The sequence below is a fragment of the Danio rerio genome, chromosome 16 (genome assembly GCF_052040795.2).
Source record: "Danio rerio strain M-AB ecotype USA chromosome 16, GRCz13ab, whole genome shotgun sequence".
NCBI lineage: Eukaryota > Metazoa > Chordata > Actinopteri > Cypriniformes > Danionidae > Danio > Danio rerio.
Genome location: NC_141036.1, coordinates 54,551,095 through 54,623,183, shown reverse-complemented (window position 1 = coordinate 54,623,183; position 72,089 = coordinate 54,551,095). Strand labels below are relative to the sequence as shown.

At 36.2% G+C, this 72,089-nt stretch overlaps 1 protein-coding gene and 2 long non-coding RNA genes across 11 annotated transcripts in view; 1 reads left to right on the top strand and 2 right to left on the bottom strand.

Moving 5' to 3' along the window:
* Window positions 1-15,438, top strand: part of rftn1b (raftlin, lipid raft linker 1b) — a 400,288-nt gene extending 384,850 nt beyond the window's left edge. For all 8 annotated transcript variants that reach the window (XM_087288120.1, XM_087288116.1, XM_087288118.1 and 5 more), the window contains 2 exons: window positions 6,345-6,420; window positions 14,563-15,438. In XM_087288120.1, the coding sequence (XP_087144246.1) occupies window positions 6,345-6,420; window positions 14,563-15,018 (532 nt within the window). In that variant the 3' untranslated portion in view covers window positions 15,019-15,438. The remainder of the gene's footprint in view (window positions 1-6,344; window positions 6,421-14,562) is intronic.
* Window positions 15,439-41,457: 26,019 nt separating this feature from the next.
* Window positions 41,458-46,370, bottom strand: LOC147840438 (uncharacterized). Of its 2 annotated transcripts, none has more exons than XR_015945064.1 (3): window positions 42,354-46,370; window positions 41,904-42,217; window positions 41,458-41,497 (listed from the first exon to the last, which is right to left on the bottom strand). It is a non-coding gene; the product is annotated as an uncharacterized LOC147840438 (long non-coding RNA). The 2 variants fall into 2 exon arrangements; XR_015945063.1 differs by lacking the exon at window positions 41,458-41,497 and adding an exon at window positions 41,627-41,812 and having other exon boundaries at window positions 41,949-42,217.
* Window positions 46,371-55,555: 9,185 nt separating this feature from the next.
* On the bottom strand, window positions 55,556-58,311 carry si:ch73-31d8.2. Its single transcript, NR_170088.1, is given in 3 exon segments — window positions 55,556-55,760; window positions 56,179-56,376; window positions 58,008-58,311. It is a non-coding gene; the product is annotated as a si:ch73-31d8.2 (long non-coding RNA).
* Window positions 58,312-72,089: the final 13,778 nt, after the last annotated feature.

Genomic DNA, 72,089 nt, shown 5'->3' with positions numbered 1-72,089 from the left:
AATGATCTACATATATTTATATGTATTTTTATATTCTGGATAAGGCATAAAACTAAAAAATGTTGATCCAATTAAATATTGTCGGTCTCAATTATGACAGGTATCTCAAACTGTCTGTCAATAAATTTAGATTAGAATTTCTCTCTGCCTCTTTAAGCACACAGATACGTCACTCGTGCGCACACGTGAAGCACGCATCTACTGCTGACAGAGAGATGTCATCCGCAAACTCTGCATCAACCTGAGCTTCATTCTTTGCCATTCCAGATGACTTTATTAATACGTGATTTGAGTCATGTCAGAGATGTATGGATGCCGTCCTCCAAGCTCATGATGGAGTCATACACAATATTCATTCTGTTTCCACTGCATCATGACTTTATATTCTATACTGGACATTATTTCTGTTCAGTGATAAGGCTTTTGTCTAAGCAGAGTCAGACCTTACTGTCCTAATTAAATCAATAAAAGTCAAGGCATGATCATGTTTTATTTTGGTAAAATAAGCCTAGTCTAGAGGCCTTTGCCTTTCATACAAGCCACTTCAGATACCAAATGATCAACTAGAAGTCAAGTTTGTTGTTCATAAAGCTTGGATAGGACAATTACATTTGTCTAGTACAGGGGTCGGCAACCCGCGGCTCTAGAGCCGCATGCGGCTCTTAAGCGCTTCCCTAGTGGCTCCCTGGAACTTTTTCAAAAAATGTTTGAAAATGGAAAACGATGAGGGAGGAAAATATATTTTTTGTTTTTATATGGTTTCTATAGGAGGACAAACAATCTTAACGTTTTCCAATGCAGTAAAAGTGTGTAGAATATTTAATTTCAACATTTCTGTCAACGAAGATTTGCATCATAGCCTGCGACACACGTTTCTATCAGCAGGGCGGGATGCCAGACAGGTAGCTGTTGTAAACAAACCGGCGGCTGTGTGATGCGCCATGGACCGCAAGCTGTCTTTGCCAAAGATGTACAGCGGGGCACGCTTTCTCATTGTCCCTCCCTGAGAGAATTCTAAGAAGCCTATCCCGACCACTCACTCAACAGTGATTATTTACAAGGTGCGATCGTTGATATGCAAACCCCTAACCCCAACCGCCATTGGGGGAAAAGCAAATCGTACTAAATTGTACGAATTAGATCGTACGAATTCATACGAATTAGCCACTAAATGAAAAAGTTACGAATTGCCGTGAGATTGTGTTGGTTGAGCACATTCCCAGGAATGACTCGAGCTGATCTTGAAATGGAAATGGCAGGCTGCGTTTTATTGCACTGTTTGTTGCCCAGATAAGGGGCACGTTGTGCACGTTCATTTTGATGTTGTTTTTTGGAATCCTCAAAATAAAATAAAAAAACATTAAGAAATCTGATTTCTTTATTGCATTTCTTTAATTTCATCAAAGCAAAACATAATGCAATAATATTGTAATGAAGTTAAACCTGATCATTAAACATAATTCATTAATATTGTAATGAAGTTAAACTTGATCATTAAACATAATGCATTAATATTGTAATGAAGTTAAACCTGATCATTAAACATAATTCATTAATATTGTAATGAAGTTAAACTTGATCATTAAACATAATGCATTAATATTGTAATGAAGTTAAACTTGATAATTAAACATAATGCAATAATATTGTAATGAAGTTAAACCTGATCATTAAACATAATTCATTAATATTGTAATGAAGTTAAACTTGATCATTAAACATAATGCATTAATATTGTAATGAAGTTAAACTTGATAATTAAACATAATGCATTAATATTGTAATGAAGTTAAACCTGATCATTAAACATAATTCATTAATATTGTAATGAAGTTAAACTTGATCATTAAACATAATGCATTAATATTGTAATGAAGTTAAACTTGATAATTAAACATAATGCAATAATATTGTAATGAAGTTAAACTTGATCATTAAACATAATGCAATAATATTGTAATGAAGTTAAACTTGATCATTAAACATAATGCATTAATATTGTAATGAAGTTAAACTTGATAATTAAACATAATGCAATAATATTGTAATGAAGTTAAACTTGATCATTAAACATAATGCAATAATATTGTAATGAAGTTAAACTTGATCATTAAACATAATGCATTAATATTGTAATGAAGTTAAACTTGATAATTAAACATAATGCATTAATATTGTAATGAAGTTAAACTTGATAATTAAACATAATGCAATAATATTGTAATGAAGTTAAACTTGATCATTAAACATAATGCATTAATATTGTAATGAAGTTAAACTTGATAATTAAACATAATGCAATAATATTGTAATGAAGTTAAACTTGATCATTAAACATAATGCAATAATATTGTAATGAAGTTAAACTTGATCATTAAACATAATGCATTAATATTGTAATGAAGTTAAACTTGATAATTAAACATAATGCATTAATATTGTAATGAAGTTAAACTTGATAATTAAACATAATGCATTAATACTGTAATGAAGTTAAACTTGATAATTAAACATAATGCATTAATACTGTAATGAAGTTAAACTTGATCATTAAACATAATGCATTAATATTGTAATGAAGTTAAACTTGATCATTAAACATAATGCATTAATATTGTAATGAAGTTAAACTTGATCATTAAACATAATGCATTAATATTGTAATGAAGTTAAACTTGATCATTAAACATAATGCATTAATATTGTAATGAAGTTAAACTTGATCATTAAACATAATGCATTAATATACTGTAATTAAGTTAAACTTGAACATTAAACATAATTCATTAATATACTGTAATTAAGTTAAACTTGAGACGGCATTGTACAACAGAGTAGTCACCTGGCGCGTCATTCTCTACAGGATACACTGCAGGGAAAAGAACATTTAATCATGAAGGCTCAGTATGTATTTGTAGCCAACGAAGTCATTTTTATAGTAGGCTAATATAGCTAATATAAATACATACAGCATGTGTTGCCATCATTATAAGGCTTATATAAGGCTTTTAATTTTTTGCGGCTCCAGACATATTTGTTTTTGTTTTTTTTGGTCCAATATGGCTCTTTCAACATTTTGGGTTGCCGACCCCTGGTCTAGTAGTTTAGGTGTTTTAAACATGCAGCAAAAATCTTTTTTTTTTCTTTGAGTGTAACCCAACTCCGTGTTCTCAGAAGATTACGCGGCTTATCTGAACTCTTTTTTATCAACTTTTAAATGCAGGTTTTACAGCAAAAACTCTATGTTTGCTCAATGATGTGTTTAAGTTTCCTGCTCTACACGTATTGGTGATAAAACCCTGACAAGACGGCAGAAAAGAGAGATTTAGTCATCACAGGATTTCACCAAACACATATTTTGTTCATCCTTTCAATGCCGGATGTTCCCATTGGGGCTCACGGCTAAAATATTTAAACAGATCTCCAGGGGTTGGGGGTTTCTGCACCATCCAGCATTATTGGAGTTATAAATACTAGATAAGATGCTGAATAACCAAATGCTTCCAATAAACAGAGAGCGGCTGCTCTGCAAAATGCTGGAAAAACATCAAGAACTTAAACTGGCTGAGCATTTACAGCTGGTGTAAAATTTAAAATGACCTTTGATTTTGGTCTGCTATGCCATTCTAATTATTTTTAATCAAATGATATTTTATTGTGTAGTTTTTGTTTGATTTGGTTTTTTTTAATGAACTTTACTTACTATAAATGGATATAATGCAGCAATCAATGCTTTCAGACTTTAGGTCCATGCCACAGCATTATTCATATAATTTTTAGCACTGAATGTGAAATAAAATAACATTTGGTAGTAGAGCAAACACTTTGAGTGAATAATAGTAAAATTAATTTAGCATTCTTTAAGAAATACCGCATCTTTGTTTTTTACATGCTTTAATTTTAGCATTAAATCTGTCTTGTTTAGGTTGGCCTCCAATTTTTTTAGCTGATTATGTTTTAAAAGACTAATTAAACTGTTAATGTAATAATAATAATAATAAAGAAAATTAATTATTCTATTATTTAATCACCATTTTTATCACATTATTATATTTATAAATAACATATATATTTAGTAAGAAACTCAATGCAGCCTTATGTAGTCGTCTGCAGTCACATTGACACCTGTCTATTGGCATAAGAATCCCCCGTAACCCGGACCAATTATAGAGTCACACCAATATTTGTGGGTCATTTGCATTGCCTCAAACACCAAACATTACATATTTCTGTATAATGTAAAAGTAGTCAAAACAAATGACAACAACACAGTGTTGCTTCTTTTTCCTGTAACAACAGCACAGCAGATGACAGTAATCTGATTATTATTATTATTATTTATTTATCACTGATTTATTTATTTTCTTATTCATTTTTTATTTGTTAATATGTTTCTTATTTTGTGTTTAAAAAAATCTAACTTTCTTAAATCTATTAATTTTTATTTTTTTAACATAAAATAAGATTTAAAAAAATAAACAAAATAATAATTAATAATATAATTAACTTCTTGTGGAAAACCTGATGCGGCCCAGCCTCACTCTGGCTCTGCCTCCAGCGGCCCCCAGGTAAACTAAGTTTGAGACCCCTGATGTACTCTAGGTAAACAATGTATGTGCACCTATACAGCATGCACAACATATATGTTTTAAATGGTATAAAACGTGTCTGCAAAACTTGGAATTAAAACTTTTTTGTGCATTAATCAAGCATTTAATAATAATGTCTGAATGACTCCGAGTCACTGAAGTAATGACAAAAGCTTTAAATACAAGAATAAATAATATTTTAAACATAAAAAAAACAATTACTTTAAATCAAAATATTATTTTAAGACCTTATAAATATATATATATATATATATATATATATATATATATATATATATATATATATATATATATATATATATATATATATAAATATATATATATATATATATATATATATATATATATATATATATATATATATATATATATATATATATATTAGGGATGTCAAAATTAGCGCGTTAACGCACATGATTAATTTGAAATATTTAACGCAAATAACGCAGTTGCAGTTTTTTTTATTTCCTGTTGTGGCCGATGTGTGTTCAGGGCCAGCTCGTCCATAAAGGCAACCTAGGCGGCTGCAAACCCCCAGGTCCTCACATTCATCTGCTACACCCATCTGCTACACCCCTCCCTCACGGTCCTCAGCCTTCCATATGAATAAAATGGCGTGATTGCCATTTGCCTAGAGCGCCACTTCAGCTTGCTCTGGCCCTGCGTGTGTTAAACGTGCAAAGAAATATGCCGTTTCCTCCAGAGTTTCATGCTATTTCGGGTGTTTCATTTCTAATATTTAGACTTTAACTGCAGTTCAGCAGTTCACTCTCATTCAGCATATTTTCATTCAGGATGTTTTAATGGAATTTGATACCGCATGGCGAACAGAAAGAAAAACCTCTGCATTTCGGGACTCGCGTGGTCATTTAAGATAATCAAAAATCGCTGTTTACATGGTCGACTCTAGATCAGTATTATCTTAATCATCAAAGCTGAGTATTGGTGTCCATGTGAATGAAAGTGCCAGATGAATTCGCAAGCTGTCAAAGACAATTCTCTGCCCTTAAGCTGCGTCCCTCAAATGTTTCATTAAGTTTGACGTGTTTCCCCCCTTTTTTAAGCATCTACTTCACGTTCCTCTGTCAGAATCATTGCTTAGTGGAATGCTTAGATTGCTTAGTTTAAGCAAATTTGATGAACGCGATCGTGCGCGTGTTGATGAATCTGAAGGAATCCCTCTCGCTCACCGGCACTGCGCATTGTCTCTTTCTGTGTGCGTGTGTGTGTGTAGTTCACTTAGGATCCAACATGGAAAGCATTTTTGTTTGTTATTGTCATGGATTGTTTTGAAATTTAAATGGCACTTACATGCCTGTGTTTTTACTTTAGTATTAAATACAGAATTTCGTGATTAATCATGATAAATTACAAAAAAAGTGTGTTTAATCACATAAATTTTTTTAATCATTTGACAGCCCTAATATATATATATATATATATATATATATATATATATATATATATATATATATATATATATATATATATATATATATATATATATATACATTGCCCAAATAGCCTTAGTTAACTCTTTCCAAACTTTGGATCTGTACGATCAAAACTGAAAGTGTAATTTAAGTTCTTGAAGCCTCAAACCACCTATACACAGTTGCTGACCCCTGAGGGTAAACTGTCTAGCCAGCTAATCCAGCTTCATGGTACTAGCAGTTTGTCTGTAGTATATTCACATTTAGATGACTAATCCACTTCACACCCTCTCTCCTGCAGTGATGGAAGTCTGGCCACCAAACAGATTGTTTTCCTCCAGAGACCAGTGTTGCCTCGCAAGAAGAAAGAATCCAAGGTGCGTGACCCTTAATCCCAGCCACACCACTACTAACACAATGCTGTCACACACTCAGTTAATATTATATTCCTCACACACGTTTACATTCACTGTGGCCCGGTTGAAACATCTACATAGTTTGTGTTAGCAGCCAGAGTCACACACCAAGTGTTTTCACAGGGTTCAATGTCGGCGTCAGGCATTTCCTTAAACGCCACATAAAATAGGATTGAAAAAAGCACGCCCGAGCAGAACAATGCATAATTTAAACAAAGATTTAGCTCCATGTCACTTCAAAGCGAACCGCCGCGAGTGTGTGCTTAGTGGGTGTTACTGCGTGTTTGGCTTTCCCGATGATATTTACTTACATGGTGTTGTCTTCTTACATTTTTTCGGGAAAAAGGACTAACGCAAATGAGCTGTGCCAATCTTTAATCAACCTATAACATTTGCCGATTGTGCACTGTACCTGACAAAAGTCTTGTTTTCAATCCCAGTTGCAGGAGCAACAAATAATAACTTGGAAAAGTGGCGAGGGTAGATTTTTCTGATGAATCATCTGTTGAACTGTTGAACAAATACTGCAGAAGACCTATTGAAACTCACGTGGACCCAAGATTCTCACTGAAATCAGTCAAGTTTGGTGAAGGAGAATTATGGTTTGGGCTTACATTCAGTATGGGGTCTTGCGAGAGATTTGCAGAGTGGATGGCAACATCAACAGCCTGAGGTATCAAGACATTTGTGCCGCCCATTTCATTACAAACCACAGGAAAAGGGCAAATTCTTCAGCAGGATAGCGCTCCTTCTCATACTTTAGCCTCCACATCAAAGCTCCTGAAAGCAAAGAAGGTCAAAGTGCTCTAGGATTGGCCAGCCCAGTCACCAGACATGAACATTATTGAGCATGTCTGGAGTAATATGAAGGAAGAGTCCTCTGGGAGTCCTGCAAGAAAGGTTTCTTCGCCATTCCAGATTGCAGAAAGCCTTTGCCTTTCATGTAAGCCACTTCTGATCCCAAATCATCAACTAGAAGTCAAGTTATTATTTGTTGTTCCTAAAATGTGGATAGTGTACAGTATGTACGGTAGTTAATGCCAAATTCAGATTGCATGATTTTCAAAGTAGTGGTGTCACAGATGTTTTCACACTGCATGACTATCAGGGCTAGCGTTTCATCGCTGCTTTGTTTACACTACAAGATGGATCGGCGACAGGAGCTTTCACATTGCATGACTTTACAATTGGAAGAATCGCCAACAACTTCGTCTAAACTATGTCTCACAACCAAAAACACGTAGTATATCTTTAGTTATTAACTACATAATGAGACAGAAGCCTTTAATGGGGTAGAAAATGTACATATTCACTCACCTCGGTTTGAAGGGAATTAGCAATTTCTCCTCATCTTTCTTTTTTAACTTTCTGTATGAAACGTCAAACAGACACGGGTGCTCCTGTCAAACCTCCACTAGTTTTTCCTCCATTTCTTGGGTCTAAATAAACTGGAAATGAGCGTTTTTAACTTCTCTCCCAGCCTCCCACTGGCCTCCAGATACCCACACACACACACAAGTGAATGCTGCTCTCTCATTGGCTGTAGGCGATCGCTGATGTTATTTTCAGTCAAAACTAATGCACACGTCATGATTTGAATCGCCGACAGCTCCAGATATTCAGCAGGCCAAATATCTATCAGGCATCGGCGACTCATCTGCGATTCTCTCAGATCGCGTCTTTGATAGTTCATACTGTGTGATTGTCACTCACGTGCACGAGCACTGATTTGTCTGTGAATTCAGGCATTTGTCGGCGATTTTTCAAAACCTGACGGCGAGTCAAAATCAGGGCTAAAATCAAGCAGTCGACATAAAAGAGAGCTTAAGAAAAAACATACAAATAGAAAAATACACAGGCAAATTAAATAAACTCGTGCAAATCCCCACAACAAATGCTCGTTTTGATCTAAAACAACAACAACAACAACAAAAAAACAAGTTGAGTAAAGTTAGCATGTGTATTTGTATTATGCCGTCTTCTCCATCGTTAGCCTACATAAAGGGCCTAAATTTTATTTGATTTTTTTTGCAATTTGTTTTGTGAAATATTTTGTTTTGCAATTATTGAAGCATTGCAAATTTATTATTAATAACCATTAAAAAATATTTAGTGTATATGTTAATAAGTTAATTTAGCTATCCTATATAATAATGATTCACAGTTAATCGTCAGTTTATTTAGGCTAATAATATTGGCATTTTAGTTGGCATTTCTGGAGTTTGCATGTATCCTTTGTGTTGGCGTGGGTTTTCTCCGGGTGCTCCGGTTTCCCCCACAGCCCAAAGACATGCGCTTTAGGTGAATTGAATAAACTAAAATGGCCATTGTGTATGTGTGTGAATGAATGTGTATGGGTGTTTCCCAGTACTGGGTTGCGGCTGGAAGTGCATCCGATGCCTAAAACATATGCTGGAATAGCTGGTGGATTAAACTGCTGTGCCGACCTCAGATAAATCAGAGATTAAGCCGAAGAACAGTGAATGAATGATTATGCTAAAGACAATAGAATGGTGTAATTGGGGTGTTCAAATAAACAGGACACCTACAACTTTGTTGATCAATATTCACTGCACAATAAGCAAATCCCAGCCTTGTCTGTCACTTTTTTTTAGTTCATCCCCTTAAAACATCTCCATAGTGGGCTATTTGTATGGTTTGTGAGGATTTGCAGTACATTTTCTATTTGCTTTAGAGTTGTGGGGATTTCTAACATGTGTGCGGTCAATCTGCACTGTGGAAAATGTTGGGTTCCACACAATTCCTTCATGGTGTCCCAACACAAATCGATGAAGTTTACTTAATTATTTTTACGAATTTAAGGATTAAACATAAAACAATTCAGTTGTCCCAAAAGGATTGTCAAGAATTGTGTTGACTCGGCTCATTTTATAAAAGTACACTGTAAAAGAAATCTGTTAATAAACAGTTTCCGTATTTTTGGTGGTTCACAAGTGTTTTCTGTTTATTTACGGTTGTGAATTGCATTGTAGTATGTTGATCCAGCCTGATCTCTAGAGAAAACGTATTTTACGTTTTGGCAGTTTAGTGGCTAATTTGTACGAATTTGTACGAGTTCAGTCGTAAGAAATTGTACGATTTTAAAAAGGAGGCGTGGCACCTAACCCCACCCCTAAACCCAACCGTCATTGGGGGATGAGCAAATCATACTAAAATGTACGAATTAGATTGTACGAATTCATACGAATTAGCCACTAAATGAAAAAGTTACGAATTGCCGTGAGATTGTGTCGGTTGATCTCTGCTCTGTAGACTTTTGATGTTGAAACTGAACTCTACAGTTTAACAATGGGACTTTTATTGACACTTTAGTCAATTGAAATAATATATATAGAAAATAAAAGTCTGTAAAAAGAATATACAAGTATGTAAACATCTTACTAGCAGTATATTACTAGGTTTTTATATGGTAATATACAAAACCAACCCAGACAAAGTATCGCTTTATACAACAGTTCTGTCTGGTTCTCAAATCTGATTGGCTGATAGCCGTGCGATATTCTGCAATAACAGCACTGGTACAGCCTCATCACCCTTGTGTATTACTCCGCCCACATAAAGCAACAGCAGATCAATAAACTCACTACAGTTTGACAAAACTTGCTGCTTGAAAACTCCACTTTTGAGGATTTTTCAGGCAAGAATGTAGTTATTTAGATTGCAACTATGCAGTTTATTTATAGTGACAATGCCTCGCTGGTGTCGGCGGAGTAGAGCAGAGCAAAGAGGGTTGACGTTTCACCACAAGATGGCGACAGAAACCGGATAATACATCCTTAGAGGAGAAAAAACTCAGCATCAATTTTAAACTACAGCTGATCAAATCATTATAAAACTGGTAAATGACATTCTAAGTCGATCTCTGTCTTTTGTATGTTGTAGTGCTGTATTTATACCATAGTAATCTGGTAGTGTTTGCTTTGCTTTGGTTTTTTTCGGGGTTAAATATTGTGATCTCCAGATTGCAACAGAGAAATACTGGGAAATCTCTGTAGACTGATGGCATTTCATGCCGTTCAGCCTTATAATCTTAATCGTACGTTCACACCGAAAGCGGCGAGAGCGTCAAAGTAGCCGGAAGTCATTCATTTTCAATGAGAGGCGGTGGCGATAAGCAGCGAGGAGCAGCGCGGCGCGTCTTCTCCGGTGTGGGCGTCGAGGAGAGTTGAAATCAAGTCAACTTTATGGTAATGAGCTATGACGCGGTTCGGCGGCAAGCAATCAGAATGAAGACATTCACCGCTTGATAGGAGTTCAGAGAACACAGACCTGGGAACTTTGGTTCCGATCACAGTTGTTCCCAAGGGTTTGATGACTGCGGTCGCCGAATTTCCAATTATTTACAATGTTTTCTTACAGGAACATGCATTAAATAACTTACTGGCGAGTTACTAATGTTCATTAATGTTATATAAATTTATCTTTAAAAAGCGGGAATCTCATGCGACGTGACAATACAAAACAGTATAGCTGCTTCAGGATATTTCAGACATATGGACACATATTGGATAAAAAGAGCAAAGCCACACCACATGCAACTTAATCTTCCATTGTTATATGAATTTGATAGGACGTGCGCAACACTTTCATGCTGGAAACATGTTTTATGCAGGAATGCAACTGATATGCTGCAACGGCTCCTTTAAATACGAGATTAAAGTAGCGAGTTTTGACGCTCTCGCCACCGGAGCTGAAGGCAGACAGCATTGTCGCCAGGGCGGCCAGAGCGACCTTGGACGCTCTCGCCACTTTTGGTGTGAACGTACGGTCAGAGAATCATTCAAACGCTAGCTCTAAAGTGACGTTGCTGAATTAGTAACAGTTTCTGCTGTTCTGACGGTCAGCTGCAGATGTGAATGAATGGCGGAAGAAAGAAGTTCCTTATACAAAAGAATTTTGAGACTCTTCGTATTTTATTTTTCTCTTTTATATACATGATTATGCTGTCAAACAGTTATATAAACGCAGTAACACACTCCTAGCAGTGTGATATTGTTGTATATCAACACTGGTGGGACACTAAGGCACTCAGCTGATATATAGTCAAATTGCACTGTTACGAGTGACTTTCATTTTCTTGTCGGCTTAGTCCCTGTATTAATCCGGGGTCGCCACAGCAGAATAAACCGCCAACTTATCCAGCAAGTTTTTACGCAGCGGATGCCCTTCCAGCCGCAACCCATCTCTGGGAAACATCCACACACACTCATTCACACACACACTCATACACTACGGACAATTTAGCCTACCCAATTCACCTGTACCACATGTCTTTGGACTGTGGGGGAAACCTGAGCACCCGGAAGAAACCCACGCAAAGGCAGGGAGAACATGCAAACTTCACACAGAAACGTCAACTGAGCCGAGGTTCGAACCAGCGACCCAGCGACCTTCTTGCTGTGAGTCGACAGCGCTACCTACTGCGTCACTGTAGGCCTTGCCCCTGTTACGAGTGTGATATTGCCAATTTAAACTATTAAAAATGTTAATAAAGTCTCTTTATTTGTACTTTTCAATGTTAAAAGTTGTTAGAATAAAAGATCAAAATGCCATAATGCAATTCAAAAGCATAGATAAATGAGGAAAATAATATGAATCACAAAATACGGAAAACTGCTAAAATATGGATATTTTTACAGTGCTGTTTGAACAAGCCGCACAAATATGTTTTTTGTTGCTAGTGTGGTTTTTTTCTATTTGCAAGTGTTTTCTTAAGTTGCAGTGCGTTGAGCTCTCTGGGCCACCGTATATACATAATTCAATGCTTTGTGAATTCATATTCACAACCACAACAAACTGAAGAGAGAATCTAAATGAACTTTTTACAAAACAAAAACGTCACGTGGCACGCAAGGCCTCCTGTCTCACACATCACGCGTCTGCATCTCAATGAGGACACAACGCCTTTGTGTAAACCCTTTTTTATGCAGGAATCATCTTGCATATTCATAAGACAGAAACAATCGGTTTTTTAGACGCATTTACGCGACTTGAAAGAAACAGGGTTGGAAGCTGAAGGGTTCACTGATTGATAGCAGAGCGAGAGATGCGAACTTCGAAACGTTAGTTTATGCAAATGAAAGGCAGAGACATGTCAGGAAGCAGCCAATCACAGTCATGGTGAGGTCCGATATTTCTACTGCTTAAATTTAAGTGCAAAAATGTGATGGGTTTGTTTTGGTTGTTTTGCAAGAGTAAAAACTGCTTGTTGGTTGAACAGCTAAGGGAGTTTTAAACATTAGCTCACCTAAAAAAAAAAAGAGAATTCTGTTAATTACACAGTTTCAGTCTCCTGAGATCTTTCATTCATCTTCTAAACACAATTGAACATATTTTAGATAATATCCAAGAGCTCTCTGACTCTCCACATACAGCAATGACCCTGATATGTTGATATGATACGTTTTAAATAGGAACTAAAAACATTGGCAAAACTTTTCATGTGACTTCAGTGATTCAGCTAAAATCATACAAAACTCCAAGAACAATTTTTATGATGCATGTGATAGAAAAATAAAAGTAGATATGGATGGATGGATGAACGGATAAAAGGATGGAGAGATGGACGGACGGATGTGATAGAAAACTAAAGTAGATATGGATTGATGGATGGACGGACGGAGGGATAGACGGACAAATGAAATAGAAAAATAAAAGTAGATACGGATGGATGGATGGATGGATAGATAGACGGATAAATGGACGGAATAGAAAAACAAAAATAGAAGTAGATATGGATGGAGGCGACGCAGTGGCAAAGTAGGTAGTGCTGTCGCCTCACAGCGAGAAGGTCACTGGTTGAAGCTGGGTCAGTTGGTGTTTCTGTGTGGAGTTTGCATGTTCTCCCTGTGTTCGCGTGGGTTTCCTCCGGGTGCTCCGGTTTCCCGACAGTCCAAAGACATGCGGTACAGGTGAATTGGGTAAGCTTGTCTGAAGTGTATGAGTGTAAATGAGTGTGTGTGAATGTTTCCCAGAGATGGGTTGCGGTTGGAAGGGCATCCGCTGCGTAAAAACGTGCTGGATAAGTTGGCAGTTCATTCCGCTGTGGCGACCCCGGATTAATATAGTGGCTAAGCTGAAATGAAAATGAATGAATGAATGATATTGGAATGATGGATAGAAGCAATAGAACACAAAAGTAGGGATGGGCGGATGGATGTGATATAAAAATAAAATTAGATATGGATGGATGGATGGATGGATAAAATAGAGAAAAAATAAAAGTAGGAATAGGTGAATGGACAGATTGATGGATTAATGGGAATAATAGAAAAATAAAAGTAGATATGGATGGATGGATGGATGGATCGATGGATGGATGTATGGATGGTTGCGATAGAAAAATAAAAGTAGAGATGGATGGATTAATGGATAGAAGGATGGATGAAAGAGAAAAATAAAAGTAGAGTTAGATGGATGGATGGATGGATGGATGGATGGATGGATGGATGGATGGATGGATGGATGGATGGATGGATGGATGGATGGATGGATGGATGGATGGATGGATGGATGGAATAAAAAATAAACTTAGATATGGATGGACGGAATAGAAAAAAGTAGATGTGGATGGATGGATGGATGGATGTGACAGAAAAATAAAATTAGATATGGATGGATAGATGGATGGATGGATAGAATAGAATAGAAAAATAAGAGTAGATGTGAATGGATGCATGGATGAATGGAATAGAAAAACAAAAAGTAGATGTGAATGGTTTGGAAAAATAGAATAATAGAAGTAGATATGGATGGAATGATGGATAGAAGCAATAGAACACAAAAGTAGGGATGAATGGAGGGATAATTGGATGGATGGATGGATGGATGGATGGATGGATGGATGGGAACAATAGAAAAACAAAAGTTGATATGGATGGATGGATTTTTCAAATAAATAAATGTTCAAACACACATTTTGAATTCTGCCAAAAATAGAAGTGTGCACATTTTTGATTTATCATGAACACTCTGATTTAGGAATCCCTTTTTAAAGAGCGATTTATGAATTATTAATCCATACTTTAAGGCTACGTCTTTATCTCTCACAAAACTGTGGTCTGCATTTCTGTTTTGTTTCAGAAAGTCATCTTTAAAGCAAGAAACAAGTCCAACAAGAACTCGGTCAAAGACGCACCAAAGAACAAGAAGAAGAAAGACTCTACGCCCACCGTGGAGAAAGAGATAAGTGATCAAAAGGCCGAGAGGAGCGTTGAGGACACCAACACAAGTGTGAATGAGCGACGGCCGGAAAAACAGAATAATGAAGCTGACGCTCAAGTGCAGAGCCAACAGAAACAGGACACAGAGGAAGGGAAGTGGGCGGAGGAAGTGACGGCTGCAGGAAGTGAGGTAGGAGGAGAAAAACAAGACGAAGTGAGTGGAAACAGTGAGAAAGATGAAGGTGCTAAAGACGAGGTAGACGGTAAAGCGGAAGAGCAAAGTGTGAAAATAGAAGCTGAAACAGGGTCATGTAAAGACCAGAAAGGTGATGATGAGGGGGACAAACCGGATGAGCCGTCAGCCAATCAGGATTGAGGATGCGCTTAAACCCACAAGACCAATGGAAGATGGAGCTTTATGAATGTTTAAAATGCTACCCTGCAAAAAGAAAACAACAACAAAAACACACACACTTTGCTAATCAAAGTTTTGTCTTGTCATTTAGTATCTAAACATCACTAGGGGCCATTCACACAAGTTTTTTTTTTTTTTATTCCAACATGCTAAATCTTTCTATGTGATAAATAAATATAGTGTTACGTCAGCCAATTCGAATGTTATCACTCGATTGAATGTTCGTTATCAGTGGTTATCAGCTCATAGAAAAGGGCCAGTAGGGGCCTTCTGCACCTATTGGTAGGCTTAAAAGGCAGTAATCAACCATTTACATTTCGGCAAGAATAAAAGCAGTTTTACATTTTTTAAAACCATTTAAGGGTCAATATTATTAGCCCCCTTAAGCAATACTTATTCAATCGTCTACAGAAAAAAACACTGTTATACAATGACTTGCATAATTACCCTAACCTGCCTAATTAACTTAGTTGAGCCTTTAAATGTCACTTTAAGGTGTATAGAAGTGTCTTAAAAAATATCTAGTCAAATATTATTTACTGGCATCATGACAAAGATAAAATAAATCAGTTATTAGAGTTATTAAAACTATTATGTTTACAAATGTGATGAAAAAATCTTTCCGTTAAACAGAAAATGTGGAAATAATTGTGGACCAATCAGAAGGTCTCAGAGGTGGGGCAAGCAATGCAAGTTTCTGTTTACAGTAGCAAGTTGACATGACATCGGGGGTGGAGTGTTTAACATTTTTTAAGAACATTCCTAAATGTTGCATCTCACATTTTTAAAGATGTCTGAATGGCCCCTTAAAGGAATAGTTCACACAAAAATGAAAACTTACCTTTTCTTGAGATTCAAAACCATTACAGGTTTGCATCTTATGTTGTATACAAAAGAAGATATTTTGAAGAATGTTGGAAACCAGTAGACACTGACAGCCATAATAGGAAATTAATAGTACTACTATGGTCTAGAGCTGCACAATATTGGAAAAAACGTATATTGCCATATCTTTCATTCTGCAAATGACTTGAATTACTTGATTTGGAAATAATTGATACTTTTATATTCTTTGGGATGATTTTGTAGAGTGCATTTAAAGAAAATATAATTAACAAATTAACAGCATAGATATATAAAGTAGAGCAACGAACATTTTTCAGTTACAGAAATAATAAAATTTACAATAGTGATGGGAAGTTCGGATCATTTCATCGAGATGAACAAATCTTCATTTTGTTCATTTGGTTTAATTTGCCAAAATATTATTAAAGTGTTACGAATTGCTGCCAAACGCATCTACAACTAGCCCAAAAGGTTGATCACATGACAAATAAGTCATGAATACAATACTATAAGAAGGAGAAAATAGGAGAAAATAATAATTCAATGTTTACCTGCTCTTTTGTCTATGAAGGTATTGTTGTCTCTTTGCTCAGCTCACCTCTTCATATCTTTAAATGTCAGTGATTCGTTCACATTACTCTGACAGACACATATAATCTTAACCATAGTACACAGTCTGAGTTTATAGGAGCCATGATAATTAGTTCACCTTTCAATTCAATTCTTTTTCCGGCTCTAAACGCATATGATTGGCCTGTGAGTAACGAATGACTCAAACCCGATAGAGGACTCGAGAGATGAGAGGGATCAATTGTTTTCCGGCTCTAAACGCATATGATTGGCCCGTGAGGAACAAATGACTCAAACCCGATAGAGGACTCGAGAGATGGACTCATAGTTCCCGAGTCATATTGAAGATTCATTCAAAATGAACGAATCGTTCATGAACAACCCATCACTAATTTACAATAAAATTAAACAGTCTTCATTGCATAAAGAATTAAATAAAATTAATGTTTGTTAAAGCTACATAATGCAATACAACCCCAAATCAGTAAAAGCTGGTACTGTTGCTCACATTATGACTTGTTTGCTGGAAGAACGGGACAAAATTACACCTGAAACACTTCATCATTGGTGTCTTCAGTCCCTGGACGTCTTTTAAGTGTTGTAAATAGTAATGGCAACATGACAAAATGGTAAATGCTTCACTGTTCCAGCTTTTCTTGAAATGTGATGCAAGAACCAAAATTGTAATACGAGTATATTTTGAAAAAGAAAAAAACAACAACTATAAAAATCACGAGAAACACGTTAAATAATGTTTGTTGTCTTGTCTGCAATGAAATACAAGTCAAAGTAAATTTAAAAATCACTACTTTCTTTTTTTTATTTGTATTTTCCATACAGTCTCAACTATTTCTGATTTGGGGTTGTAATTCCAAATGCTTTAAAATGCTTGCTGATAACCTGCAAATGATACACCTTTAATTTATTATGGTTGCACTAAAATGTCTCCACAATTTTAATGTTTTCTGAACTGTCTACCTGGTCAACTATAATCCAGACTCCACATTGCAGATTCTCGTGAATTATCGATGCTTATACTATATACACTACCTGACAAAAGTCTTGTCGCCTATCCAAGTTTTAGGAACATCAAATAATAACTTGACTTCTAGTTGATCATTTGGTATCAGAAGTGGCTTATATAAAAGGCAAAGACCTCTAGATTACGCTTATTTACCAAAATAAAACATGATCATGCCTTGATTTTGAATTATTCATTTAGGACAGTAAGGTCTGACTTTGCTCAGACAAAAGTCTTGTCACTGAACAGAAATAATGTCCAGTAAAGCATAAAGTCATGCTGCAGTGGAAACAGAATGAATATTGTGACTGACTCCATCATGAGCTTGGAGGACTGCATCCATACATCTCTGCAATGACTCAAATCACGTATTAATAAAGTCATCTGGAATGCCAAAGAAAGTGTTCTTGCAGGACTCCCAGAGTTCATCAAGACTCTTTAGATTCATTTTCAACGCCTCCTCCTTGTTCACAGACGTGCTCAACAATTTTCATGTCTGGTGATTAGGCTGGCCAATCCTGGAGCACCTGGACCCCAACCCATGATTTTTCCTTCACCAACCTTGACTGATTTCTGTGAGAATCTTGGGTCCATGCGGGTCCCAATAGGTCTTCCGCAGTATTTGTGATGTTTGGGATGCAGTTCAACAGATGATTCATCAGAATAATCTGCCACTTTTTCAAGTGATCAACTTTTCCAAGTGGTCAAGTTATTATTTGCTGCTCTTACAACTTGGATCGACAACAAAACTTTTGTCATGTAGTGTATTGTGCAGCTCTACTATGGTCACTAGCTACCAGTTAAAATTATTTCTCAAAACATGGTCTTTTGTATTGAATAAAGAAACTCAAGTGGAGTAATTACTAACGTTCGAGGTTACTAAAGTAACCCTTCGTTCCCCGAGGAGGGGAACGGAAGCACTATAAGTGGATTTGATTGTAAAATCCACGCATTGGGAGGTTCGGTTCAGAAGCTACTCGTCTGAAAGAGTATTGAACGGGCCAATTAAGAATGAATTGGCAGCGCAAGCCTGCGCAGGTGAGCGGCATAAGCAATCAACTGAGTATATAAGCTCACCTGGCGCCAGCAGACACTATCCTTTTTAAGCTGAAGAGACTTTCAACAGCTAAGGGACAGTCATTATGGCGACGGAGTATAGTGCTTCCGTTCCCCTCCTCGGGGAACGAAGGGTTACTTTAGTAACCTCGAACGTTCCCCTTCGGGGGGAACTTCAGCACTATAAGTGGATTTGATTGTAAAATCCACGCATTGGGAGCCCATTGAAAGCGCCATAATGACTGCACCTTACCAACACCCCCGATGAGGAGATAGTCAAGCAAGCGTGACGCACCCACATCATGGGGGGCGCGGTCCTCCAACGTGTCCCTGGCCCTAATTTATCCTACTTCAACAGAAGTTTTACGGATTTATATATATTTTTTGGGAAGTCGTGAGCATCTAGATAATTCTAGGAAAATACGACAGTACGTTGGGAAGCGTGCAATCCCGATAGGGAGGACGCTGCGGAGGCCATCCGTTACCCAAGGGGGGATAGATGGCAGAATTTACATATGGACTAGCCCTAAAAAGGGGGAGTACGCATAGCAAAGGAGTGGTTAGCGGGGAGGGAAGACACGGGTCCGCCCAGGGGGGGGACTTAACCGTGGCTGAATAAGCATATGGGATCGCCTAGTGGGGACCACGCATAGCAGGCACCTTTACCCAAAACGCGGGCTGACCAGCGGGCAGACCTACAACGTAGTGGGCCAGCAAGTGACTCCTCCGCTGAGTCAGTGCTGGGGGCCACGGAGGAATCTGCAGGGCTCACCTGACGGGGAACTTTACTGACAGATAAAAAGGCGCACGTATCTCCGTGTTAGGGAAAATGACGCAGCAAGCGTGTTTCAACACCCTACCGAATTGTTTCCTCAATCACCAAGGGTTACCTAATACCCTTGAGGAAACCGGCTCCACTCGCAGATTGTAAAACCTTGCAAATGTGTTGGGTGTCACCCAGCCCGCAGCTCTACAGATGTCTGTTAGAGGGGCGCCGCGTGCGTGCGCTCGAGAGGATGCGAAGCTCCGAGTGGAGTGCGCACGCGCTCTCGGGGGACGCGGCTCATCTCGGCTCTGATAGTGAAAGAAGGCATCCACAATCTAGTGGGAACTTATTTCGGTACGGCACTTCCCTGCTGCCGACCGCTATAACAGACGAAGAGCTGCTCAGATGATCTAAACTCTGAGTGCGGTCCGGATAATACGCAAAACGCGAACTGGACAATAAATAAGGGCTGGGTCTGCCTCCTCCGAGGGCAGCGCTTGCAGGCTCACTACCTCGTATTAAAACGGAGTGGTAGGAACCTTGGGCACATATCGCGGGCGGGGTCTCATACGTGAGAGAAGCCAGCCCAATTACAGGCACGAGTCACTGACCGAAAAATGCCTCCGGGTCCCCGACCCTCTAATCGATATCAACGCGACCAGCAGAGCTGTCTTCAGGGACAGAAAGATACTGAGTCGAGGATCGAAGGGATCTGACGCGGCTTGTGTAGCGAGGGCGAGATCCTAAGAGGGCATGAGAGGGGGCGGGGTGGATTAATTCGCTTAACGCCCCTGAGGAACCGGATGATGAGGTTATGCGTTCCCACGGTGCTGCCAGCCACCGCGTTATGAGAGCGGAGATGGCAGCCACGTAACCTTGAGTGTGGAGGGCGACAGCCTGCTCTCCAGCTTCTCTCGGCGTAAAGAAAGCACAACGCTGATCTGGCAAATTACGGGGGTCTTCTCAGCGAGAGACACACCATTCAGTGAATAGACTTCACGTCAGGGCATAGGCGCGCTCGGGGAGGGGGCTCTAGCCCGAGTGACGGTATTAGCCACCGCAATCGGAGGTTACCTAAGTCTTCCTCGCGTCTAAAATCTCCAAAGATCGGCGAGGGTGCCAGGTGGTGCCCTGTCCCTGAGAGAGTAGGTGCTCTCTCGAAGGGACTGCCAGGGGAGGGCTATCGCGAGGGAGAGCTCTGACATCCAGGTCCGGTTGAGCCAGAGGGGCGCAACCAGCAACCTGTTCCTCGTCCTCCCTGACCATGCACAGTAACTGCGCGAGCAGGCTCACTGGGGGAAACGCGTATTGCGCGTGCCCCGAGGCCAGCTGTAAGCCAGTGCATCCGTGCCGAGAGCGCTCGGTCAGGGAAAGAACAACTGGCAATGAGCGATCTCGGGGGAAGCAACAGATCGATCTGGGCTTCCCCGAATCGCGCCCATATCAGCTGAACAGACTCGGGGTGGAGTCTCCATGCTCCAGGACGCAAGGCTGCCGTGAGAGCGCATCGGCTGCACGGTTGAGCTTGCCTGAATATGAATGGCGTGCAGCGATTTCAGCCGCGGATGACTCCAGAGGAGCAGACGGCGGGCGAGCTGAGACATGCGGCGAGAGCGCATACCCCCTATACGGCTGATATACGCCACCGCCGCCGTACTGTCCGTCCTGACCAGCACGTGTTGCCGCTCCAGCACCGGAAAAAAACGGTGGAGAGCGAGGAACACTGCCAACAGCTCCAAGCGATATGCCAATGCAACTGGGTACCTTTCCACAGGTCCGCAGCCGCATGCCCGCAACGCACAGCCCCCCAGCCCGTGTTGGAAGCGTCTGCTGAAACGACAACAAGACTGGACGCCTGTTCTAGAGACACCCAGGCCTGTAGGAACGAGGGGTCGCTCCAAGGGCTGAGGGCGCGGCGACACAGCACAGTAACAGAGACTCGGTGTGCGCGCGCGTGCCATGCGCGTCTGGGGACTCGATCGTGAAGCCAGTGCTGAAGTGGTCTCATATAGAATAATCCGAGCGGCATGAAGCGGCTGCGGATGCCATATGCCCCAGGAGCCTCTGAAATAGTTTCAGTGGGACCACTGTTTTACTGTCGAGCTCTCTCAGACAGTACAGCATCAGCTGAGCGCGCTCTCCGGAGAGGCGCGCTGCCATGGTGACCGAGTCCAGCTCCAGCCCGAGAGAAGAGATCCTCTGCACGGGGGCGAGTTTGCTCTTTTCTCGGTTGACCTGAAACCCCCACAGGTGGAAGTGCCAGAGCACTTTGTCTCTGTGCATAATCAACTCTGTGCATAATCAAAGAGAGGGCAAATTCAGCCAGTCGTAAGAAATTGAGTATGCAGATGCCCGCGAGCCGAAGGGGCGCTGAGGCACCCTCCGCGGGCTTGGTGAGGACCCGCGGAGACAGAGAGAGCCCGAAGGGGAGGGCTTTGTATTGCCAAGCTCGACCTTCAAACGCAAACCGCAGAAACTGTCGGTGGCGAGGAAGAGTGGAGACATGGAAATACGCGTCCATCAGGTCTAATGCTGCAGACCAACCCAGAGGACGAACGCACCGGATGATGCGCTTCTGCGTGAGCATTCTGAACGGCAGCTTGTGCAGGCAGCGGTTCAAAACGCGCAGATCTAGGATTGGCCGTAATCCACCGCTCTTTTTGGGCACGATGAAGCGTGGGCTGTAAAACCCGCTCTCCATCTCGGCTGGAGGGAGCGGCTCGATTGCATCCTTCGCCAGGAGGACAGCAATCTCCTCTCGCAAGACAGGGGCGGACAGGGGGCTGACCCTGGTGAATACACACCCGTGACTTGGGGGGCCGTTTCGCGAACTGAATCGCATAGCCGAGTCTGATTGTGCGTATGAGCCACCGCGAAGAGCTGGCCCGCGCTAACCAGGCAGGCAGAGCTCTCGCTAATGGACTCATCGCTACAATCGCTGACGTACCAGCAGTGGGGCAGCGCGGAGTGGGTGTGCTGATCCGGGAAGCTCGCGGGTCCCACGGAAAAGCTGGAGGTGAGATATTTGCTCTCACTCCAAACCCGAGCTCCGGAGGGGAGGCTCGAGGGGTGGGAGAAAGGAGACCGTCCTCCCAGCGCTCGTGAGCCACTGGCGAAACGCACCGAATCTGCAAGCTAGAAAGCATAGCGTCCCAGACTGGCAGATTTCGGGCTGTCACATCTGGGGAAGTGAAAAGTGCCCTTTCATAATGTTTTCATGGCAGTAAAAAGTGCCGTTGGAAATGGGGCCCCGCCCTCCAGCGGGGAAAGAGCAAGTTCCCTCTTCTCCAGATGGCCTGTCCCAGGGGCGCTTCGCGGTCCGTTGCCGGACTTAGCGGCGTTCTGGGCAGGGGGGCTGCCTGCTTCCGAGGTGCCCGACGCGCTCGCTTCGCCGAAGGCGTGTGCGGGGGCGGAGCAGCTCTCGTAGGCGGGCGCCTTCGGCGAGGAGCAGGTATGAATGGCACGGCGGGCGGAGCGGGCTACGGACCGCCGATAAGACATCACCCACCAACTGCTCTCTCACCGCCTTGAATTCCTGGGTGAATTCACAGACAGTGTCGCCGAACCTGGCTGGGGATATGGGGAAGTCAAGAAAGCGGACTTTGTCGACTTTGCGCATATCAGCCAGGGGTGGCGCTCCTGGACCACTAATGTGGACATCGTCCTCCCCAACGCACACGCAGCGGACTCAGTAGTCCGAAGAGCTAAGTCGGCGGCGGTGCGAAGCTCGTAAGCCTGGGTTGGACCCACCCTCGTGCAGCTCGGCCAGCGCCTGCGCTTGGTAGCGCTGGTAGGTGGCTATCGCATGCAAGGCGGAAGCAGCCTGGCCCGCAGCTATGTAAGCTCTAGCTCCGAGGGAGGTAGATAACTTACAGGCTTTGGATGGGAGACGAGGCGAACCCGCCAAGAAGAGGCGCCGCGCGGATTTACCGCCATCGCGCACTCAACCTGAGGAATCGCCACATACCCCCTGGCTGTTTCACCGTCAAGAGTGGTTAGGGTGGAGGAACACGCAGCACGAGCAGAAAAAAGTGCTTTACAAGACCGCGTGAGCCTACTGTGCACCTCCGGGAAGAAGGGAACGCCCCTCTAGTCGGTCCGGCCGCGGAGCTGGGGGATAAACCATCTCCAACCCACGGCCGAAGCAGCCCGGGAAAGCACGGCTAACATGTCCGTTTCAGGATCCGTAGTGACAGCGCTCACCAGCCCGAAGGGGGCGAGCGGGTCTGGATCATCATCGGACAATGAAAGCCCACCCTCCGATGCCGCGGTGGACATCTGGTCTCCGGTGTCATCGGGCGTAAGGGCTACCATCTGTTAGACGGATCGCTTCCCCCGCCCGAAGCTTGGATGGAGCGCTTAGAGGAGCGGGAGGTCCGCGGGCCCGTGGGCGACGGATTATCTCTCGCTGAAACCCTCAGATCTGCCCGAGTGCCCGCTGCAGAGCAGGGGACAACTGGGGTGGTTCGCCCTTTTGCAAAGGCTAACCGCGATCTTGCGCAACAGTCATGGCACCGCAATGACGACATGAACTGCCCGCGAGCAGCGCATTAACATGCTGGACCCCCAGACATGTAACACAGTGCCCGCGCCCATCATCCGAGGACAGGAAACCACCGCATCCAGAAACGCACAGTCGGAGCGGCGTCCTGATAAGGACGTGCTGCACGACTGTGTTGCTCTTTCTGTGAAGTTTGCAACTTTATACGCACCGCTCTGGAGGACCGGACCCAAAGAACGCCAGGCAAGGGAGAAACCCAGCTCGACCGTCTGCCACTGCGTGTACACACTCTGGACCGGGAGAATGCTCTCGTTCGCTCAGAATCGCTGGTCACAGCAGGAGGAACCCTCATCGACTCGATCAGAAAGTCTCTGAAGCGAAAAGGATAGTGTCTGCTGGCGCCAGGTGAGCTTATATACTCAGTTGATTGCTTATGCCGCTCACCTGCGCAGGCTTGCGCTGCCAATTCATTCTTAATTGGCCCGTTCAATACTCTTTCAGACGAGTAGCTTCTGAACCGAACCTCCCAATGCGTGGATTTTACAATCAAATCCACTTATAGTGCTGAAGTTCCCCCCGAAGGGGAACAGAATGTTCATTTCTGTGTGAACTCTCTCTTCAAAACTAAACCAGTTCACCTGGCGTTATGCATGAAACAACAAGACAAATGCAATGCAGTGAGACTGGAAAAGGTCTTGTTATAGTGATTTTAGATACCAAGACAAAACGACTTGGTTGTTGTTGAGTAGCTTACAGTTTCCGACAGGTACACTGTCATGGCAAACACCTCAGCTGACATTTTCACCAATACCGAACGTTTTACTCGCTCGATAGCATCCCTTCCCCATCGAGATCTTTAAATGAAGCGAAAGGACTCCGGTATCCAGGAAGGAGGAGCAGAGATGGGGAGAGATTGTTATCGGTAAATGCACTGGATGGGAAAACCACATTAATATTTACTGGATAAGCCCAGAGGGCCGAGACAGACTCAAAGACGGCATGGAGGAGACGGTTACTGTTGCGAGAAGCAATCTATTGTGATGTAAGGTGGTGCATATGTTTGTGTATGTTTTTGTTTACGTTTATATCAATATTTCATGTTGGCGTCCAAACTGAAGGGTCAGATTTTTTTTTAACAATTTAAAAGAAGGTAACACTTTACAATAAGGCTGTATTTGATAATGTTAATGCATTTACTAACATGAACAAACAATAAACAGTACATTTACTACAGTATTTGATCATGTTAGTTAACGTGAACTTAGTTAATGAAAATACAGTTGTTAGTTCATGTTAACACAGGACATGAACTTGAATGTTAATAATGCATTAGTTAATGTTTAATTACGATTAATAAATGCTGTACAAGTATCATTCATACGTCATCCATGTTTGTAAATGCAATAACTAATGATCCTTATTGTAAAGTGACCGAAACAGACCTGGTTGAGAAATGTACTGGGGATATTTCTATTAGGTTTGTTGTATAGTTGGAGCAACTTTTTTGGCATTTGGATTTGGTTGGTAACTTTCAGAGCGCATTCACCACTAATCTAAAGGAATAATTCATGTAGAAATAATAATAATAGTATCTGTCATCATTTACTCACCCTCATGTTGTTGCAAATATGCATGACTGCTGTATGGAAGATCAATTTGTGAAACTTTTCTAACCTCCAAAGCAGTGTTAATTTCGTTGATGAAAGATTTCTGTCCGAATTTTAGTGACAAACAAGTTTATATACCAACAAAAGCTAGATGAAAACTTAATAAAAATTAAGTGATGATGACGACAACTACAATAAAAATTTACTGACTCTTTGTTGACTAATAAATCGAGACGAGGATGTGATTGAGGAAAATATCTAATCAGGATTAATCTTGAGAGTGTGATGCATGACGCACCCTAGACACGGGCTGGTATAAGATTCTGACAGTATGATAACCTTGGATAAAAAGATCACAGTATTGTGATTACTGCTCTTAAATATATTCTTTTTACATCTCTGGGTAAAAAAAACTAAAAATGTTCCTCTTTGAAAACAATATATTTTATTTTTTAAAAGATTTATAATATTTTAAAACAGTAAACATGTCAGGCTGAATAATTTAAATAAATCAATGACTTCTGCTGTCTTCATTTGTTTCAAAAACACTGATATCTTTACAATTTAAAAATGGCATCTTTGTATATTGATACTGTTGTCCTAAAAAACTAAACAAAAAATATGACACGTACCTTAATAACGGTTTTACAGAAAATGTTGGCGGTTTTCAAACCTTAATTTTTTTAAACCGCGGTATACCTTGAAAACGGTTATCGTCCCATGCCTAACGCACGCACGCACACACATTTAAAAAGTAACTCATTCACAGGAGACACGGGATGCGATTACACCATCATAAGGGTAGATTAGATTAAGTCGACTAAAATCTTTTGAGATTTAGTCGACTAAATCTAGACTAAATCTAAAATGATTCAGAAGACTAAAATTTGACTAAAACTAAAATGGAATTTTAGTCAAAAGACTAAGACTAAATCTAAATTTGCTGTCAAAATTAACACTGCTCTAAAGTCATAATTAGGAGATTAAAAAGTAAAAATGATCACATATTGAGTCATGAATTATGATTATAAGATGGTAGGCCATCAATTATATTTACTATGTTTTTCTCTCATAAAGCCGACTGTTTTCAATGTCCATTTTTAGCTTATAATTTAGATTTCTTAATAGTAATAATAATAATTGTAATAATAATAATAATGAGATAAATCTGAATAATGGACCAAAATCCCTTTTCTTGTTTGATTTTTAGGAAAGAAATCACGTTTTGGTAAAATTATAATCAAAAAAATAAAATAAAAACAATATTATAATATATAAAGACAATTGTGGGAAGAAACAATGAAATTTTGCAGTTTATATCATAATTATGAGATAGTATGCCATTTTTATAAATTTTTTTGTCATAATTTAAACTTTACGCATCAACTTTGTAAATTTCAACTGTATATTTCTACTTACCTTGATTTTTAAACTTATAATTATGTGATGTTTTATAAACAAATTTCAGGAGGAGCATGATCAGTCTTTAACGCGGCCAGTTTATCACAGGCAATCATTCTGTTATCCAATCAGCTCAAGACTAAACCCTTATAAATTGTCATACTATTACTATACTTATACTTATTATTATACTAAGCACGTCATACCTCCGTTTTCTCTTGACGTCAGCATCCCTCCACCACCCCAACTCCACACTATTAAACCTGACACCTACTTAAATCTGAGTGGGGCCGGACTAGACACTGCGCTTAGACCCTATCTCTTTCTATCCTCATAAGGAGAACAACACAATGTAGGGTGTCTTTCCGCGCACAGAGCCCTCTCCCCAGACAGAACGCTAAATACGTATATTTTATTCAGTCAAATATCTGCAAGTGTGAAATGTAAATTGACAAAAAGTTGACAGTGTGAGATACATATACAGTTAGAAAATAATCCTAACAATGCCATGGTTAACCCAAAATGTCATATTTATGATAATTCTATCATGATATACAGTAAGTCATCATAATTTAGCCTTGGTATCCCTGCTGAAAAATCCAGCTTAAACCAGCCTAGGCTGGTTGGCTGGTTTTAGCTGGTCTACCAGGCTGGTTTTAGAGGGGTTTTGGCCACTTCCAGGCTGGTTTCCAGCCATTTTCAGCCTGGTCTTAGCTGGTCAAGCTGGAAAATAACCAGCCAAATCCAGCTAAAACCAGCTTGACCAGTCGGTATAAGCTGGATATAGCTGGTTTTGGCTGGACTCCCAGCTTGGCTAAGCTGGTCAAGCTGGTTTTAGCTGGTCATCTCCCAGCCTGACTAGCTAAGACCAGGCTGGAAATGGCTGGAAACCAGCCTGGAAGTGGCCAAAACCCCTCTAAAACCAGCCTGGTAGACCAGCTAAAACCAGCCAACCAGCCTTGGCTGGTTTAAGCTGGATTTTTCAGTAGGGTGTCATAATTTGTCTTTTATACATCATGAATTTGACATTTTAATGAGGATTTTCCAATGCATGTTTTGTTTTCCCCATTTTAAATGCCAAAAATAGGCTTCCACTTACATATACTCTACATCATAGTGCATAAATCTAATTAAAACCGAACTATTTTACCCAATAATTGTGTGTTTATGCTTATTAGAACATCACATTGTTTTTTTTTTCTAGCCACAAGCTACATTAATAAATGATCCACTGAATGCATTGTGCAACAAATGGTGATTAAATGAGGACAGAAGTATCATTTATAGGCTGAATTATTCCTTTTTAAAAGAGGCAGATGGTATAATGAGTGCGAGTTTGGGCTTCGGTTCACTTTTACATTGGAGACAATCTGCTCGAGCTCTGATACAAGCGTTTCCAACATTGCTCTCAGAAGCAATAAAGCATCGCAAGTGAAAGCAGACACCAGAAAGACGGAGATACACTCATGAACAGATCCTTTCCCTGTTTTAATTAGCAGGCCGTCCTCACAGGACCTTTTCTTGTGTTAAAAACAGTTGAAGCGTGCATTTACAGGCACATTAACTCCCAGACACTTGCTAATATTCAACTTGAAGATGCTCATCCTGTGTCCGGATTCATCTAACGTCCATGTTTTAAAAACTGACAGCGATTTGTTCAACTAATGAGCCACCGTCAAATCAAAATGAACCATGTTTTGCTCAGAAAACACGTTAAAAGGACAGGAAATAGCACGGCGAAGGATTTATAAAGATACTGACAGTTTCCATTATGAAAATTGCATTCTCGTATGAGGGCGAAATAGAAAAGTGAAACTTGGGTGCGATGCAGACCGCCATCCGTTTTCAATTTGCATAAGAAAATAAATGATACGTGGATAATCCGTGACAGGAGGTTGTAATGGGGTTATTTCATGACAATGATATTACCGCTATAATCATCTGAGATTTGTCTGATGTGAAGTGAACAACAGAAAATGTGCATTTAGATAGGAAGAATTATCCTGTCTGACATGTGGCTTTTTCACTGAAAACTTTAGTAAAAAAAATGAATGAATAGTATGTGCTATAGAAAAAAGAACTGCTGTAATCATTTTACCATTAATACCATATATCATACATCATATATACATCATACCCTAAAGGAGTAGGCCACGAATAGTGCTTTTGGATGACAATAATATATTAGATTTTATTACTTTTATAGCTTTTTTCTTTTTTTACATCACGCCACCATATGTGATTTTGGGCATTTCGTTTTTAATTTTGCGACAAGTTCAACTGCAGTTCCAGAGCAGGCACACAAAGTCATAAAATGGTAATATTAGGTTAGATTTAGCTCGTGACATCAGGTGACCAAAATGCAATGTGTAGCCAGCATTATTTGGTAACATTGGTTTTTGGTTGATTTTAGGTTGTGTTGAAAAGTAATCAAAGGTCGAGCCAACAACTTTAACCAAAGTCATAGTGAGGTCAAAAACTGAACTGACACCATTTCAATGAACTCTAATCTTCAGTGTGAAGCTGCTTTGACACAATCTACATTGTAAAAGTGCTATAGAAATAAAGATGAATTGAATTGAATTTATACGTCAGGTATGGCAACTAAAATCCGACGTCTGATAGATGTCATAGTGTTAACGTCCACATAACGTCAAGCAGTAACATCCTTAGACGTTGATGTCGACCTGACGTTGGGTTCGAAAGTGAACCCCATCTTCAATTCCAAGCAAAATGTAACGTCCCCACAACGTTTGGGTAATTTATTTTTTTCTAGTTGCCATTGTGTAAATGGACCCTTTGCAGTGCAGCCACATTATCCAAACTAACCAACGTTTCATTAACATTTGCATAACCAAACATAACATTGATTACGTTTACATGGACATCAGTAATCTAACTGTTTGCCTTCATCTGAATAAGACAATACTATGATTAAGGTGTTTACATGAGTTGCTTTTTGATTGTTATAGCACTTGATTCTATTAACCCCATTATGTCAACATTCAACGCTATTTTCCACCAGCGTTTTACATAAAATAATTTGTGTTTGTCATGGCTCTATATGTGATTTTTGCCATTTCGTTTTTAATTTTGCAACAAGTTTAACTGCAGTTACCCAGCAGGCACACAACGCCATTATAAGTTAATATTAGGTTAAATGTAGCTTGTGACATCAGATGACCAAAATTTAATGTCTAGCCAGAGTCTAAGGACATTATTTGGTAACATTGGTATTTGGTTGGTTTTAGGTTGTGTTAGAAAGAAACCTAAATCAAAGGTCGAGCCAACAACTTTAACCAAAGTCATAGTGAGGTCAAAAACTGAACTGACACCATTTCAATTTACTCTAATCTTCAGTGTGAAGCTGCTTTGACACAATCTACACTGTAAAAGTGCTATAGAAATAAAGATGAATTGAATTTAATTGAATTTATTCGTTAGGTATGGAAACCAAAATCCAACGTCTGATAGACGTCATAGTGGTAACATCCACACAACATCAAGCAGTAACATCATTAGACGTTGATTTTAAGTTGTAGGTTGGACATTGAGGTCGACTTGACGTTGGGTTCTTAGTTTCATTTTTAATTTTGCAACAAGTTTAACTGCAGTTACCCAGCAGGCACACAACATCATTATAGGTTAATATAAGGTTAGATGTAGCTCGTGATATCAGGTGACCAAAATTTAAAGTCTAGCCAGAGTCTAAGGACATTATTTGGTAACTTTGGTATTTGGTTGGTTTTAGGTTGTGTTAGAAATTAACCAAAATCAAAGGTCGAGCCAACAACTTTAACCAAAGTCATAGTGAGGTCAAAAACTGAACTGACACCATTTCAATTTACTCTAATATTTAGTGGATTTTAGGTTGTACATTGGACATTGACGTCGACTTGGGGTTGACTTTCGAACCCAACGTCATCTTCAATTCCAAACAAAATGCAACGTCCCCAAAACGTTGGGGTACATTTTTTTTTTCCTAGTCGCCGTTATGTAAATGGACAATTTGTAGTGCTGCCACATTAACCAAACTAACCAACGTTCCATTAACATTTGCATAACCAAATATAACACTGATTTCGTTTACATGGACATCAGTAATCTAACTATTTCCCTTATCTGCCTAAGACAATACTATGATTAAGGTGTTTACATGAGTTGCTTTTTGATTGTTATAGCACATGATTCCATTAACCGCATTATTTTGATTATTTTGATTTTGGGCATTTCGTTTTTAATTTAAGTTCAACTGCAGTTACCCAGCAGGCACACAACGTCATTATACGTTAATTTTAGGTTAGATGTAGCTCGTGACATCAGGTGACCAAAATTTAATGTCTAGCCAGAGTCTAAGGACATTATTTGGTAACATTGGTATTTGGTTGGTTTTAGGTCGTGTTAGAAAGTAATCAAAATCAAAGGTCGAGGCAAAAACTTAACCCAACGTCATATTGAGGTCAAAAACTGAACTGACACCATTTCAATTTACTCTAATCTTCAATTTGAAGCTACTTTGACACAATCTACATGGTAAAAGTGCTATAGAAATAAAGATGAATTGAATTTAATTGAATTTATTTGTCAAGTATGACAACCAAAATCCGCGTCTGATAGATGTCATATTGTTTACCTCCACACAACGTCAAGCAGTAACATCATTAGACGTTGATATTTAGTGGATTTTAGGTTGTACGTTGGACATTGACGTCGACTTGGGGTTGACTTTCGAACCCAACGTCATCTTCAATTCCAAACAAAAGGATGATATGATTAAGGTATTTACATGAGTTGCTTTTTGATTGTTATAGCACATGATTCTATTAACTGCATTATGTCAACATTCAACGCTATTTTCACTCGGTGTTTTACATAAAAGGAGTTTGTGTTTGTCATGGCTCCATATGTGATTTTGGCCATTTCGGGATTTTTGTTTTGCGACATCTGCAGTTACCCAGCTGGCACACAACGTCATTAGACGTTAATTTTAGGTTAGATTTAGGTTGTGACGAATTTAGTTGATTTTAAGTTGTACGTTGGACATTGACGTCAACTTGACGCTAGGTTCTAACATCAACCCGATCTTCATTTCTAAAGAAAATGCAACGTCCCCATGATGTTGGGGTACAATGTCAATCTGACGTCATGTTGATGTCTTGTGCCTGCTGGGTACTTACTCACACTTATAATGTCCATTTCTTTAACAGTTTTCAGCATAATCATTGTTTCTAGCACCAGAAAGCTCTCTTGCTTGAAGCCATTCTCATTTGTTTATCGTCATACGCATGACAACTGCCATGTGTACGTCCTGTCATAAAATCTAGAGAAAAGTCCTACAAAATGGTAATAGTTTGATTGCAGTGTTTACATGTCTGCACTGCACTTTAAAAAAAATGACTATAATAGGCATATTCTAATGTCTTAATTCCTTTTCTGTTCAGTTCGATTATGACTTTAGTTGGATTATGGTCATCAAAATCGCTGTTTACATGGTAGACTCTTAATCAGAGTATTGTCTAAGGGCGTACTCACACTATGCTATCCGAACCGTGCCCAGGCCCGTTTCCTGGATCATTTAAGAAGTGTGAGTGCCCTGAATCTGGCTCAGGTGCGGTTTAGTTGGCCGGCCCTGGCCCGGTTGGAAGAGATGTGCCAGAGCGCAGTTCACTTGGGCTCAGTCTGAGACAAAAACGATATAACTAAAGAAATCCCTACTGTGCTGAACGAAATCGCTTACTGAACAGCGCATCATTGATGACGTAAGTGTGCTCAGGCCCGAATGCGATGCGAGTGCAGGCCGTCCGGGGAGACGGAAGGGGGAACAAGTGTGCTTCGGCTTAGGAGCCGATCACACCGAATGCCATTTCTGCGTTGAGAGGTGCATCATTTGAATGGTTTACTAATGGGCGCGAGCGTTTTTGTTGTTAAACGCTGAGAGCTCGCAGTTGAAAAAAGTCACTCCGAGTGGAAAAAGCATGTTACATCAGTTTCATCTTTTTCATTTCCATCTCCAAAAGAAAGCAGAAGCAGGGTTTATTGGGGTGACAGCAACGTTTGTGTGTCAAGACGACTACGAAGCCTTTTTTAAAGATAGAGGCGAGGCTAGTGGTTGCTTTTTCAAGTTATCCAGAGCTACAAATCTTAAAATCTCAAAATGATTATATATTATTATACGTTTATTATATTAATTATTACAATTATACCAATATTAACAGCTGATTTAGTCGTTCGCAGTGACAAAAAACAAAAAGGCAGTGAGGTTTTTGGAAGGTAAAAGTGCATTCGGTGTTATCGGCCTCTTAATTATATTGAAATCAGAGTATTGGTGTCCATGTAAACTATGGAAACTTGTAAACTTTTGGAAAAATGTCTTTCTTTTTTTTCACAGGAAACAAAAGAAGTTCACTTTGGGGTGCACTTTTTTCATATCTAGTTTACCACAAAATTTCATGAACAACATACACTCATTCCACAATCAAAATCTACACAATAAAATATCATGTTGAAATCGAATTCTCCACATTCTCCCGAAAAATCCTCATTTTTAAAGTGACTTCTGTGTAAGCTGTGGTTCATTCATTGCAGCTATTAACAATGAAGCCGTTTTAAATACACTAATGTGACCGTTAAGTATCTAAACGTGGTACTTTTTGATTTCATCTTGACTTCTGCACCCACTGTACACTTCACCCGCGCTGCATTTTCCACAGTCAGCATTGTAGTGTTGGCGTCTGGCCGTATTTCTAATCTGGGTTCGCACTGTGTCAGGGTTTTTCCAGCATGTGGTCTTCAGGGAGACGCGTGTACGCTTCTGCATTAGCCCTAATGGCCAGCAGGGTCACGTTTTAAAATCATAATGGCTTTTCCGCCGGCCTCCTGCTGCGAGAAACATCTCAAACCCAGCCTCATCAGAAAGGACGTCAGCCTTCCAGCTCCCCAATAAAAGATGCCGACTTCAATCTGTCCCGCATACGCTTGAAAGCAATTCATTTTTGCACTTCCCCTCGTACGTTTCCCTGCCTCTTACACTCGTTTCTTTCTCTGACACGTTGTCATTATAATTGTGCTTTGTCACAGTGCTGTTGTTAGACTGTAGCTGGAGGGGAAACGGCTTGTTTATTGTTTTAATACGAGGGGAAAGACAGATTCAACCCAAGACAAAGACAGTCTGATCATTCTATTTTCAGTTTTAGCACAGCTCAGATGCACATCTGTTAGCCAAGCTAGAATCTGAAGTATTTGGTGGTAAAAAAAAAAAAAAAAAAAAAAAAAAGGTAACATTAGATTAAAACATGTGAGAGGTCAATGAAAACAGGAAAACAAAAATGAATAAAACTGTATTTTAAAGTCAGGCTGCATCTCAATTCATACAGGGTTCACTTTAAAAGTAGGTAAAGGTGTGCTAACACTTTAATAATTTATTTTTAGTAATATTTAATATTAGGTGGTAACACTTTATAATAACTACACACCTATTAAGCATTAGCAAAAAGGGAATTCATTGTTTGTTAAGCATTAACTCTAGATTAATAGACGTTAGTAAGCAGTTTATAACTGCAGAAAACAAATGCTTTGTTCTTGACTTATAAGCGTCATATATTTATATCATCATATGCACACATGCACACCATTTTTTTCAAGCTTTATCTGTTAGCCGAGCTAGAATCTGAAGTATTTTCTGAGTTGGCAAAAAAAAAAAGGAAAAATCAGATCAAAACGTGTGAGAGATCAATGAAAACAGAGGGGGAAAAAAATGGAATAAAACTCTATTTTAAAGTCAGGCTGCATCTCCATTCATACAGGGTTCAAGTAAATGATTAATAAACTATTTAAATTACCATTTATAATTCTTATTATTCAAGCATATAATAATTGTTGATTTGGATGGTAATAAATGCTTTATTCACTTAAGTTCATCCAGTTGCGTGACCTAATCTAATGTGAGGACAGATTCAACCCTAGACAAAGACATTCTGATCATTCTATTTTCAGTTTTAGCACAGCTCACATGCACTCCATTTATTCCAAGCTTTATCTGTTAGCCGAGCTAGAATCTGAAGTATTTTCTGAGTTGGCAAAAAAAAAGGCAAAATCAGATCAAAACATGTGAGAGATCAATGAAAACAGAGGAAAAAAATGGAATAAAACTATATTTTCAAGTCAGGCTGCATCTCCATTCATACAGGGTTCAAGTAAATGTTCAATAAACTATTCAAATTAACATTTATAATTCTTATTATTCAGGCATATAATAATTGTTGATTTGGATGGTAATAAATGCTTTATTAACTTAAGTTCATCCAGTTGCGTGACCTAATCTAATGTAAGGACAGATTCAACCCTAGACAAAGACTTTCTGATCATTCTATTTTCAGTTTTAGCACAGCTCACATGCACATCTGTTAGCCAAGCTAGAATCTGAAGTATTTTCTGAGTTGGCAAAAAAAAAAGGCAAAATCAGATCAAAACGTGTGAGAGATCAATGAAAACAGAGGAAAAAAATGGAATAAAACTATATTTTCAAGTCAGGCTGCATCTCCATTCATACAGGGTTAACTTTAAAACTAGGTAAAAGTGTGGTAACACTTTATTAATTTATTTTTAGTTATATTTAATATTAGACACAGTTTCTACCTCTACCTGACCCCCTCTCCCCCCTCCACTCTTGTTTATGTACTGATGAAGGTGTTGTTGGGGAATGGCTTCAAGTAAAGAGGATCTTCAATTTAGATGTATTCTGTTAATAAGTTTATCCAGGATGAGATGTGAATGGTATTTCTTTATTTCCAGTTAATGAGGATAGTTTTCTTGGCGATAGTTTGGGCCATCAGTAGTAAATGACCATTTTAATTTTTTATATCTATTGTGGATACGTCCGTAATTGTTTTTTTATTTTTATTATTTATTTACAAATCATTTGTATGTAAGAGTAGTTAGTGGTTTTTAAAAATAATTCAGAATGAGTTAGTAAATAATTCATAAACTAATTCAAAATAAAATATCAATATTCAAATTAACATTTATATATTATTATTATGAAGGTCGCTGGTTCGAGCCTAGGATGGATCAGTTGGCATTTCTGTGTAGAGTTTGCATGATCTCCCCGTGTTCGCATGGGTTTCCTTCGGGTGCTCCGGTTTTCCCCACAGTCCAAAGACATTTGGTACAGGTGAATTGGGTAGGCTAAATTGTCCGTAGTCTATGAGTGTGTGTGAATGTTTCCCAGTGATGGGTTGCGGCTGGAAGGGCATCCGCTGCGTAAAACAGATGCTGGATAAGTTGGCGCTTCATTCAGCTGTGGCGACCCCAGATTAATAAAGGGACTTAGCCGAAAAGAAAACGAATGAATGAATGAATGAATGATATTATTATTCAGGAATATATTAATAGTTAATCTGTATGTTAATAAATGCTTTATTAACTTAACTTCATCCAGTTTTGTGACCTAATCTAAAGTGAGGACAGATTCAATAATAGACAAAGACATGCACATCACATCACATGCACACCATTTTTTTTTCCCAAGCATTATCTGTTACCCGAGCTAGAATCTGTAGTATTTTTCTGAGGTGCTAAAAAAAAGGCAAAATCAGATCAAAACATGTGAGAGATCAATGAAAACAGAAGAAAAAATGGAATAAAACTATTTCAGGCTGAGTCAGGCTGCATCTTAATTTATAGACTTACAACAGTGCTCACTTTTTAAGTATGTATATAAAGGCATTTTTTGTCATAAGATGACTTATTGGATGTAGAAAGAAACAAGTTGTTTTTGTTCTTGACTAACTCAATCTAACATTGAAAAAATGACTTTTTAAAATTTATAATTTCATATCAATTCATTCAATAGGAATGACATAAAAGCATGCTTTTTTTAGTAAAAAGTATCAAGTGCATCCATAACCATGACCTTAAAGGTGCAGTAGGTGATCTTCCTAAATGCTAAACAGTTAGCATAATATCTTTCAAACACAAAGCCTCCCCTACCGTCCAAAGCCAGGCCTCCTGAAATCACCAACGAGCACAATACAGATGACAGAGACCTACTAGATCATGTCATTCACCAGCTAGAAGACTTTATAGTACTTTATAATACTACAATTCTAAATGAATAACTGTATTATATTTAGCACATTTTTAGTTGTGTAGCAAGCAAAACTTGTCATAATGAGCAAAATTTCAAGGATTGCTGCTCTCAGTCTCTCGTGTGCTTTGTCCTAGAGTGACTACTGCGTGGTTAGTGCACGTGCATTGGCGGATCAGAGGTGCAGACAGTTTGGGCTACTTATCAGAGTTATGGGAGATGTCAGCCTGACAATATTCAATTGGATGAACATTTTTTAGTTTTATTTCTTAACCAGAAATTAAAAACACAAATAAATAGATTCAGATCATTTACTTTAATCATTACTATTAGAATGTGAAGAGACTTTCACAACAAAAAATTTTCCTAAAGACAATCACCTACTGCACCTTTAATGTGCCATGAGACTGCAAACAAACATATAAATTAATGCAAATTAGCCATTAATTTGCTACAAAATATAATAGGCTATAATATAATTGGCTCACGTGACACGAATGTTCGCTAAAGGTCACATTTCAACTCAAGCCATTTGCGTTTTAAGCATGTCAAACGTGCAAAACGCTCAATTTGCGCAAATCGCGTCATTTGTGCCGCCTCATTCACGCGAATATTGCATAATATTATTACTGCAGGATGTCTATTTGTGTCTTTGCATTGACTTAACATGTAAATCACTCGTGCTTGACGCCTTATCAAAGTCTAGAGCTATGCGATACTGGAAAAATATGTGATGTTGTTAAGTATTGCGATAACAATAGTTCTTCCGATAGAACATTTCCCTTCAAAAATAAATTTTTTAGCTCATTTATTCATATAATGATATTAAAATTAACATGTAAAATATATTCGTCATAACTTATTAATTCAGACTAAAAAACTGTGTCAAGGTGCAAACATTTAGTCTGTAAAACATTATGGATGAATGTAAACCTCTGCAGATATTCTGATTCTGATTGGCTGCTGTCATTTTCCTCTCGCCATTAGTTTTTATTTTCAGTTTTACTTTACATTTAGAAGAAATGTCATCAGTAACTTACAGAACAAAGCCAACATACACTTTTAAAAATATTAAATTATACAAAGCATATAATATAAATGGTAAATACAAAGAAACTAAGAATTTCCAATTTCTCTTAATTTTCCATGGTTGTACAGTATTCAAGTATCCTATTCAAAATAAGTGAATTCATCATCAGAATACAACCATAAGAGACATCAATATATTATGGATGATCAACAGCTCTGTCAAGCTAACCAGATGCACAATTTCCAAATTAAAATATGGTCAAATAAGCTAAACAGTGCTAAGATTTCTACAGAAATGTCCAAATTAGCCAAAACATCTAATAAACACACACACAAGAGTATGTGAATGATGGGCGTTTGAATTCCTGTGGACATCTGAGAGCGAAGACTCAGTGTGGGCCTGCTTATCGCTGACAGATAGTAATTATGTTACAGTATGTGCTAGTTTGCATACAGTACTGCTCTACTGTCAGCATCTGCTCTGATAAACTCTCCCTGTGTTCTCTATTATCTAGATTGAGTTCCTTGACTGTGCTCAGAACAGACTATTATTGTGTGATGCCTACTTTTCATGATTTTCAGGCCTTAAAGGGGTAGTTCACGCAAAAAAAATGTCATAATTTGCTCACCTTCTACTTGTTCAAAATCTGTTTGAGTATCTTTCTTCAGATGAATACAAGAGGATACTTTGAAGAATGTTCAAAACTAATCGCCATCGACTTTTATAGTAGTTTTGCTACCATTAACAGATGGAAAAACATCAAATTGGTTTGGAAAGGAGGGTAAATTTTCATTTTTTTGTTGTTGTTGTTGAACTATACCTTGAATGGAGCTTAAATCACTGTTAAATCAAGACCTTGAGTTGTCAAATTTACTGACAAAATCAGTATTAGGCAATATTCATCAGTATTAAGTATTAGAAATAATTATAAGGCATTGGTTTTAGTGCAGTGCATGGTGGAATATATGCACTGCTTAAATCTGTAAAGAAATTAATAATTTTACTCAGCAAGAATGCATTAAGATGACCAAAAGTGACATGATGTTACAATATATTTTTGTATTTCAAAAAAGTTCTACAAATTTCAGTTTATTAAAGTATGATTTTTAAAAAGGTGTCGCATATTTCAAAAAACATATGGAGCAGCACAGCTGTTTTCAATATTGATAATAATTAATGAATTAATATACAATCAAAAAAGTATTTTAACTTGTGCAAACTAAATGTCTAAAATGAGCAGAAACACAATTCATAAGATTTCATTGGGACAACTTAAATATTTTATGTTCAAACTAGATAAATTTGTTAAAAGTGTTAACTTTCAAATTGCAATAACTTATAACTTACCGATTTGTGCTGTGACAACATGAATGAATTGTGTGGATCCATGCATTTTTTAATGTATATACTCACTGGCCACTTTATTAGGTACACCTTACTAGTACCAAGTTGGACTCCCTTTTGGTACACTGCGGTCATAAATGGATGGACATGATCAGCAACAACACTCAGGTAGGCTGTGGCATTGACACGATGCTCAGTTGGTACTAATGGGCCCAAAATGTGCCAAGGAAATATACCCCCACACCATTACACCACCACCACCAGCCTGAACCGTTTTTACAAGGCAGGATGGATCTATGCTTTCATGGTGTTGATCACAAATTTTGACCCGACCATCCGAATGTCGCAGGAGAAATTGAGACTCATCAGACCAGGCAGCGTTTTTCCAATCTTCTATTGTCCAATTTTGGTGAGCCTGTGTGAATTGTAGCCTCAGTTTCCTTTTCTTACGTTCAGAGATGCTCTTCTGCAGACCTCGGTTGTAACGAGTGATTATTTGAGTTACTGTTGCCTTTCTATCAGCTCAAACCAGTCTGGCCATTCTCCTTTAACATCAACAAGGCATGTGCGCCTACAGAACTGCCGCTTACTAGATATTTTCTTGGACCATTCTCCGTAAACCCTAGTAATGGTTGTGCGTGAAAATGGCAGTAGATCAGCAGTTTCTGAAATACTCAGACCAGCCCGTCTGGCACCAACAACCATGTTCATAGTCACTTAAATCACATTTGTTCCCCATTCTGATGCTTGGTTTGAACTGCAGCAGATCTTCTTGACCATGTCTACGTGCCTAAATGCATTGAGTTGCTGCCATGTGATTGGCTTATTAGAAATTTGCAATAACAAGCAGTTGGACAGGTGTACCTAATAAAGTGGCCGGTGAGTGTATAGGGAATGTTGGATCATGTGACACAAAAACTGGAGTAATGATGCTAAAATTACAGGTTTGCTTCACAGGAATAAATTACATTTCATAAACATTCAAATAAAAAATAAAAACAATAATAATTTACTGTACTTGTGATGAAATTAATGCACCCTTGGTGTCCATAAGAGACTTCTTTTAGTTATATTGCAAGAGTAGGGTAAATATTGGTGTACATTACAAATCCCACACTGTAAAAACGCCAGTATTTTAGTATGCTATTTCAAACACAGCCTTTTATTCCACCCTCAAACCCAGTTAAACAAACACACGCAGCAGCTACACGCTTCTTAAAGACTTTAAAGAATAAAATTATGTCTTTGTTAAATGTGTGCTTTAGCCAGCTGGCAGTGATGAATGTTTAGCAGTGTGTAAAAGCGACATACTTGATGTTCACCGCCCACCATGCGAATCCAAATGCACACAATGCAGGCATGACATCAGCAGATTTATGGACGCTATAGGTCCGGTCTGGGCTCTCCGGGTCAGTCTGTGGGTTGGTGAGAGGTCTCATCAAATGAGCTGTTAGGGGAAAAACAAGGATGTGGAGAAAAGTATGAGGCAGGATGAGCAAAAGATGCTGAGCAATATTTCCCCTCCTCTTCAGTATGGATGGGTCAAGCCGTGACTTATGCACCGGTTGACCCTTGTGTCCTCGAACTCTTATCCTCAGAAAAGTGCCAGTTCTTCAGTTAAATACGGATTTTAAAGAGCAGGCCGTATAGTATTTTAAAGTGTCCTAATATTGTATACATTTAAACAGCTTTAAATGCATATTAGGTCAGAAAACCTTGTCATTTTCATATAGTTTGTTTGAATCAGTTCAAGGCTTAGGGCATAGTTCAGCAAAAAATTAAAAATTCTGTCATTATTTGCTCATCCTCCTCTTGTTTCAAACCTGTTTGAATTTCTTTCATCTGTTTGACACAAAGAAAGGTATACATAATAATGTTGGAAAACAGCCATTGCCTTCTATACACCTCTTGATCTCATAGGCAAGTGTAACTATTAACGAAATAGCAAAAATGTGCTAATTCAATCTAAATAATACTAGTAAACTCATACAGAAATGTGGCTAATTCGTACAAATTTATACGAGTTCAGTCGGACAGAAATGTGGCTAATTCATACAAATTTATACGAGTTCGGTCATACTGAAATGTGGCTAATTCGTACAAATTTATACGAGTTCAGTCATACTTAAATATGGCTAATTCATATAAATTTTTACGAGGTCAGTCATACAGAAATGTGGCTAATTCGTTCAAATTTATATGAGTTCGGTCATACTGAAACATGGCTAATTCGTAAAAATTTATACGAGGTCAGTCATACAGAAATGTGGCTAATTCGTACGAATTTCTTCGAGGTCAGTCATACTGAAATGTGACTAATTCGTACAAATTTATACAAGTTCAGTCATACAGAAATGTGGCTAAATCGTACGAATTTCTTCGAGGACAGTCATACTAAAACATGGCTAATTCATACAAATTTATACGAGTTCAGTCATACTGAAATGTGGCTAATTCGTACAAATTTATATGAGTTCGGTCATACTGAAACGTGGCTAAATCGTACAAATTTATACGAGTTCAGTCATACTAAAACATGGCTAATTCGTACAAATTTATAAGAGGTCAGTCAAACTGAAATGTGGCTAATTTGTTCAAATTTATATGAGTTCGGTCATACTAAAACGTGGCTAGTTCATACAAATTTATACGAGTTCATTCATACTAAAACATGGCGAATTCATATAAATTTTTATGAGGTCAGTCATACAGAAATGTGGCTAATTCGTTCAAATTTATATGAGTTCGGTCATACTGAAACATGGCTAATTCGTACAAATTTATACAAGTTCAGTCATACAGAAATGTGGCTAAATCGTACGAATTTCTTCGAGGTCAGTCATACTAAAGCATGGCTAATTCATACAAATTTATACAAGTTCAGTCATACTGAAATGTGGCTAATTCGTACAAATTTATATGAGTTCGGTCATACTGAAACGTGGCTAATTCGTACAAATTTATACGAGCTCAGTCATACTAAAACATGGCAAATTCGTACAAATTTATACAAGGTCAGTCAAACTGAAATGTGGCTAATTCGTTCAAATTTATATGAGTTCAGTCATACTAAAACGTGGCTAATTCATACAAATTTATACGAGTTCAGTCATACTAAAACTTGGCTAATTCGTACAAATTCATACGATTTCAGTCATACAGAAATGTGGCTAATTCGAACAAATTTATACAAGTTCAGTCATAATGAAATGTGGCTAAATCGTACGAATTTCTTCGAGGTCAGTCATACTGAAATGTGGCTAATTCGTACAAATTTATACGAGTTTAGTCATACTGAAATGTGGCTAATTCATACAAATTTCTACAAGTTTAGTCATACTTAAATGTGGCTAATTAATACGAATTTATACGAGTTCAGTCATACAGAAATGTGGCTAATTCATACGAATAACTTATACGAGTTCAGTCAAACAGAACTGTGGCTAGAGTTCAGTCGCACAAAAATGGAAGATTTTTGAAAGGAGACGTGGCACTAAACCCATTTGTACAATGAGATCGAACGAATTTATACAAATTAGCCACTAATTCAAATAGTTACGAACTGCTGTAAAATTGTGTTGAAAGTTATCAAAGTTTAGAACTACTTGAGCGGGAGTAAACTACGGGAGGAACTATGCCTTTCAGATCTGTAAACCCCTCGCTTACATAAGCCAACTCTGTTCTGACTGGTCAACTGATCATGTCTCTTTTGATTTGGCATTTTGGCATCGACTCCATGTCAGAAAGGAAACGCCCTTTTTTTTGTGTTTATAGCAGGCATTATGCAAATATGTTATTTTACTTTATTGGCGCAGACTAGTAACAGGCAAAGGATTTTAATACTTATTAAAGTTCCTGTGAAATTAAAACAGTTTTTTTGATGTTTTGATGTTTTTTTGACTCCGTATGTAAAAATGCTCCGAAACAAAGACAAAATTTGCGTTAATAAAATGTAAACATGATAAAATCATCCAAAAGCTTGCAGTTTGTCGCTTCTATATCAACAATTTTTTTACATCACCTCAGTTTCTCATCAAATCTTCTGACCAATCAAAGGTGTCTGACATGCCCCGCCCCCTTCAAGACGCTTCTCATTTGCTTTTCATGAGCTCAACCACTCTCAGTGGCATAGCTGTTTGAAAAAACAAAATGCTATTGGCTGTTTTTTTAATGGGAGGAGCTACTCTAAGTCCCACCCTCTTTTCATGTTTCACTTGAGATTACGTCAAACATCAGATTAAAAAATGCACATTTCAAAACACTTCACTGGACCATTGGGTCTTTCTTTTGAGAGACAATCTTTCTATCATGCAATTTTTGATAAACAACTTTCTATACTGTTTACATCAGGGGTCACCAATTTCGGTTCTGGAGGGCCGGTGTCCCTGCAGGGTTTAGCTCCAACTTGCCTCAACACACCTGCCTGGATGTTTCAAGTATACCTAGTAAGACTTTGATTAGCTTGTTCAAGTGTGTTTGATTAGGGTTGGAGCTAAAATCTGCCCTCCAGGAACAAGTTTGGTGACCACTGGTTTACAATGATGACAGATAAAATTCTCCAAAAAAAAAAAAAAAAACACACAACTTGCTCTTTAAAGCATTTTGCAGTGGCAGGGAAGGATCATAATAGCTCCGAACACACATTTACTCACATGGCCCTAATTTCATGGTCCATTTTCTTGCTTTTAAGATGATAAAAGAATCAAACGTGCTGCGTTTACCTCCTCCGTACGAGATGTGTAAAGTGTGCTTGTGCATCTCGAAAGGATTTCGCCATTTCTGCCTCCATATTTGCAGGTCGCTTCTTTGATTGTCTGCCACTGTTGTGCCATTGTGAACATGTTTTTCATCATTTGTATGGACAAGCAAACATGATAATGTCATCTGTACAATTTGTATAATATAATAAATATGATTTATATTTGATTTGTTTGGAGTTTTTGTTTGCTGTCTTTTATTGTCTGCTAAATGAAGCTGTTTTGGGTTAAAATCATATTTCACAGTAAAAACAGATTCATACACTACCTGCCAAAAGTCTTGTTGCCCATCCTTCAAGTTGATCATTTGGAAAAGTGGCAGAAGATTTTTCAGATGGATCATCTGTTGAGCTGCATCCCAATCATCACAAATACTGCAGAAGACTTATTGGAACCCACATCGACACAAGATTCCCACACAAATCAGTCAAGTTTGGTGAAGGAAAAATCATGGTTTGGTGTTACATTAAGTATGGGGGCTTGCGAGAGATCTGCAGAGTGGACGGCAACATCAACAGCCTGAGGTATCAAGACATTTGTGCTGCCCATTACATTATAAACCACAGGAGAGGGCAAATTCTCCAGCAGAATAGCGCTCCTTTTTATACTTCAGCCTCCACATCAAAGCTCATGAAGGCAAAGAAGGTCAAAGTGCTCTAGGATTGGCCAGCCCAGTCACCAAACATGAACATTATTGAATATGTCTGGGGTAAGATGAAGGAGGAGGCAATGAAGATGAATTCAAAGAATCTTGATGAACTCTGAGAGTCCTGCAAGAACGCTTTCTTTGCCATTCCAAATGACTTCATTAAAAAGTGATTTGAGTCATGTCAGAGATGTATGGATGCCGTCCTCCAAGCTCATGATGGAGTCAATCACAATGTTCATTCTGTTTCCACTGCATCATGCCTTTATATTCTATACTGGACATTATTTCTGTTCAGTGACAAGACTTTTGTCTAAGCAAAGTCAGACCTTACTGTCCTATTTAAGTAATTAAAAATCAAGCCATGATCATGTTTTATTTTGGTAAAATAAATGTAATCTAGAGGCTTTTGCCTTTCATACAAGCCACTTCTGATACCAAATGATCAACTAGAAGTCAAGTTATTATTTGCTGTTCCTAAACCTTTTGGCAGGTAGTGTAGTTAAACCTTATGCTCAAAGATCATTAAGAATTTTTTTATGGTATTCATGACAATTAAGTACATTTCCCTCAACTATAACACAGTAATGAGAATCTAATGAGAATCATCCTTAAGAATAAAATCTGCACAAACCTTACAATATCTGAACAGATTAAGAAATGTGAAGAAAGTTAAGTGCTTAATTGTCGTACTGGTGCAATGCAAACGAAAATCTCAATGGTCCTAAAATGGACCTGTTCTCTTCATGCAAAACATTGCATGATTTTAGGATGAAATGAAAAGAGAGTAGGTTTTTGGCAGATGCCACAGCAGCAATCGATAACAACATACAAGTCAAAATGAAACTAGCTACATTTTAAAATTAGGCTGCATGCTAATTCTTGCACTTAGCAAAATAAGCATATCCTTTTAGTCTGCATAAATAAATAAAGATGGGGGAGACAAACTTGTCATACCATTGCTTTTGTGGAGCCAAAAACCTGGAATTAACAAGTATCCTTAACCTTGTTCTTGACCCAACCTTTATTCCTGTAGCTGACGTGCAAATGTTTTTTGAGTTTCACTTTACATGCATTCTAATACAACAATGGTGCACAGGTCTGGTCACAATGTAAGATTGTAGTACAATAATATAATATAAAAGAAATAATAATGCAAATGCATTATCCTTAAATAAATGCAAACAACAAGTGCATTTAGTTGAGATGCTAACTTATAATAAGACTTATTGCCTTATTTTCTGACAATGTAACCAAAATAAAGGTGAGTCAAGGCAAGAAGAAACTTTTTTTATTTCAGGAACCTCTCAATTTTGAGATTTTGGGCTTTGTTGGACTCTGTTTTAAGGTTATAAAGGTTTTTTTTTTTCTAGTCTAATGGAAAGTAAACACTTTTATATAATTTTACTAAAGGCTGTCTGTATATTTCATTTGCAATACATATTTTGATTTAAAAAGAGACCCAAAATCCCAATACTTAAAATCCAATGTTCAGGGGAGTAGACATGCAATAATTATTTATCACACATTATATTTAAATCTACTTACTATGCGTCAGAGTAGGCTTTGTGTGTCAGAAAAGCAAGTCATTAAACCATACCAGTCAACACTAGAATAGAAAAACATGGGATACGCCCCCAACAACCGTTACAAGTATGGTGATGAAATTACCTTCAAGTGATAGAATAAAAACATTAGAAAATTTAAAATAAAATAAAAAAGTTGAGCCTATTAAAATCACTTTACTGATTACATAAGTGTTCTCGTATGCGTCAAAGGGTTAAAAGTGTGTTCATTTTTTTACTTTAATTATGCAGTGATTACTCTGCGTACCACAGTTTGAGAACCACTGATCTAGTATCTCGTTCAACAGACAAAAGAAACTCATTAAAGGTTGTGAGTAAACTGAGGAAATTACACTATAAAATCCAAAAAGTTACAGTAACTCAAACTGTTTAAGGAAAACGATTGCGACAAACCATTTAGGTTCAAAAACTAATCCCAATGAGTACTGTGAACTTAATCCATTTGAGTAAATACAGCAATTTGAGCACAGTAAACCCAATAAATGAAACCAACTGAGTACTGTCAAACCCAGTAAGTTTAGGCAACTTAAACCATTTGAGGAAACTGATTGCGACAAACCATTTGAGTAAAACCAAAACAAGAGTTTAAAATATAAGTACTGTGAACTTAATCCATTCAACACTGAGTTCAAAACTCTTTTCAAATGAGTAGAATTAACTTTAAGTCAAATTTTAGTTAACTTTACTCATTTCATTTGATAAAGTTGACTGTTGGGTTTTACAGTGTATCCTTTTAATGTAATGTAATTAATCAATAAGCGCAAGTATGGCAATAATAATGTTGTTTTACTCCCCAGTTCAAATCCAATGTTCAGATTTTGTTAGTGGCAATACAAATTAGCATTTAATAAAATACTGCACAAAATTATTTGCACATTTAAGCATGTAATTTTACAAAAACAATGCACAATTCAATTTTTCTGTTCAGTCTAATGGAAAGAAAACATTAAAAATACACTTTTATCAAATTGTATCGATGGGTGTCTGTAGATTTCATTCACAATACATATTTTGATAAAGAAAGAGACCCAAAATCCCAGTATGTAAAATCCAATGTTCACATTTTGTTAGTAGAGATGCTAATTAGCAAATAATGTCTTACTTGCACATCTACATACTGGATTTTACAAAATGTGTAATAAAAAAAAAAGATGCAATTCTCAAAGGGATGGTTCACCCACAAATTACAATTTGTCATCGTTTACTCATCCTACACTTGCTTCTTCTTTTAAACAAAAGAAGATAATTCTGAGCAATGTTTGGGGGAAAAAACAGCTATTGTCCTCAATAGTATTTTTCTGTTCTATGGATGTATATGACTGTCAATATCAATTTTTCCACAACATTCCTCAGAGTATCTCGTTTTGTGTTCAACAGAAGAACAAAACTCTGTAATAACTGTAAGTAAACTATGAGGAACATTTAATTTTTTGGTGAACTTTTAATGTAATCAATCAACATGGGCAAGTGTGGCAATTGTTATTTTCTCCCCTATGATCACCTGCAGTGTATTGCCTTATGTAACACCTGACAGCTTAAAAAAATAAACATTTTTAAATACATTTTTGTCATCTTTTAAGCATTAACAACAACTTTAAGTGGCTTTATAATTATTTTTGAGCATAAACTCACTTAATTTTAATAATTTGTTCATAAATTCAAGTCATAAGGTTAATACCCAAGTTATTTTTCCAAGTAAACATGTTTAGATACCTTAGCGTTGCTGAGGAAAAGACAAAATTACCAAGTAAGAAAAAAAAAAACATGCTGTTTTCACATTCGTTAGTCCACAAATGTACTGCAATTATTCCTTTTTAACATGCTTGCTATAATGTGAGCACTCATGACTGGATATAATACATCACTTATTGTCACAACAACCCTAAAACAGTCTCCAAACACAAAGCACACGAGAGTAAATGACCGATTTTGTGTACTAAATGACCTCTATAAAAGCTCTTTGAGACTCAAACACGACAAGCTAAAAAACACGAGGCCCATGAAATCAATAGCAGAAAACGCTAATGACACTTCAATGATGCAGAAAGACGAGGGCCATGAATAATGTATACCCGCTATTTCATCTGGAACATCTCAGCGAGCATCATTAACTCACTGTGCCGTCTTAAAGCAGGCCACATCTCAGGCTTTATAAGAGGAAAGTCCAAATTCAACCGTGTAACCTTGAAGTTTCAAGGTAATGTGTTGCGTTTGTTTACTCAAGTCAAATCAGGTAACAAAACTAGCGCGAGTTATGCTAATGTGGACTGTAGGAACACAGTGCCATCTAGCGGATTGAGTTAGTCAACACTTCTTCACCTCAGACAAAACAGGTTAATACTGCAGTAAATGACGGTATAATGATTCTATATTTTAAATATCTGATACAATTATCTTATAATGTAGGTCTACACAATACAAGTGTACACCAGTCTACTTTTCACTCGAATATCTGGTTTGTGCAATCTAATTAACGTTTGTGGGTTGAGTTCGTCAACACAAAACAGGTAGGCTAACTATTATAGTAAATAACAGTACAATAATCCTAAATGTTTACCGTATGATACAGTTATCTTATGATGTACACAATACAACTGTACGAGTCTTCTTTTCACTCGAATATCTGTTTGTGCCATCGTTAGCGGATTGAGCTCGTCAACACCTTCACCTGGGACAAAACAACTAAATACTACAGTAAATAACTACATAATTTCGACAATTTAATATCTGATGATACAATTATCTTATAATGAACACAGTACAAATGTACACCACCAGTCTTCCATTCGAATCTGTGCTATCTAACGTTGGTCAACACTTCTTCACCTCGGACAAAACAGGTAAACTCTACAGTAAATAGCGATATACATTTTTATTATGTGATATAATTATCTTTTAATGTACACAATGCAAATGTAGGCTACACCAGTCTTATTTCCACTTGAATATTGTGTCATCTAGTGGGTTGAGTTCATCAACACTTCTTCACCTGGGACAAAACAAGTAAATACAGTAAATAACTGTATTACAATTCTAAATGTTTACTGTCTGATATAATTGTCTTACAATGTACTCAATACAAATATTCACCAGTCTTTTTTTACTTAAATATCTGTTTGTGCTATCTAACGTTAGCGGGTTGAGTTAGTCAACACTTCTTCACCTGGGACAAAACAGGTAAATACTACAGTAAATAAGAGTATACAAATTCTACATGTTTACCATCTGATACAATAATCGTACAATCATACAGTCTTCTTCCACTTGAATATCTGTTTGTGCCATCTAACGTGAGGGTTGAGTTTGTCAACACTTCTCCACCTGGGACAAAACAGGTCAATTCTACAGTAAATAAGAGTATAATAATTCTTAAAGTTTACTGTCTGATACAATAATCGTACAATGTACACAATACAGTGTTCTTCCACTTGAATATCTGATTGTGCCATCTAACGTTAGAGGGTTGATTTTGTCAGCACTTCTTCACCTGGGACAAAAAGAGTCTACTACAGTATATAACGGTATAATAATTCTACATTTTAAATATCTGATACCATTATCTTACAATGTACACAATATAATTGTACACCAGTCTCCTTTCGACTCGAATATCTGTTTGTGCCATCTAATGTGAGGGTTGAGTTCGTCAACACTTCACCTAGGACAAAGATGGTAAATACTACAGTAAATAATGATATAATAATTCTAAATGTTTACTGTCTGATACAATAATCGTACAACGTATACAATACAACTGTACACGAGTCTTCTTTTCACTCGAATATATGGTTGTGCCATCTTTGTTAGTGGGTTGAGTTCGTCAACACTTCTTCAACAAAACATGGGGCATCCTCCATTCGGGAATGAGCTAGGAGTGATGATATTCATACATATTCTCAGTTAGACCCTCCTTCAGTCTGGGAGAAATCAGCCATTGTTGTAAAACCCATTTTGAGGTAAAACAAATAATTTATTTTATAATGTAATAATTTTTTTTAATGTTCAGAAAATTTCTCATACTGTCCAACCTGATTTGGTGAAACATTATTCATTTGTATAATGTTTTCTACACTGTTTTCCTAGCTTTATATATATATATATATATATATATATATATATATATATATATATATATATATATATATATATATATATATATATATATATAGCTATCAAGCATTAAAGCTATTGTATCTAGACTGCCGTTTAATCATGGTTGACAGAGTTGGGACAGTTGCAACAGTAAATTCATTTGAAAGCTTGTCATATTACCAATGTGCAATTTAAATTGTATCAAATTTCCAATGTAATTTTATTTTAAAGAATGAATTCTTTGATTAAATAATTCATTTAAAAGTTCAAAGAAGTAGTTTAGTAAACGTTTAGTCTAAATTTTCAATAAAACAAAAAAATTGTTCTGTTTTATTTTAGGCCTGATAATTGGCTATTGCTTGTTCTTTTAATAGTCTGTAATAATATGGCAAAGTTAGCATATTTACAGTTTAACCAATTTACATTTAGTCTGTTTATCAAATAAAATAAAAATAAAATCCAACCTGATGTTTTAGATTTTTTTTTTATTATTACATTTTACACTGTCCCTGTGCTGTGGGTTGTTGCAACCGTCCCCCTGCTCGGGGTCATGTTTGACTTTGTTTGACTTGAACTCTGTTCAAGTTTGAATTCTGCATGTATTATCATATGATATATACACATATTATAGCAATGTGGGTGGGTGTTCAAAAGAAGTGGGTTTATTATATTAAAATTGTGAGTTTCCACAAAAAAAAAAAAAAAAAAAAAAAAAACGGTCTCTGAGAAACTGAAAGAAAGCAAAAATTAGTGCAACTGTCCCCACCACAGTAAATAACAATATAATAATTCAACATTTTTACTGACAGATACAATTATTATACAATGTACGACCAGTACACCAGTATTCTTTTCACTCGATTATCTGGTTAAAGGGATAAGTTTACCCAAAAATTAAAATCCTGTCATCATTTATGCTCGGCCTACTCACTTGTTTAAAACCTATTTGACTTCATTTCTTCTGTTGAACTCAAAACAAGATATTTCAAAGAAAAGCTGTAACCACTGACTTACATACTTGTGTTTCCTACTATGGAAGGGACATCGGTGGTTTTCAGCTTTGTTTTATATGTTTCTTTATTTGTTATCTTCAACACTGATTTTTCTGTGTGATATAATTTGTTACTTTTTCTCATGACAAACATAACAAAATATAAAGGCAATCTATTTATTTAAATGGTTAAATACAGTTGAAGCCAGAGTTATTAGGCCCCTGAATTATTAGCCCCTATGTTTATTTTTCCCCAAGTTCTGTTTAAGAGAGTTTTTTTTTTCAGCACATTTCTAAACATAATAGTTTTAATAACTCATTTTTAATAACTGATTTTTTTAATCTTTGCCATGATGACAGTAAATAACATTTGACTAGATATGTTTCAAGACACTTCTACACAGCTTAAAGTGACATTTAAAGGCTTAATTAGGTTAACTAGGCAGGTTAGGGTAATTAAGCAAGGTATTGTATAATGATGGCTTGTATTGTAGACTATTTGCTTAAAGGGGTTAATAATTTTGTCCCTAAAATGATGTTTAAAAAATTAATAACTGCTTTTATTCCAGCTGAAATAAAGCAAATAAGACTTTCACCAGAAGAAAAAATATTATCAGACATACTATGAAAACGTCCTTGCTCTGTTAAACATCATTTGCGAAATATTAAAAAAAAGAAATAAAAATTCAAAGGGGGGCTAATAATTCTAACTTCAACTGTATATTCGCAAATGTAAATTCTTTGTTACCTAATTTGCATAATTTTCTTTATGACTTAAATTGTTTAATAGTTACAAAATGTTTATAGTAAAAAAGTGTAAGAACTGAAATTTTATAAGGATTTTGTAAAAGTAAAAAATTATTTTGATTGTTTTGGCTCTGTATCTTGTATTTTTATTAATAGTATTATTATTTTATTATTGTTTATTATTGTACTTGATGTAATCCAATGTCATAGTTATTATGATTGTATTGTTAAAACCCAACTTAAAAAAAAATCATTAGTTCAAGAGAAGAAAGAAACTCATAAAAGTCAGTAAATAGAGAGTTAATGTTCATTTTTGGGTGAACTACCCCTTTAATTCAGTATTTTTTTTATGCTCAGGGTAAACGTGAAGTGAGTTGTGAGTTCATAGGCGGATTATCCAGCCCTCATTTAATTAATGCAATTAAGCTTAGCTTTCCCCTCATGCCTGCTTATCTGCTGCTGTCAGAGCTGAAACTGTGAATGAATTAATTACCTCGATCTGCTTAGTTCATGACGGAGATCTGAACTGAAGGATGAATATATGATGATGCTCGTCATCTCTGGGAAATAAAAGAAGCTGATGATGTAAGAGCTGTGATGTATATCAGTCACAGAGTGGGGCTTTATATGGGTCATTCCCTCGATTAAATATAGACTGAATTTGAAATGCAGTTGAAAATTGAAATAATTTATTCATTCATTGATTTTCTTTTCAGCTTAGTCCCTTTATTAATCTGGGGTCGCCACAGCGGAATGAACCGCCAATTTATCCAGCATGCCCTTCTAGCTGCAACCTATCACTGGGAAACATCAATACACACTCATTCACACTCACACACTACGGACATTTTGCTTACCCAATTCACCTATAGCATGTCTTTGGACAGTGGGGGAAACCTGAACACCCAGAGGAAACCCACGCGAACATGGGGAGAACATGCAAACTATACACAGAAACACAAACTGACCCAAACTGGGGCTCAAACCAGCGGCATTCTTGCTGTGATGCAATTGTGCTTCCCACTGCTCTACTGTGCTGCCCTGAAATAATTTTTTGATATGTATCTAAAGTTTGGGATTTTTGTTTTTAATTTTAATATGCTCCCAGCAGGCACGTGATAGACTTACAACGTTGAAAACACAAATAATGTTGAAACATCAAAAATAAAATTGGTAATGTAAAAAAAATAAGCAGAATCTGCATATTGAATATATATATATATATATATATATTCTACAAAGACGAGCTTATACTAACTATATATCATTTAAGAGCGTAAAATACAGTTTTTATATCTGTTTTTATATCGCTAAATTCAATTCAAATACCACCAACCTTCCCATACTGCTTTAGAATTAAATGTCTACTTCACAAATATTGTCAAAAGTAGGATAAATTACAGTTCATATATTTCTCAAAACCTAGGGGGAGCCCTTGTATGGTCCCCAATGGAAATTTTATGTCAACTGGTGGTCATGTGTGGTACTGCAGCCAAACTAAATCTTGCTGAAAGATAACGTTTGAGATATCAACTTTAAGTTGCCTCATGTTGGGGAGGGAAAAATAAATAAAAAAAATTATATATATATATATATATATATATATATATATATATATATATATATATATATATATATATATATATATATATATATATATATACATATATATATATATATATACATATATATATATATATATATACATATATATATATATATATACATATATATATATATACATATATATATATATACATATATATATATATATATATATATATATATATACATATATATATATATATATACATATATATATATATATATATACATATATATATATATATACATATATATATATACATATATATATATATATATATACATATATATATATATATATATATATATATACATATATATATATATATATACATATATATATATATATATATATATATATATATATATATATATATATATACATATATATATATATATATATACATATATATATATATATATATATATATACATATATATATATATATATATACATATATATATATATATATATATATACATATATATATATATATATATATATATATATATATATATATATATATATATATATACATACACATATATATATATATATATACATACATATATACACACACACACATATATATACACATATATATACATATATATATATATATATATATATATATATATATATATATATATATATACACACACACACATATATATATATATATATATATATATATATATATATATATATATATATATATATATATATATATATATATATATATATATACAAAAAAACTTTCACAGTACATCTGATAATATTTTTTCTTCTGGAGAAAGTCTTATTTGTTTTATTTTGGCTAGAATAAAAAAATTTTAAAATAAGCTTCTCCTGCTCACCAAGGCTGCAAAATACAGAACAAATTGTAAAATAGTGAAATGTTAATGCCCTGTAAAATAACTGTTCAAACGTAGTTTTTAATTTAATTTAATCATTTATTCCAGTAATTTTAAAGATGAATTTTCAGCTTAATTACTGCAGTCTTCAGAGTCACATTATTCTTCAGAAATCACTCTAATATTAATTATCATTGTTATTATTATTATTAATGTAAAGCAATTATGACTGGAATAATAATTTCATTTGAAACTACAAGACTTTTGACTGGTATATAATTTACTCTCATTCTGGTTTTTCATTTGCAATAAACACTAATATTAAAATTAAATAAAACAATAAAAAGAATTGGAATATATTTTTGTATTTTATTAATGGCAGTTATTAAAATACCATGTCGCAAAATGTCTTCATGTCCATTTTTCTTTTCCATTTTCACTACCTATCCAGGCTAGAAACCTATTAAATGCAATGCAGCCATTTATGTACATAAAATGTTATTATATTTGTATTTTATTTGTTATATTTATTTTATTTGTACATTTATTTTGTTGCTAAATGCAACAGTCACCACAGCAAATAGCCCAGTTATGTTTATTATCTCTAAATAATATTTTAATATTTTTTAAATGTATAGCTTTTAAAAAAAAATTAAAGCTTATTTTTATGCTTTTATTACAAGTTCGTCCTTCCATAAAACACCCAAAACATGGCTGTATGTCTGTCTGTCTGTCTATCTATCTATCTATCTATCTATCTGTCCGTCCGTCCGTCCGTCCGTCCGTCCGTCCGTCCGTCCGTCCGTCCGTCCGTCTATCTATCTATCTATCTATCTATCTATCTATCTATCTATCTATCTATCTATCTATCTATCTATCTATCTATCTATCTATCTCTCTGTCTGTCTGCCTTATTCTTAATTCTTAAAAGTTGTTCTGGATAAGAAATAAATTACAATAAAATTGTCAAACTGATTTAAAAGAAGACACATATTTAATAAAAAAAACCTTTATTTATACAATAAATCTGCATCAAGAAATGATGTCCAGTGTGAAGGACATGATCATACCGCCTGCGGCTCCAGTTTGCTCATTACGATAACAACGACTCCTGCCACAAATCCCACAAATCCCAGCAGAATTCCCAGCACAAGCACTGCCATCTCCACGACCTGCGAGTCTTCAGGCATCTGCACCTCTGTGTGAGCGAAAACACATCAGACGTCTCCACATAAAGTACTTCAAAACATCTGAAATGTCCCTCAAAAATATAAGCAATTTGCTTATTAGTGTCTATTGCATTAGCACTGATCTTTTCTGATACAGTATGTACATACTGTATATATACATAGATGTACTATGAACATTACCGTATATGCAGGTTGTATTAACTAAGAACAGAGATTTACAAAAGATGAATATATGTACAGGCTGCTGTTAAACCCCGGGTGTGGGGGTGTATGAGGGGGGAGCGAAAGAGCCATGCACAGGTGAATTGTTCACCACAAAACTACCAATATGAGCTAACAGAATCAGTTTGTTAGTTTTGATTTCACCTGTGTTTTAAAGGCCTTAAACTGACTTAAACACCACGCAGAGACCCTGAGAGATCTTACCTGTGAATTTAGGAGAATTTTTTTCACAGCGAGACAGATTACAGAGGCAGGAGCTGATGGAGTAACGCGCTTGAGAAGACGTTGATCGCTGCTTCACCATGATGTTTGAGAGATCCGTACTCCAGGAATCCTTGCTGTCCACCATCATCGTCATCTTCATAGAACAGTACGTCAGCACTCACATTAAATGACTATCCTCTGAGGGGGAAAAACCATGTTTAACTATCAACATAATTTACACACTGCAATATAAACTAGTCCAGCAAGTTCAGACGGTGATTTGAAATAAGGCTGCACCATATTGAAAAAAACTGACATTGTAATGTTTTGTTTTTCTGCGATATACAGTTGAAGTCAGAATTATTAGACCTCTAGATTTATTAATCCCTCTGTATATTTTTCCCCAATTTCAGGTTAACTGAAAGATTTCTTTTCCAACACATTTCTTTCCAACATATATATATATATGTGTGTGTGTGTGTTTTTTTTTAGTGCAGTCAATTGATTAAAAAAAATTAACTAATCACTTTATTTGAAAATTAATCGCGATTAATAGCATTTCAAAGACTGAAACTTGTAATTTTGGCTATTTAAATGTAAATTTAATGTAAACGCAAGACAAAAACCATTTAAATTCAAAATATAATTTTTGTTTAACTTGTAACACACCTTTCTTCATGTAAACAACATACCCACAATAAACCATCAAGATCCTGCTTGACATATTTATTACAGAAATAATAACACTGGCATGTTAGAGCCATTTAAATAAAAAATAAAAAAATCAATACCAATAAAGAAAACATTGATTTCCATGTTGGATTCTAGGTGGACTGCAAAAAAATGCCAAAATACAAGCATTACAGATATGGAAAATGAAAAATAATAATAATAATAAAGTATTAAATACAAACAATTGTACTCATTCAGAAAAAAAAAAATGCAACTGCGTTATCATTATACAATTTACTTGCCTAATTACCCTAACCTGCCTAGATAACCTAATTAACCTAGTTAAGCTTTTAAATGTCACTTTAAGCTGTATAGAAGTGACTAGAAGAATATCTAGTCAAATATTATTTACTGTCATCATGACAAAGATAAAATAAATCAGATATTAGAAATGAGTTATTAAAACTATTATGATTAGAAATGTGTTGAATTTCTGAATTGCTGAATTAATGCTGATTGTTGAGTTGATCTTGTTTAATGTATTGTTAAAGTTTGGTTTTGATATTCTAATTGAAAGAAACTCCAGATTCGCCTGTTAACTTTTACCTTGACGAAGGCAGACCTCTGCCGAAACCCGTAGGTTTTTTTTTTTTTTTTTTTTTTTTTTAGGATTAGCCATGTGAATAAAGGCTTTTTAATATTTTTCCCACATCTTTCGAGTGCCTTAGACTGATTTGTTGTTAATAAAATTAATCGTTGTTAAAGCTATACATTTGCTTGAAATTGTACAGGCACAGGCTTTATATACACTGTATTAAATTTACACTATATGTTTTGAACAATAGTTTCTGGTCAACTACAATCCCAACTCAACATTGCAAAATCAAAATTCAGTCATTGGATTTACTCATTTAAGTAAGTGACTGCAAACAATTGATATGGGGTGAATTTAAACAAACCAATTACATATTGTTCAACTTCGACTTGTTCAAATTTAGCCCGTTTAAATAACTTGTAAGCACTTACCTCAAAAAGAAAATTGAGTAAATCCAACGAATGATTTGTTTTCAGTGTATTACAGATGCACACATTACGATATCGATGCTGAAACTATATATATTGTACAGCCCTAAATTTGAACACATTAAAATCCTTACCTTGAGTTCTTGAAAACCTGAAAGCAGAATAAAGATAAACAAAACACAAGTGCAGCATGTCAAATCCAGCAGCCGAATGCCACGGGTTGAGAATTTACAGCTGATTTTTCTTCCCGCACTTCCTCCTCTTCAAGCGTTAATCTTCACGTACGTTTCCTCATGCCTGAAAACTAGAGCAGTGAATTCCTGAAGCTCGTCTGGTTTCACTTCTTTTGTGATGCATGAAAACACAATAACAAAACGCCTTCATAACAAACAGGGCTCGTTTATGATTGGTTAAATGCTTTGAATGAGATCTAATCCAAGCAAGTGTAGAGCCTTTGTCTGTGATGCAGCAAGTACAGAGACCATCATGTACACCATGATTTTAAAAGAAAATCACTTTAATGTGTGGTATGACTAAAAAGTGGTCCTAAACAAATATATTCTTAATGTAAATGAGTAGCGGCATGGACCCGCAAATAGTATTTCATACATCAGAACTTAACAAGCAGATTATATGGCCTTAACCTATTGGTTTACAACATGGAGCTGTTTATAACATCGAAAAATCAATGCGAGTGAATGATTTCAAAGGCTGAATAAGGTCAATGTTAATCTTACACTACAAACAGGTCTTATTTATTATTCTGTCTTATGTAAAAGTACTTGCATAGTTGGTTTTAGGGTATGTGTATAGTTAAATATTTATATTTATTAGTAGTTGTTCTAGTTAGATTACCGCTCCAGTGTGTTAGTTATGTCAGGGCTCAACAATAAGGACTGCCCGATGGCCTGGGGCCAGTGTGAGAGATGCTCGGGACTGTAGACAGAATTGTTACTGACCCGATCGGGGCAGTGCTGCCTTGTCACTAAATTTTAATAGACGGCATCATAACCGCGACAATAAATTATGAGGCTAAAGGAAATGCTAAAGGAAAGGTGCTGTTTTGCTTAGTTTGCCGTGACTTTTAAGTCAGCCACCTTTTGTTTTGCAATAAAATACGTGCACGTTCACTGAAAAAAATTATTCAGAGATGACTCCTTGGATTTACTCAATTTTTTTACGTAAGGTGGTTGTAAACAATTTATCTGTGTTGAATTTAAACAAACAAATTAAGTTAAACATTAATAAACTTAATTTGTTTAAATTCAACACAAATAAATTGTTTGCAACAGTTCTGCATGCAACACTTTTTTCAGTATACTGCTATATTTTACTGCTAAATATTTTTCAAATATTTAAATTCTACAACTACTGACATTTTCATTCATTCATTTTCTTTTCGGTTTTGTCTCTTTATTAATCTGGGGTCGCCACAGTGGAATGAACCGCCTGACATTATTTCGTGAAGCATTATTTAATATATGTGGCTAACTTTTTTATTTCTTTTATGGGGCCAGTGAAAATTTTGGGCAAGGGCAAGTAAAAATCTGAACCACTGGTCCAATCGGGCCAGTAGAAAAAATCCTTAGCGTTGAACCCTGTATGTATAGGTTTAAAATAGCTCTTATGTCCGGTGTTGTGTTGATATTTAGGATTGTTTATTTCCTTCCACTGTAAGTGCACACATGTAATTTAAAAACACTGATGCTCTTCATAACAAGTGTGTTAACCACCTGGTGTCACAGACAGTAGCTTAGATTTAACACTGATTTATACCATTCTACAGCATGGAAGATGTGTATTTGCTGATGCTTTATTTATCTATTCATTTTCACTGATAGTTTTTTAATTCCCTTGATATTTCTGGGTTGTAAATATGAGCGTTCATTAAAATACCAGCAGTTGAGTTGAGCTGAAAGCACTTTTTGTTTTCAGTAAGTTTACAGGTAAACACGGTTTAAAACACCCACAGCATTCAAACCTGGTTAATCCGGTTTTGCAAGCAGCTGAAATTGTCCAAGCGAGAAAAAAAGTATATACAGCTGCAGAAAAAAATAGTCCTGTTTCTCTGGATTGACATGTTTGAGTTGCGAGTTTCATTCATTCATTCATTCATTTTCCTTTAGCTTAGTCCCTTTATTAATCAGCGGTCGCCACAACAGAATGAACCGCCAACTTATCTAGCATGTTTTACACAGCGCATGCCCTTCCAGCTGCAACACAGTACTGGGAAACACCCATACAATTCAATTCACCTAAAGTGCATGTGTTTGGACTGAGGGGTAAACGGGAGCACCCAGAGGATACATGCAAACTCCACACAGAAATGCTGCGAGGCGACAGTGCTACCCGCTGAGCCACTGTGTCGCCAGTTGCGAGTTTGTAAACATAAAAACAAGAATATTAAATGCATGAGAAGTGTCTTCTTTAATATTTTTATATCATTTGATCACTTCAAAATATGAGTGAAACAATGCTCCTCATCATTCAGTGTGTGTAACATACAGTTAAAGTCAGAATTATTAGCCCCCTGAATTAGCCCCCTTGTTTACTTTTTTCCCCTAATTTCTGTTTAACAGAACACATTTCTAATCATATTGGTTTTAATAACTCATCTCTAATAACTGATTTATTTTATCTTTGCCATGATGAAAGTAAATAATATTTGACTAGATATTTTTCTAGACACTTCTATACAGCTTAAAGTGACATTTAAAAGCTTAACTAGGTTAATTAGGTCAATGGTTCTCAAAATGGGGGTCGGGACAAAGAAGGGGGGGGGGTCGCCTGGTGATTTCCAAAAATCGATTTATTTTATTAAACCATAAGAAATACCATATTTTACCCATAACCTACTGAAAAGAAAAAAAATGTCGTTTATAGCTACCATATACTAAATAGTCACTATAGTAGCTTATAGTTCTATTGGATTGTGATGAATTATATTCTATTACAGACTAGATTAAAGAGCAATAGCGTCAGATGCGGCAGATTGATTTTATAACACCAGGTTAAGCTTTTTGGCCCGTTTACAGCACTCAGATACATTTAAAAAATAAGCGTAGAATAGACTTGGGTCTATTGGTTTGTGTGTTCGCCATTGCATGCAAGGTTTCTGTATTATATTGGGGGTCGCGAGTCACTGGCATTGTCATTTTGGGGGTCGCAGGCTGAAAAGTTTGGGAATCCCTGAATTAGGTTAACTAGGCAGGTTAGGGTAATTAGGCAAGTTATTGTATAACGATGGTTTGTTCTGTAGACTATCGAAAAAAAAATTGCTTAAAGGGGCTAATAATATGACCTTAAAATGTTTTTTTTTTTTTTTAATGTAAATTGCTTTTTAATGCTGTTTAATTGCTGTTTAATTGCTTTTATTCTAGCCAAAATAAAACAAATCAGACTTTCTCCAGAAGAAAAAAATATTATCATACATACAGTGAAAATTTTTTATGATAATTTAATTGCCCTAATTGTTATAATTATGCCTTACAAGATATTTTTGTACATAAATTATTGTTCATATCATTTTGTTACGAAAAATTATATTTCAGAGGTCATCTTTGGTAAATCATGATGGAAATGTTATTAAATATTATTATTACTTTTGAGCACACCTTTTAATTGACTATATTTTAAAAGCTGTATTATACTAATTAGTTTGAACTCTTTTTGTGCCGGCAGATATATACAGTTGAAAACACAATTATTAATTTAAAGTAAATACTGATAAAATCACCAAGTGATGTTTAACAGTGCAAGGACATTTTTCCACAGTATTATTTACATTATATTACTCTTCTAAAGAAACTGTTACTTCAAGTTTGGCTGGTAAATAAATAAAAGCATAAATTAAAATAAAGAAATGATTCTCATAATTCTCAGCTCAGTAATATTTGCTAAATAACTAGTAAAATAGGTATGCATGGTTATTAAGTCAAGACAAAATAAATTATTAGAGTTATTATTAGGTTTATTATTATTAGTTATTAGAAATTAATTTTAAAAAGATGTATGTATAAAAACTATTATTGTAAACAGCTCTTTGAAAATATTTTTAAAAGAATTATGAATAAATAAAAAAAACTGCTCAGTAGTTTCTTGCTATTTAACTTGTAAAATATTATATCTTAATATTATGTCTTATATTGTTATTAGAAATTATTTTTTAAACTATTATGTATAAAAATATTATGCTAAACAGCACTTTGAAATATTTTTAAATAAATAAACAAATAAATAAATAATAAATTTAAAAAATTATACTTATGAAGTTAAACAATAAATAAATTAAACATAAATAAATAAACACATAAATAAATAAATACACAAATAAGTAGTCAAACGAATGAAAATAAATAAATAAATAAATAGATAAATAAATAAACACTTAAACAAATAAAATAACTAAATAAACATATATATGTTCATTTACTTATATATCTAAATAAAACATGTAGAAATAAATAGGTAAACTTAAAAATTTAATATTAACTATTATATAAAAATAAGACACTGGCACACGACATTGCTTCCTTCACTTGTTGTATTTGTATTTCCATCCAAACAAAACCCAATGTATAATCGGGAGTGCATAAACTCTGAATCATATTGCAGACAGGGAATATTGGGCCACAACCATCTGCTATTTTCCTTACACATATTCCAAAAGAATAAATCTAGAACAGAGAGATTAGAGCGGTGCAAATAAATACAGATGAGAAAGAAGCAAAAACAGGATTGTGGCAATATTGACTCTATATACAGGAAGCAATGAGGGTCTCCATTGCTGAAATGTGACGCCTTTAGACTCTCTCAAGATTACTTTCATCTTAAACAGCTCATTTCATCCACTGAAATAGTTTAAAAGAACAAATACAGTACAGGGAGGATTTATGGCTGCTATTTTCAGGGAAGCTTATTAAGAGTGGCTATCATCATATTGATTTGACCGCGCAATAAAATTAAATCAGCTTCTTGCAGATCAAGTCAAGGTCTAAACGAAATTCGAAAGCTTATAACTGAGAGGATTTACCCAAAGATTGATTATCTGCTGTTAAATTATTTAATCCAATGTCATTTTTGTATTATTTTACATGATTTATATTTATTTTTTTAGCTGAAACCGTTCCATAACATGCAAGTTAATGGCTACTGGCACTTTGAAAGTCAAAAAATTGAAACAATTAATACCCATGGATCCTGATCACACACTGAGGTCTTATGGTATAAATCAAACATTCTGTGTAAAAATTATTATTTTTAATATTATTGTTTTCAATTCACAGCCGTGACAAATGCGTCTTAAATGCACTCCTAGATTTTCCTACCTATTAGTGAGGATCATTTGCTCAAGCTGATGATTTTGTAAACAATGTTGAGATTCTTGCACAGGTATGTTTCTTGCTTCATAACAGATCAATGTATCAACCAGGAGCAATGGCAATAATTATGTTCTGTTTTTTTTTGTTGCTAATAATAATAACACCAACAACAGTTTTTTTTATAGATGTTGTTAATAATAATAATATTAAAACTAATAATATCGGAGTAATGACTAGAGTAGTTTCATTTTGCCTGTATGTGTTTGTTTACTCTCAAAATGCTAATAATAAAACCAATAATAACAACAGCATTACAACCTCAATAATAATAATATTAATAATAATAACAACAACAACAACAGCATAATATCGACAACAACAATAATAATAATAACAACAGCATAATATTAACAATATTAGTTGTTGTTGTTATTATTATTGATAATAATAATAATAACAACAACAACAACAACAATAGTTGTTGTTAATAATAACAACAACAACAACAACAACAACAACAACAACTACAATAGTTGTTCTTGTTGTTATTATTATTACTACAGTTATTAATGACAACAACAAAAACAACAACATATAGTTGTCATTGTTATTATTAACCATTATTATTATTATTATTATTATTATTATTATTATAACTATTCTTATTAATAATAATAATAACAACAACAACAACAACAACAACAACAACAACAATAATATTATTTTTGTTATTACTGTTAGTAATAATAACAACTATTATTATTATAATTATTATTATTATTTATAATAGTATTATTAATAATATTACAAATATTGGAGCTTTAATAATAGCTGTTGTTGTTGTTATTACTATTATTATAACATTAGAATTATTATTATTGTGGTTGTTGTTGTTGGTGGTGGTGGTGTCATTATTATTATTATTATTATTACAAATAATATTACAGCAATGGCATTAATAATTGGTTGTTGTTGTTGTTGTTGTTGTTATTAATATGAATAATAGCATTATTATTATTGTTGGTGGTGGTGATGGTGTTGTTAATATTATTATTATTATTATTATTATTATTATTATTCATAATAGTAGTAATAATAATAATAATAGTAATAATAATAATAATAATAATAATAATAATAATAATAATATTGGAGCAACTGCATTAATAATAGTTGTTGTATTGTTTTTGTCATTATTATTAATAATAATAATAATAATAATAATAATAATAATAATAATAATTTTATTAAAGCCATGACATTATTATTATTATTATTATTATTATTATTATTAGCATTATAGTTATTATTATTATTGTTGTTGTTGGTGGTGTTATTATTATTGTTATTATTATTATTAATAATAATAATAATAATAATAATAATAATATTGGAGCAATTGCATTAATAATAGTTTTTGTTGTTGTTGCTGTTGTTGTTGTTTTTGTTATTATTATTATTATTTATAGTAACAATAACAACAACATTTAAAAGTAATATCGGAGATATGGCATTAAAAGTAGTTGTTATTATTATTACTATTATTATTATTAATAATGACATTATTCTAATAATTATTAGTATTAATAATAATAATAATAATAATAATAATAATAATAATAATAGTTGTTGTTGTTGCTGTTAATTATAATAATGTCACCAAAAGCCAGTTTCAACTAAAAATCTTATTCAAAACACACTGGATGGTGTGAAGCTATTAGTAAATTAGCAAATTGTAAGTTTTAGATGAACTCTCCTTTAACGCACTTGCTGCAAACGTCTCATGGAAACAACTTTGGGATTTGCTTTTTTTTTTTTATAAACCGAGCGGTCTAACGCATCACAGCACAGCAGGAAAACTCTCTTAAGCTAATGCAAACCTAAAGCAGTTCCTAAACTCTCATTACCTTCATTCATGAAATCAAATGCAAGTTCAACATTGGCTCAAAACCAGATCTCAATGGTGGCCCTGATCAATAAAGCAGTGCAGAGAGAAGCCAAAAATGTTCAGACGGAAATCAAAGAGTCCAAAATGGAAGCAAAACAAAACAACAAGCTACTCCGTCAACTAAGAAAAGTAGTTATGATTCCACGGTTTCCCATTATGGGCATTTTGGTAAAAGTCTTCTTTATAAAAGAAAAAAACTCGTCCTACGCAGTATTTACACACGTATGTTTTTACACTGAAGTAAACGGTGGAGCACAGAGAAAACAGTGTGTCTGTGAATGTTTGTTTTCCAGGACAGATAGTGTCCGGGTTCACCTGGAGTCTGAGTCACTGGTGTCAGATGAGGATGAGGAGGAAGATGAGGAGGAAGAGTCGGAGCTGGAGCTGCTGCCGCTGAGACGGGATGCCATCGCATGAGGCTCCGCACCGCTGGCCTTTTCTGCTGGAACAGACAAAACAAAACTGGTTATGGAGGTTTTGCGTGTGTCGACAATAGAGAGTTTTGCTTTTGACATGGTTAAGGAGACATAAGGTGGATTTTTACTCAATGAACATAGTCATAGTGACAATGAACAGTATTTCAGATAGCCTCAAGCGAAGTATGTTTTTAAATTCCAAAGAAGATTACTTTTAGGGGAAAACTAAAATAATTGGTAGCTTGTTTTTTTTTATAATAAGACATTCAAAATAATAAGTAAAAAAAAATACATATCAACTTTTAATACTTTTTAAGACCCCGCTGACACCCTGATGAAGATGATGACTACTAAAACTACGACAACGACTACTACTACAACGACTATGACTACTACTATGATGACAACAGCTAATACTACAACGAAGTTTACTAATACTAAGACAACAACTAATAATAATACTATGACGACTACTACTACTACTAATAATATTAATACGACGACTAGTAATACCACGACAATGACTACTACGAGGGCGAAGACTACTACTAATACTATGGTGACAACTACTAATACTATGACAACGATTACTATTACTTGTACTACGATGATGACGATGACTACTACTACTACAATGAATACTACTACAATGACAACAGCTAATACTACGACGAAGTCTACTATTACTAAGACAACAAATACTAATAATACTACGACGACAACTACTAATAATAATGCTAAGATGATGTATACTAATACCATGACAATGACTAATAAGAGGGCGATGACTAATACTATGACAATGACTACTAATATTACGATGACTACTAATACTATGACTATTAATACTATGATTAATACTATTATTACGAATACTATTACTACAACGACGATAACTACTAATACGAGGACGACAGCTAACACTACTACGAGGACAACGACTACTAATACTATTACAACGACTACTAATACAACGACAACGTCTACTACAACTACGATGTCTACTACAAAGACAACAGCTAATACTACTACTACGACGATGACTTCTACTACTAATACTACGAGGACGATGACTAATACAAATACTACAATAACTAATACTACGACAATGACTACTACTACTACTACTACTACGAGAACAATGTCTAATAATACTACTAGGAAAACAACTACTAATATTATGAAAACAACTACTACTAGTAATACTAATAGGACGATGAATAATACTAATAATACAATAATTAATACTACGACAATGACTACTACTACGAGGATGATGTCTAATACTACTACTACGATGATGACTTCTACTACTAATACAATGAGGATGACGACTACTATTACGATGACTACTACTACTACCACTACCAATACTACAAGGACGATGACCTCGCTCTCTGATGAGAAGTAAAAGTAGGATGAAGAGGAATTATAATAATTATTATAGTCATTATTATTACTACTACTACTACTACTACTATTACATCAACAATAGTAACAATAATATAACCTTAAAATCATAACATTACTATAAATTTAGTTTAGTACTTAGAGATATATATTAAAGGGGCAAATTGATAGATCCAACACAGCCTTATTAACCATTTTATCTGATGCAGCGAATTGCAGCATGCAAGATGTGCTTTTCTTTTGTAATGTCAGCACAAGAGCTCATCTTGTGTGTACTCCCCAGACTCTTCTTCACCTCTGCTCCCTCTCTCTCTGAGTTGTTTGCTTCTTCAACAACAGCTCTACACTACATGCATCCCATAAAAGCAGCCTCAGGCCTTCAGAGCACACTTATTGATATTAGATCAGCAAGAAAACACAGAGCCGCTGGAGTGAGCCGTACCTTTGGGTTTCTGGGGTTTCTTGGTGGAGTTGAGCTGTCCGCTCACATCCTGCAGTCTCTGCTCCAGCTCTCTCTTCTTCTCCAGAGCCAACTCCTCTCGACTCTTCCCTCCTCCTCCAGTCTTCACTACTACACACACACACACACACACACACACACACACACACACACACACACACACACACACACACACACACACACACACACACACACACACACACACACACACACACACACACACACACACAAACACACACACAAACACACACACAAACACACCTGAATTACTGCATGTATCGTACAACAAATAATCCTAACTAAGGCTGCATTTACACAGCAGATCTTGATGGTCAATTCAGATTTTGTGACCGTATCCAATTTATTTGACAACCCGCTTATGCCATCTTTTAAATGCGACTGGTATCCAATGTGTACATTTACACTGCATACAGCAAGATGCAAAGATCTGGAAATAAAAAGCAGCCGCTGACTGACAGCTGTCATAATAAAAAGAGCGCTCTTTTCCCCATTCATGCATTTATTCTGTTTGCTGTTTGTAAGGTTTATTTATTAATATTATTTTTTTAACAAGATGTTTTGGCCATTTGCCCATCTTCGTTTAATCTAGGCTTTAAACCAGCATATTAACGTTAAGTTCATAGCATGATTTATGCACACAATGTATACATTGGTTTATGTTGTTTACGTGGTGGATGTGACAAAGTAAGTCAGTCAGTAAGTCAGTCAGTATGTCAGTACAGCAATGAGTAAGTAAGTCAGTCAGTAAATCAGTAAGTCAGTCAGTAAGTCGGAAAGTCAGTAAGTCGTTAAGTAAGTCATTCAGAAAGTAAGTCAGTATGTCAGTACATCGGTAAGTCAGTAAGTCACAAAGTAAGTCGGAAAGTCAGTAAGTCAGTCAGAAAGTCAGCAAGTCAGTAAGTCAGTAAATACATCAATTAGTCAGTCAGTAAGTCAGCAAGTCAGTTATTAAGTCAGTTAGTAAGTCAGTAAGTAAGTCACTAAGTAGGTCACTAAGTCAGTCAGTACGTTAGTTAGTCAGTCATTTAGTAAGTTAGTAAGTCAGTCAGTCGGTAGGTCAGTCAGTAAGTCAGTTATCAGTAAGTCAGTAAATAAGTCAGTAAGTCAGTCAGTCGGTTGGTAAGTCAGTTATCAGTTAGTCAGTCAGTAAGTCAGTAGATAAGTCAGTAAGTCAAAGTCAGTAAGTCAGTCCGTCAGCAAATCAGTCAGTAAGTCAGTCAGTAAGACAGTCAGTAAGTCAGTCAGTCGGTAAGTCAGTAAGACAGTCAGTAAGTCAGTCAGTATGTCAGTACAGCAATGAGTCAGTAAGTCAGTCAGTAAATCAGTAAGTCAGTCAGTAAGTCAGAAAGTCAGTAAGTCGTTAAGTAAGTCAGTCAGTATGTCAGTACATCGGTAAGTCAGTAAGTCACAAAGTAAGTCGGAAAGTCAGTAGGTCAGTCAGAAAGTCAGCAAGTCAGTTAGTAAGTCAGTAAATACGTCAGTTAGTCAGTCAGTAAGTCAGCAAGTCAGTTACTAAGTCAGTTAGTAAGTCAGTCAGTAAGTAAGTCACTAAGTAGGTCACTAAGTCAGTCAGTACATTAGTTAGTAAGTCAGTCATTTAGTAAGTTAGTAAGTCAGTCAGTCAGTCGGTAGGTCAGTCAGTAAGTCAGTTATCAGTAAGTCAGTAAATAAGTCAGTAAGTCAGTCAGTCGGTTGGTAAGTCAGTTATCAGTTAGTCAGTAAGTCAGTAGATAAGTCAGTAGATAAGTCAGTAAGTCACAAAGTCAGTAAGTCAGTCCGTCAGCAAATCAGTCAGTAAGTCAGTAAGTCAGTCAGTCAGTCAGTCGGTAAGTCAGTCAGTCTATAAGTCAGTCAGTCAGTAAGTCAGAAAGTCGATAAGTCGTTAAGTAAGACAGTCAGTATGTCAGTACATCGGTAAGTCAGTAAGTCACAAAGTAAGTCGGAAAGTCAGTAGGTCAGTCAGAAAGTCAGCAAGTCAGTTAGTAAGTCAGTAAATACGTCAGTTAGTCAGTCAGTAAGTCAGCAAGTCAGTTACTAAGTCAGTTAGTAAGTCAGTAAGTCAGTCAGTAAGTAAGTCACTAAGTAGGTCACTAAGTCAGTCAGTACGTTAGTTAGTAAGTCAGTCATTTAGTAAGTTAGTAAGTCAGTCAGTCAGTCGGTAGGTCAGTCAGTAAGTCAGTTATCAGTAAGTCAGTAAATAAGTCAGTAAGTCAGTCAGTCGGTTGGTAAGTCAGTTATCAGTTAGTCAGTAAGTCAGTAGATAAGTCAGTAAGTCACAAAGTCAGTAAGTCAGTCCGTCAGCAAATCAGTCAGTAAGTCAGTCAGTCGGTAAGTCAGTCAGTCTATAAGTCAGTCAGTCAGTCTATAAGTCAGTCAGTAAGTCTATAAGTCAGTCAGTAAGTCTATAAGTCAGTCAGTATGTCCGTAAGTCAGTAAATAAGTCAATAATTCACTAAGTAAGTCACTAAGGGTGCTTTCACATTAGCACTTTTGGTCTGCACCCAGGTTCGTTTGACGTCATAGTAGGGTATGTTTAGCTAGTGTGAATGTGTCTTCTGAAATCGGGTGCGCACCCATGAACCGTACCCGAGTCCGCCTGAGGGTACTTTCACACTTGGTTCATTTGCCTGGACCGTACCCAAGTTCATTTGTCTCACCCTGCCACCTCATCGGTTGGTTTGTGTTCATACTGTAATTTTTCCTTCTGAACCCCGGTACGCTTGCGTCATCGAGCTGCTGTTTTGTTTACGGCCATTGCTAGGTGACGGTCACGAAAGCAAGCGCCGAAATGGAAAGACTTCTGCACATCGCGGTCATTTTGTTTTAACTGAAGCTTTTGGTTTTGGACATACAGAAAGCGACTCGCGTCCATCTGCTGCAAACATATTATAAACATTCAGAACATCACACAGTGTTTGCAGAAGCTGCCCTGGCTCAGTCCCGCGCGTGTCACCAAGGTACAAAATGTACACACACACACACACACACACACACACACACACACACACACACACAAACACACAAACAAACACGAACGAATGTTATGAAATCGATAGTTTGTTGTAAAGTTGGCGGTTCACTTCCGTGATTTGGTACGATTGCATTCACATCAGAAGTGAACCGTACCAGTGTTCGCATGAACTGTACCCCAGACCACCTCTTTTAGGCGGACTCAGGTACGATTCACGGGTGCGAACAAGAGTTCAGAGGACACGTTCACACTAGCTAAACCTACCGTACTATGACGTCAAACGAACCCAGGTGCGGACCAAAATTGCTAGTGTGAAAGCACCCTAAGTCAGTCAGTAGGTCAGTCAATCACTTTCAAGTTTGAGTTGGTAACAATTTTCCAACTGCTATATTGAAATGAAGTCAAGTTTAGGCTATTATCTCGCTTTATTAGTTCTAAATCACTCACCGTATGGTTTGCGGGGCTTCTTGCGCAGACAGGTCATCACGTATCTCTCCAGCTCGCGCAGTGTGGATGGTTTGAGGGTTTCGAAGTCGATCTCGATCTCCTCTGGGTTTGTGTCGCGCAGTGAAGGCTCTCTGGACTGGATGATGTGAACCACGCGCCCCAGTTTCTCTCCGGGCAGCTTGTTGATGTCCAGGCTGAGTTGCCGCTTGTCGTCGTAGCTCATGGGAAGACCGTCCTCTTCCTCCTCAGAGTCATAATGAGGCAGCGGGACCTCTGGGGCTGCTGGAAAACGAGATGACGAGGAGGATTTCTTTGTGTTCCTGTGGAAATAAAAGCAACAGGAGATATTAATAATACTGAACGCTAAGGTTTACGCTAAAAACATTTTATTAGTCCAAACCTACTCTAGATCTGGGATAGAAGTGCTCAGTATATAAGAGTACACCCCTCACAAATCCAATGGATATACGCTAGGGAAAATATTAAATCATTTTAAAAAAGAGGGAATATCAAGATAAAGTATCACTAATACACTAACATTAAAGAATTCAATTAATATTACATATTATATATATATATATATATATATATATATATATATATATATATATATATATATATATATATATATATATATATATATATATATATATTATATATAAAACATTGTTAAATTATTATGCAAAATTTAAAGAAATCATCTAGTATATATATATATATATATATATATATATATATATATATATATATATATATATATATATATATACACATACATACATACATATATATATATACATACATACATACATATATATATATATATATATATATATATATATATATATATATATATATATATATATTAAATTATATCATTAAAAAAATTACACTCACTTGCCAATTTATTATATTTACGTTTATATTTAATCATTTAGCAGAGGACAAGGAGCATGAGGACAACAAGGAAGCAATTTACACAACTATCAGAGCAACAATGAATAAGGGCTGTAGGCAAGTTTCAGGTGTGTAAGGACAGTGTAAGAAGCAAAACATTAGTAATTTTATTTTTTCTTTGTAGTTAGTGGAGGAGTCAGAGAGGGAATTGCATATTAGAAAGGAAAGTGGAGACTAAATAGTTGAGTTTTCAGTCGCTTAGTTACACCGTACTAGTACCGGTTTGAAGCCACTTCAGAACCGTCCTAATCATTTGTAGCATAGA